Source organism: Apostichopus japonicus, chromosome 18, assembly GCF_037975245.1.
Source record: "Apostichopus japonicus isolate 1M-3 chromosome 18, ASM3797524v1, whole genome shotgun sequence".
NCBI classification, from domain to species: domain Eukaryota; kingdom Metazoa; phylum Echinodermata; class Holothuroidea; order Aspidochirotida; family Stichopodidae; genus Apostichopus; species Apostichopus japonicus.
Window position 1 is genome coordinate 11,991,897 of NC_092578.1, and position 72,089 is coordinate 12,063,985.

General features: G+C 37.5%; 2 protein-coding genes across 3 annotated transcripts in view; one reads left to right on the plus strand and one right to left on the minus strand.

Annotated features, from left to right (window-relative positions):
- The first annotated feature begins 203 nt into the window (after nucleotides 1-203).
- On the plus strand, nucleotides 204-46,573 carry LOC139958422 (protein Abitram-like). 2 transcript variants are annotated; one of them, XM_071955494.1, is made up of 5 exons: nucleotides 204-1,181; nucleotides 5,290-5,356; nucleotides 8,923-9,052; nucleotides 24,213-24,359; nucleotides 32,524-43,668. In XM_071955494.1, exons 1-5 carry the CDS (start codon nucleotides 1,100-1,102, stop codon nucleotides 32,602-32,604), a joined length of 507 nt encoding a protein of 168 aa, XP_071811595.1. In that variant the 5' UTR covers nucleotides 204-1,099; the 3' UTR covers nucleotides 32,605-43,668. The 2 variants fall into 2 exon arrangements, with proteins under 2 accessions (XP_071811595.1, XP_071811594.1); XM_071955493.1 differs by lacking the exon at nucleotides 32,524-43,668 and adding an exon at nucleotides 43,681-46,573 and having other exon boundaries at nucleotides 210-1,181.
- Nucleotides 46,574-63,715: 17,142 nt separating this feature from the next.
- The window catches only part of LOC139958439 (growth/differentiation factor 8-like), a 24,506-nt gene continuing 16,132 nt past the window's right edge, over nucleotides 63,716-72,089 (minus strand). Inside the window, exons 2-3 of the mRNA XM_071955520.1 lie at nucleotides 70,881-71,272; nucleotides 63,716-70,438 (exon numbers count right to left, since the gene is read on the minus strand). Coding sequence (XP_071811621.1) covers nucleotides 70,043-70,438; nucleotides 70,881-71,272 — 788 coding nt within the window. The 3' untranslated portion in view covers nucleotides 63,716-70,042. The remainder of the gene's footprint in view (nucleotides 70,439-70,880; nucleotides 71,273-72,089) is intronic.

The following is a 72,089-nucleotide window of genomic DNA, read 5'->3' on the forward strand; positions in this document are numbered from 1 at the left end:
AGGATCCTGTTGCTTGTGAGGTCAAATCTCATTTGAAGTCTAGTGCAATGAAGTCATCGAAACCTTAATGCATTTTGCATTCTAGTTTGTCTTGTAATACACTATAAAAGCCGTATACAACCTGTCCCGATAGCAGTCAACGAGGTAAATGAATCTGGAGAAACTATCACACAGTAAATACGAGCGTACGCGCGTACCATGTATGGAGGGTCATGTGATGTGTTCCAGGGTGGTACTAATATACTACTCTCCCTATTACGCATGATGATTTCATCCAACTAGTACGTAAATGTGTTTGCGTGCTTAGAGCAGCAGACGACACCCGTTACCTAGCAATAACCGTGCCTGTAGCCTAACGTGATAGCTATATTCCCGTCGAGCAGCATTAGGCTCTGTTCCATGGAGAATTCCGTGGTTGCACTGAACTAAACATTTCCCCACATTTTCCATTTCTACATTCACTTATAGCGTGTAGTAATAACGTTAGGCCATATGAGACAAAGCTTGCCCCTAGAGCTGTATTAATAAGTAAGATTATGTAGAAAGCCTGCCTTCATTCAAGAGAATAAGGTTGAACGTTAGCATATTAGCACTATTTCGTAGGCCTGAAATACCAGTACCTTCTTATGCCGTTAGTTCCCATGTCCGAACCGACCAATCTTTCACGAAGTCACTAACACTGTTCTCGAACTGCTACAGAGAAATATCAGTATAGTACCACCCTGGAACACATCACATGACCCTCCATACATGGTACGCGCGCACCCAATTGACATGAATCCTCCAGATTCATTTACCTCGTTGATAGCAGTGGTTATAACGGTGCAGACTCTAGAGCATATGAAAAGCTACCCTTTGCATATATTGAGCACTTGGCTTGCCATACGTACGATAATACTCATTATTTCTGTTTGAACCATCAAATAATGATTCAAATAATCGACGATTGTTTTAATGCAATATACTGTCTGTATAACCACTTCTGCGATATAAACAACAGCACAGTCAGCAACAGCTCAGATACCAACAGCGTGGTTTCATCAAGAAAACCTGAAACTGAAGATAGACACCTGTGCTGTGAAGTTGAACTGATGTTCTTATGGCGTGCGTTTACGATAAAAATGGTTCAGAAGAGTACAAAACCTTCTTGGATAAATATTTTGAAAAGAATTATAAAATAGGTGAATCCCGACACTTTGAATCATATCGTTTGTAGGCATCACGTAGCGTTAGCCTAAGTTAACGTAGGCCTTACCCAAGTTGATGCAAGCCTAACGGTTAGGCCAAACCTAGCCAAGGACCTATGATCGTGCGGTACCAGTTATGAAAAGCAAGTTAGCTTGTCCCACAATGTATTTTTCACGAAAGTTAGACCATCAATTGTCGGCTACCTTCACTAGTATCGGATATGAATTAAAAAGTAATATGTTTGTGATATTGTACAATCAGAATGGTTGAAATATAGGTGTTTCTAATTCTATGATCTATATTTGCCTCCCCGTGCTCCAATTGGTGTCCACTTAGCCAGATGGCCGAATCACTGCAGAGAATAATTTTTCAAGGAATTTATTACAACTGTTGGAACTACACAAAATTCTGGAATTGATTAACTGGCCAGCATAATTTGTAAGGGGATTGGTTGGGCACAATTATGTTGAAAATAACAGTGACATCCAGGCTGAGAAAGGTCCATGTGAGAGAAAACAAGCATGACTCAACTTAGGTGAAACAATTGTATCATTTAATTTCATAATGGTCTTATATGCATATGTGCAAAAGTATTCAATTTGCAAATTTCCAAGCAAAAACTTGGTATTTAGTATTTACCTGCATATCCAATGCTTCCTTCTCAGTTCCCCACTTGAACAAAATGAGTTTGTTGCTACTGATATCAACTCAAATGTTAACCTAACTTCCCAAAAGTTAAGCTACTTGTTTGTGTTCAATTGATAGTATGATACTAAAAATACCTCCAAACAACTCTTTAAAGACCTTTGTTGTATGGTCGTGCCTATTTGTTGGCCAGCCAGCGGAATGAAAGAGAGGCATTACGTTATTGCAAGGCAGTGGGACTAAGGTGTAGTGCCCTCAGCTCCTCATTATTCATCCAACTGTTGAGGGAAAAATTAAGAAAACAGATCAAAGAGGAATTCTTCAAAGGTAGTATATGGCAGCGTAAAACATAGTCACTGTTTTCAGAAAGTTACTCTGGTGAACTAATGAAAGAACCAGTCATAAAGTCACCTCTGCGCAGTATTGCATAGAATACTGTAGGTTATGGTTTAGAGTATAACAACACTTTTGTGAAAACGTTGTGGTCAAGTGGTGAAAGCAGTGGGCTTGTGATCAGGTTCAAGTCCTGGCCAGATCATTACGTTGTGTCCTTGGGCATGGCACTCAATCTCCATTACCTCTCTTCACGCCAGGTGCATAAATTTGGCTGTTTAGCTGCTGCCATTTGGAGAGATTGTCTCTATGTTTGACAGGTTCTAGTTTATACAGGGTTATGTGGTGATGTGCCTTGTGCACCATTATGTCTGCGCTTTATAAATGATGATGACAATAAGGAGGATGAATAGCTGCAGATCTATTGTAATAGTTATTTGAACTAGACTAAGAAATATTTAAGTACTTTGCAAGTAATGATCCCATATTTTTAAATAGTCTGGAAAAGTTTGCCCCAAGAATTTTATCTCACAGTTTTATTCCTAGCCTAAGGCGCAAGGGACCTATGAAGTTGCAATGTCATTTGTTAAATTGCTTGTAAACAACATAATTAATTAAAATAACTATGTCTGAACTTACACTTGGCATATGAATTTGTCTTAGTGAGTATAAGAACCCTACTGAAATACTTTTAACGAGGATAACTCAAAAAGAACAAACATGGTTGAACATATCTCCCTTGGTGAGTACATGAACCCTATTGAAATAACAGGAGGTCAGAGATTACTTCAAAAGCCAAGCTTGTGCATGTTCAACCACCTAAATGAGTACAAGAACCCTTGCGATTTTGTGAAGGTCGAAGATATCTTAAGAGGCGAATGCAGCACAGAAATTATGCTGGTCACAGGTATGCTGGTCACAGGTTCTGATTTTCACAGAAAATGTACTTTACAGTATTTCTCAAGACAGAACTTGTGGACAGAACTTAATAAAGCAATGATATGGTAGGCGGAAGAAAATAAAACAAATTGATATCAGAGGTCAATTCTATTCAGAGAGAGATCAAGAATGAAATACTTATTATACTTGACATCTCAAGAGAAAAAAATGCACAACTTTTGCTGCATTAATATTCATGAGTGGGTGGGGCTTAATAGGAAATCGTCAGAAACAGCTTGTATACACAATATCTCAACAAGCACAAGTTGAATTAATGTCTATCTTGCTGCCCTATGATACGTAGATGTGCCCTATTGTTTTTGGTTCCCATCTCATTAATGAGTAGGTGGGCTTCAATGTAAACCCACACATTATTCATTAGATAATCCTCTTCATTTTGGTGTGGAAAAGTTCATGAATATTAACATGTATGGCTTACCACACTATGAATATGATTAGGCATCGGAACCATGAAACGTTTTCGTTTCTGGTTATCAAATTAAGCAGGTTTTGAGATATTTTGTCAGCAAAACATGAAATTAACCTACCTTTAGTTACTATTACTGCTATAGAGATTTCTCTGAAGTCTCTGAGAGTTAGTTATTGCAAGCATTATGGTGATTCTGACATGTGGTACTAAAGTTAAGCTGGGGTCAGATATCATCAGTTCAACTGCACCCTTGTAAACAAAGTGTGAACTGACTGAGTGCTCCTTGAAGTTAATTGATATCGTGGCTAAAATAAACTGGGGTTAAAACTTTCTCAGATAATGTGACATTACTCTATTCCCTTGTGAAACTATCTCCATCATGCAGGTTGTGATTTTTTCATAACTTGAAAGCAGTTGCAAACAGAGTTTACAAGGTAAAATGATTCACTGGCATAAAAGGTACCTTGCCTCAATGATGTTGGGAATTATATTTGTTGCCTAGCAACTACTTACACTGCAAGATACTTTCTCAATGTCTGGTTCATCTTACTGTAAATTGTAATCTATGTTGCAAAGCAAAATATAAATTAAAGCTCCATTCAAGTTAGAGTTTTAGGCAGTAGGTTTTGCTAAACCTTCTGCCTAGAACTTTACTATCAGTTTTCAGTGTCATGCATTAAGCCAAAGAACTGCTTAATTCTTTCCTGTAATTGAAAATGATGTACCATATTATACTTCAAATGCAACTTCTGGTGATGAACTTCCCCAACAAGTAAAAAGTAGAAGACCTTTCATTCTGGAAGAAATCTTTTACCTGTGTGCAACAGGCTATCATGGCTAGAATGCATGGTGTAGTGCAGGAATATTTTATCTGGTATATCATAGCAAATCGTGATGAAAATGTAGGTAAATTGCTGCACAATTGAAACTATGTATAGCAGTTTTGTGCACAGGACCATATTACTTTCAATAGTTTATGGGAAGCATAATTGATATCATCTAGACTGCTATGCAAACTGTTATATTTAGTCCGTCTAGTATAGTGGATAATCTTTCTATCTGCAGTTTTGGCCAAATGCACTGGAAACACAACCCACACATATTACATACACCAGGGTTTGTGATTTCCTTTTCACAAATTGCATTCAATTTCCACTCAGGTTCATATATCGATATCTCAGTTTGAATTTGCATCTTGAAATAGCTCCAGAACCATGAAACAGTTTGGTGTTTTGGTTTGTTTTTACCTTAGTCATAGTTGAATATATGCGTTTTTATATTCATTAACAAAACTTACTTGTGGACAGAAGTGTCGCCAGACATTTAAATCTTGGGGGAGGGGCACAGCCCTTAATTAGGGGGCACAATGTTTATTTGTAAATGCCATCCTGGGGGATGGGTCTAAGGGAAGGGGATGTCAAATGTTTGATTAATTAAGGGTCCTTAGATGCAATCTGGTGCTATATTTTGCAACTTGAAGTAACTTTATGTTCAAGAATTTTCGGGCTTAGTCCGTCCAATATTTATGTTTTTAATTGAGGCAGATAAGTTTTTGTTTTTAACACTACAAATCACATCTGGGACAGCACAATTTTTGGGGGGCGAGGGCACGTGCCACCCCTTGGTGACGCCATTGCTTGTGGAATTGGTTACCATTTATTTGGAACTTTATAACCTTAATTATAGGTTAAAATATGAAAAGTAGCAAGCCAGTAGGTACATAATACAGATATTGCTTTCTGCTCTCATTACAGTGACGCAAGATGAGGGTGATGATTGCAACGAATCTGAAGACTATTGTATTTTAAAGCATTCCAATAAGTGAGTATCTACATGAATATGAAATAAGTATGCTCTGTGTAAATAAGAAGTTGCCTACATGAATATGTAAACTGATGATACCCTGCAATGAAGCATTCAATAAATGAGTACTCACATGAACATGATGACTAATTATACACTGTATTAAAGAATTCAATAAATGAGTATGTACTCACATGAACATGAGGACTAATATACACTGCATTAAAGCATTCAATTAATGAGTACTGTACTTACATGAACATATGAACTGATTATACTCTGCATAAAAGCATTCAATAAATGAGTACTTACATGAACACGTGAGCTCATTATATTCTGCATAAAAGCTTTCAAACATAAGTACTTACAGGAACAAGTGAACTGATTATATACTCTGCATAAAAGCATGCAATAAATGAGTACTTACATGAACATGTGAACTGATTATACTTTGCATAAAAGCACTCAATAATTGTTCTCACATGAACATGAGGACTGATTATACTTTGCATAAAAGCATTCAATAAATGAGTACTCACATGAACATGTGAGCTCATTATAGTATGCATAAAAGCTTTCTAAAAGAGAACTTACCCTGTACATGAACCTGTGAACTGATTATACACTGTATTAAATCATTCAATATATGAGTGCTTCTATCTATGCTTCTATTCATGTGAGCTCAGTATATTCTGCATAAAAGCTTTCAAACATAAGTTCCTACATGAACAAGTGAACTGATTATATACTCTGCATAAAAGCATGCAATAAATGAGTACTTACATGAACGTATGAGCTGATTATAGTCTGCATAAACGCTTACAATAAATGAGTACTTACATGATCAAGTGAACTGATTATACTGTATATAAAAGCATTCAATAAATGAGTACTTACATGAACATGTGAGCTGATTTTCTCTGCATAAAAGCATTCAATAAATGAGTACTTACATGAACATGTGAACTGATTATATACTCTGCATAAAAGCATGCAATAAATGAGTACTTACATGAACGTATGAGCTGATTATAGTCTGCATAAACGCTTACAATAAATGAGTACTTACATGATCAAGTGAACTGATTATACTGTATATAAAAGCATTCAATAAATGAGTACTTACATGAACATGTGAGCTGATTTTTCTCTGCATAAAAGCATTCAATAAATGAGTACTTACATGAACAAGTGAACTGATTATATACTCTGCATAAAAGCATGCAATAAATAAGTACTTACATGAACGTATGAGCTGATTATAGTCTGCATAAACGCTTACAATAAATGAGTACTTACATGATCAAGTGAACTGATTATACTGTATATAAAAGCATTCAATAAATGAGTACTTACATGAACATGTGAGCTGATTTTTCTCTGCATAAAGGCATTCAATAAATGAGTACTTACATGAACATGTGAACTGATTATACTCTGCATAAAAGCATTCAATAAATGATTACTTACATGAACATGTGAACTGATCATATATTCTGTATAAAAGCATACAATCAATGAGTACTTAAAAGAACATGTGAACTGATTATACTGTATATAAAAGCATTCAATAAATGAGTACTTACATGAACATATGAGCTGATTATACTCTGCATAAAAGCATTCAATAAATGAGTACTTATATGAACATGTGAACTGATGATACTCTGTATAAAATCTTCAATAATGAGTACTTACATGAACATGTGAACAGATTATACTCTGCACAAAAGCATTCAATAAATGAGTACTAATATGAACATGTGAACTGATGATACTCTGTATAAAATCTTTCAATAATGAGTACTTACATGAACATGTGAACAGATTATACTCTGCACAAAAGCATTCAATAAATGAGTACTTATATGAACATGTGAACTGATGATACTCTGTATAAAATCTTTCAATAATGAGTACTTACATGAACATGTGAACAGATTATACTCTGCGTATTTAACTAGTATACAGAAGTAATGAAAGTTTGTAATTTAGTGCATCATAATCGCATATTAAATGTGTCATAATATGCTCAAAGTATCATATCTGAGGAGTTCTGAAATATGTTTTTACTGTTCTTTATAGTGATTTTGCAAAATAGCAGCCATTTTAGATTCTGTTTTAAAGTACAGAGTTGTATATGCTCAACAGTGTTTTCTTCAAGGTTAGATTTTGACTGCATGACTGATTGGCTTTATTAAAGAACAGCAGTAGTGTTTGGTAGTGCAATCGTTTAAGGATGTCATTTCAAACTCCCCAATTTTTGTAACAACACCACCAGAAATAAAAATTTTTCCAAAATAGAAATCGAAGGAGGAATAACTTGGAGGTAACTGATTATCTAAATTCATCAGTCAATGTAAGAAGAAAAAAACAGCCTTAAACAATTCGACCAATGGGTAATCCTTAGCACTCTTGCCCTAACCCAAAACATGTCTTTTCCCACCCATGTCCTAAAGTGTTCTCTCAATTTAAATGAAACTAAAGAATACTGTATGCGCCTGGACTTGAGATACAATGCCTTCGGGACTTATGACATCATAGGGTTTAATGTCAGAGGTCAAAGATCAAATAACTTCGCCCCTTTGCGTGTATTTAATGCATCACTGGACCGCGTCTAGTCTCTTCTCATGGTAAAATCAAAATAATATAAAACTGATAGCAAAGGCCAACTTATTACACACTCATGCTAAAATGTAATAAAAGTTAGCATTTTTTTTTTCTGCTGACCTACATTTCATTCTTCTAGAAGAATGAGGTTTTAGGAAGTAGGTGTTTATTTCTATACCTTGTAAGCACAATAACTGCAAAGGTGAAGCTTGAATGAACTTCATAGTTGGTATGTTGCACCACCATAGTGAATACAAAAGCCCTGTTGAAGTTTGTGTAAGTTAAAGGTGAACATAGGTCAAAGTCTGAAAATTTTGTAAACACAGTAACTGCTAAAATAAAGCTTGGATGAACTTCATAGTAGAGAATTAAGATTACAGTAGTGAGTACAAGAATGCTGTGGAATTGGTGGAAGTCAAACATCATTTGAGGTCAACATCAACATAGGTCAAAGTCTGAAAACATGATAACTGCAAAAGTAAAAACGAGATAAACTTCATACTAAGTATGTTAAAACACAGTAATGTGTGCAAGAACCATGATTGAATCCGTGGAGGTAGAGGTACTTAAGCTAAACAGAGGTCAAAGTCTGAGAACATTGTAAACAAAAAGTAAACACTGGTTGAACTTCTAACATGGATAATGTGGTACATGGATCCACCTAATTAAATACAAGGACCCTATTCCTATCATGGTTATTACTAAGTAATAACCAGAAGAGGGTTTGAAGCTTTGAAACATGATCTTGTGAGAAAGATATGTTCAACAAATCTCACATTTGGTATGTGGATGTCCCACAGTAGGTGCAAGAATCCCATAGTGTGTAGTGGAGACTTCATTTTTACCAGTTTTAGAGCCCTATAGAGCAGCATATTGTTTAATTTTAAAAACCCTTAGTTCTCTTATTCTGTCTACTTTTTCCACCCAGACATGTAATTTCAGTAATATTCTTTCTGCTTTGTTTTTCCATCTAGAGTTTGTGTCTTGATGTTGGCCAGTGGACACTCACTATTGAAAGAGCAAAAAGATATCATTGAAGTGGACTTCCAAATAACACCAACAACAAATAGGATGGACAACAAAGTTATTGGGAAGAGCAAACGGGTAAAAGATGACAGAAGCATTTTTGTGTACAGTAATTGTTTCAAACCATCTCTAGCTTATATAGCTTAACGGTACACATATTGAAGCTTTAAATGTTTTATGGGCATTTAAAGAAGCTTGGATTAAAATTAACAGTGCACATATTGCAGCTTTAAGTTTTCTGTGGGCATTTAAAGGCGCTTGGATTAACATTAACAGTGTACATATTGAAGCTTTAAATGAACTATGGCATTTAAAGAAGCTTGGATTAACATTAATGGTGCAAATATTGCAGTTTTAAGTGTTCTGTGGGCATTTAAAGAAGCTTGGAGTAACATGAACAATGCACATATTGAAGCTTTAAATGTTCTGTGGGCATTTAAAGGAGCTCAGATTAACATTAACAGTGCACTTATTGATGCTTCAAATATTATGTGTTATTTAAAGAAGCTTGGATTGACATTAACAGTGCACATATTGAAGCTTTAAATGTTCTGTGGGCATTTAAAGAAGCTTGGATTAACATTAACAGTGTACATATTGAAGCTTTAAATGTTTTGTGATATTCAAAGAAGCTCAGATTAACATTAACAGTGTACAATATATTGAAGCTGTAAGTGTCCTGCGGGCATTCAAAGAAGCTTGGATTAACATGAACAATGCACATATTGAAGCTTTAAAAGTTCTGTGGGCATTTAAAGAAGCTCAGATTAACATTAACAGTGCAATTATTGATGCTTCAAATGTTATGTGTTATTTAAAGAAGCTTGGATTAACATTGACAGTGCACATATTGAAGCTTTGAATGTTCTGTGGGCATTCAAAGATGCTTGGATTAACATTAACAGTGTACATATTGAAGCTGTAAGTGTTCTGTGGGCATTTTGAGAAGCTCAGATTAACATTAACAGTGCACATATTGAAGCTGTAAGTGTTCTGTGGGCATTTAGAGAAGCTTGGATTAACATTAACAGTGCACATATTGAAGCTGTAAGTGTTCTGTGGGCATTTAAAGAAGCTCGGATTAACATTAACAGTGGACATATTGAAGCTGTAAGTGTTCTGTGGGCATTTAGAGAAGCTCAGATTAACATTAACAGTGCACATATTGAAGCTGTTAGTGTTCTGTGGGCATTTAGAGAAGCTTGGATTAACATTAACAGTGCACATATTGAAGCTGTAAGTGTTCTTTGGGCATTTAAAGAAGCTCGAATTAACATTAAAAGTGTACATATTGAAGCTTTAAACATGCAGTGAGCATTGAATATGGATATATTATTGATATTACAAGCCAAACAGCTGCTGCTAGTTTGTTGATTTACAGGTTTTATCAAACTTGTTGTGACAAAGTTTAGTTGCTGGTGATTCTTTTGATTCTCTGAAGGGTATAAAGCATTGCCAATCCCATGAAAAACATGGTGATAAAATAAAAGAATATACCACATATTCAGACTTGAGAGAAAGCACCTGTGCTGTAAATATTTGAGTTTCTTGAGAGAAACATTTGCAAATGTCTTTACCTACATCGAAGGCCATCTGGCACTGTGTTGTTTATGGAAGGTCATCCAAGTTCTCCAAAGCAACTCATTCATGTGGATCATCTGATTAATTTTCAAATTGAAATAATACTTCTCACTTGTAGCTCTTACATTGAAAAATTCAATTCATTAGATGAAGAACAGCTGCAGTATTCACTAAACCATGGAAATCATGCAAACATGTTCAACATTTGTCTTGACCTGCAAGTATTTCTTATTTCATTTCCCCTTGGGATAGACAAACTTTGTTATATATTTGGTTACATGCTGTAGGCAGGCAAATAACCTGTGCAGTCAAGTAGGCATGTGTGTGCATGTGTGTGCGTGTGCGTGCGTGTATGTGACACCCTAGCTTGTAAACACGATATCTCAAGATAGGTAACATCTTTACTTCTACTTCTGATATTTGGCATGTTGCTTCCCCATTATGAGTACAAGAATGCTTTTGATTTGGGTGGAGGTCAAAGCTCATTTGGGGTCAGAGGGCAAAACGTTAAAATCTCGAAAACACTGTATCTCCCGAACCTGAACATCAAAGGAGCTCATGTATGCATGGTAGGATATCCTGATGTAGTGTAAAGTTTTTACAAAAGTTGTGCCTAGGTCAGAGAACAGTTAAGTTCACCAAGGGTCAAACCTGAAATCCCTGTAAACATGATATCTCCAGATAGGAAACATAAGTGGCTTGCATATTGTGTGGCTTCCCTATAATGAGAACAAGAATCGTATTGGTTTGGGTGGAGGTCAGAGGTCATTTAGAATCAGCAGAGGGCAAAATGTGAAGATAAAAAAAGTGCTGTATCTCCAGAACCTGAACATCAAAGGAGCTCATATATGCAGGGCATGATCGCATCATATATTTTAAAGTTTTTACTCAATTTGGTGTAGGTCAGATTTCATTCAAAAACTCAAAAATCCTTTGTAAACACGATATCTCCAGATAGGAAACTTTATTGGCTCTCTTGTTTTGCATGTTGCTTCCTGCTATTCAATTGGTTGCTCCATAAGTTGCTGTGCAAACAACTTATATATTCACAAGCTGCTGTTTTATTGGGCAAAATTCATAGCTGTGGAGAACTAAACTGCTTATAGGGTACTAGGCATGATGAATGAGTTGAGCTTGTGTCAGCTTGTCACCTCTAGACCTTAAGAAATGTGGTTAATCCTCATCTCTGCCTTCCCCATTTGTCTTTTTTGTTTTCCCTGTCACAAACACTGCTTGTGATGTCTGGTGTCAAATTCCATATGTTACAATGTAGCTGTTAAAAATGTTAGTTGGAATGTATATACCCTTGGAAAGCAAAGTAAAGTGTGAGTTGAACTTTCCATGCAGAACAGTTTGAGAAGGGAGTGTATAGTGTTTCCTATCCTCAATAGTGTTTGCTGATGAATTTCGGAAAACAAACTTCCGAAGCAAAGAAAATTGCATAGAACGGTGTCATTTTCACTGAGCTTTTAGGGCCGTTAGCTGGTAAAGTCGAAGTTTAAATTTGACAAACACACATTGAGACTTAAAAGCAGGGTGTTGTTACAGATGATAAACGAGCATCAGTGCAACAACATATGTGGACCGTTGGTGCAATTGCCCCCAGTAAAAATTTTGAATCGGTAACTTTCTTACAAACCTGAAAATACATTGTTTCTCACATCAATTCCTCTGCTGGTGGTGATTTCAACAAATTCAGTATGCCATGGTGTAGATATTGTTGACATTTCAAAGCACCCTCCTTTGCATCTCATAGGCACCTGGATTTCTCCCAGCTACAGGGGGGGGGGTCCCCATGCTGAACTAATACAAGTATGCTTAGAGCAACCAAGAAAGAAAAGTGTGTTTGCATGTGCACTTAAAAAGGAATCTAGTTCTTAATTTGAGGAGTTACCCAAGTAAAAAACCACTGATTTTCTTTGATAAATGTCTTTTTTTTTTTTTTGTGATTGTCATTTAAAATATTGCAATATTAATTCAGGCTGTTTTGGCAAAAAAAATAAATTCGTAACAACACTACAAACAGTAATACTTGGGTGAAGTTCATACTTGGTATGTGGATCTGTCTTACTGAGTACAGGAACTTTAAGTTTTCTGTGAAGGTCACATGTCATTTGAGATCAACAAAGGTCAAATTCTGAAAACCTTGTAAACGTTATATAACTCATAAAGTTAAGCTTGGAATAAATTCATACTTGGTATGTTTATCCCCATACTATGTATAATAACTGTCTATGCAAAATTTACATTAAATTGTCCCAGCTATTTAGTTTGGCAGAGAATCACTATTTTGCATTATCCAGCTTAATCATCTGGATATCTAGTGCATACCTAATTATTTGACCATCTTGTACAAAGGACTGTCCAGAAAGAAATGGATTGCCCTTTGCTTTCAAATTGTACACTGGTAATGACAAATGTTTTCTTTACAGTTCATTTGGGTTGCCATATGTGCCACATGGTTTGAACATTTTTGATTTGCATTGTAGGTGAGAAAGTGAGAGTCTATACCATCAACAAGTTAGTTGACAATAAAGTTTAGGAAGAGTTTTACATTTGTAGAACCAGATAAACGAACAAAATAAAACGAAACAGTTGATGAAAGTCATAGTAGTGTATATTCAAACGTTTTCGAAGATTTCCCATCTTCCTCATCAGGAAATAGATAATAATATAGTCACTTATGTATAGTGCATACGAAAGTTGTAGTATTAATGATGACTATCCATGTTCAAAGATATATCTAAAATAAGTTGAGTATATATGATGATCCTCACTCAACTTATTTTAGAACCTCCTATATCTTTGAACATGGATAGTCATCATTAATACTACAACTTTCGTATGCACTATACATAAGTGACTATATTATTATCTATTTCCTGATGAGGAAGATGGGAAATCTTCGAAAACGTTTGAATATACACTACTATGACTTTCATCAACTGTTTCGTTTTATTTTGTTAGTTGACAATGTTTGGGAGTGATGCCATCTTGCATAGGGTATAAGAATGCACTGGATCCAAAGTTTGGATCCTGCTGGAATTGGTTTTGGCCGGTGTATCCCAAATAAGGTAAATGTTAAGGACAGAAATATTGATATCACTGGCCTATAACCGGTAGTAAAGTAATTGTTTTGCATGCTCTGCTACAAATTCTTTTAGGGAAAACATGATCTGATTTAAAACAGGATCTGATCCATTATGATTCCTATTACCATGACCATCTCAGCAAAACATGATCTGATTCATTATGGTACAGTACATATGATCATGAATATATCAACAAAACATGATCTGATCCACTATGGTACATATGATCATGACTATATCAACAAAACATGGTCCGATCCATTATGGTACATATCATCATGACTATATCAGCAAATCATGATCTGATCCATTATGGTACATATCATCATGACTATATCAACAAAACTTGATCTGGTTCATTATGGTACAGTACATATGATCATGAATATATCAACAAAACATGATCTAATCCATTATGGTACATATCATCATGACTATATCAGCAAATCATGATCTTACCAGTATGGTACATATGATCATGACTATATCAACAAAACTTGATCTGATTCACTATTGTATAGTACATATGATCATGACTATATCAACAAAACATGATCTGATTCACTATTGTATAGTACATATGATCATGACTATATCAGCAAAACTTGATCTGATTCATTATGGTACAGTACATATGATCATGAATATATCAACAAAACATGATCTGATCCATTATGGTACATATGATCATGACTATATCAACAAAACATGGTCCGATCCATTATGGTACATATCATCATGACTATATCAGCAAATCATGATCTGATCCATTATGGTACATATCATCATGACTATATCAGCAAATCATGATCTGATCCATTATGGTACATATCATCATGACTATATCAGCAAAACATTATGGTTCGTAGGATCATGACTATATCAACAAAACATGATCTGTTCCATTATGGTTCTTATGATCATGACTTTATTAACAAAACATGATCTGATCCATTATGGTACGTATCATCATGACTTTATCAACAAAACATGATCTGATCCATTATGGTTCGTATGATCATGACTTTATCAACAAAACATGATCTGATCCATTATGGTACATATCATCATGACTATATCAACAAAACATGATCTGATCCATTATGGTACATATCACCATGACTATATCAGCAAAACATGATCTGATCCATTATGGTACATATCATCATGACTATATCAGCAAAACATTATGGTTCGTAGGATCATGACTATATCAACAAAACATGATCTGTTCCATTATGGTTCTTATGATCATGACTTTATTAACAAAACATGATCTGATCCATTATGGTACGTATCATCATGACTTTATCAACAAAACATGATCTGATCCATTATGGTACGTATCATCATGACTTTATCAACAAAACATGATCTGATCCATTATGGTTCGTATGATCATGACTATATCAACAAAACATGATCTGATCCATTATGGTACATATGATCATGACTATATCAACAAAACTTGATGGTACATATCATCATGACTATATCAGCAAAACATGATCTGATCCATTATGGTACATATGATCATGACTATATCAACAAAACTTGATGGTACATATCATCATGACTATATCAGCAAAACATGATCTGATCCATTATGGTACATATCATCATGACTATATCAGCAAAACATGGTCTGATCCATTATGGTACATATGATCATGACTATCAACAAAACGTTATGGTTCGTAGGATCATGACTATATCAACAAAACAATTTGATCCATTATTGTTCGTATGATCGTTACTATATCAACAAAACAGGATCTGATCCATTATGGTTCGTATGATCATGACTATATCAACAAAACATGGTCCGATCCATTATGGTACATATCATCATGACTATATCAGCAAAACATGGTCTGATCCATCATGGTACATATGATCATGACTATCAACAAAACATTATGGTTGGTAGGATCATGACTATATCAACAAAACAATCTGATCCATTATTGTTCGTATGATCATTACTATATCAACAAAACAGGATCTGATCCATTATGGTTCGTATGATCATGACTTTATTAACAAAACATGATCTGATCCATTATGGAAAGTATGATCATGACTATATCAACAAAACAGGATCTGATCCATTATGGTACATATGATCATGACTATATCAACAAAACATGATCTGATCCATTATGGTACATATAATCATGACTATATCAGCAAAGTCTGATCCATATTGTACATATGTCATGACGTTTTCAGCAAAACACAATCTGATCCATGAGGGTCATGACCATCTGGGCCAAAACTTTTGTATGATCATAATCATGACCATCTCAGCAAAACACGATTTGATCCATTATGATTCTTATGATCATGACAAGATCAGCAAAAAACATGATCTTTCCATAAAAGAGACGATTGAGTTCAAGTTATTTTAAAATCTTCAGGGAAAGAAGAACTTCACTGAACAGGGGTCATGTGAAGTTTAGCTCATTTATTCAATTAATAAATATAGAGAAGCATAAGTGGTTGTTGCCCCCAAGTTGAACTTTCTCAGTGATTCTTGATCCTTTCCTGCAAGATCATGATGGTAGGCAATGTGGTGTTGAAGATCTCATTGTTTTAGGCACAGGTGGTACTAAGGTTAACTTAACATGTGGTATGTGGATCCACCTTATTGAGTTCATGAACCTGTTGTTTTTTTTTGGGAGGTCAAAATGTGTAAACCTTATAATCATTATAGCTACAAAAGTAAAAGTTGGATGCACTTAAAACTTGGTATGTGGATCCACATTATTAAAAGAATAGTCCAGAGGTTTCTCTTATTTATCGAAGAAGCATCACTTCACAGTCGGAGAAAATGACATTTGAAACTTATCTTAACCTATTAATTAGATTTATGCTTTGGTGAAGTGCTGGAATTTTGTTTTAAGCATAAGAACTATATGTTCATAGTTAAATTTGATACCAGGTACAGTATATGGATGCACCTTAGTGAGTAGAAGAACTCCATCATATTCTGTGCAGTTAAATGTCATTGGCGGTAAATAGAGGTCAACTCCAAAGTACAGCTTTGATACACTGTACTTCATAATTGGTATCTGGATCTGTGTTAATGAGTAAAAGAACCCTGATGTTTTGTTAGAGGTCAGGAGTCTTTAAAGATGGCCAGAGGTTTACGCTTGAAAGGCTTGGTAAACAAGATAAATTCAGACGTTAATCTGTGCTGATGAACTTCATACACAGCTTACGGATCCAGTGTATTGAGTACACTGAACCTATTGGTTTTTGTAGAGGTCAAGGTTCATTTGATGTCAGCAGAGGTCGAAGTCTGAAAATGTGGAAAAACAGACTATTCCAAATATATTGCTGAGATGAAATTCATTTGTAGTGTATAGATTCACCTTAATGAGCACTAGAACTGCATTGTTTTTTGTGGTCTTTGATGTGAAAACTTGTAAATCTTGTGTTTTAATGTTAATCATCATTTAATGTTGTTATGTTAAGTGTGACAAGGAATCACTAAACCTGTTGGTTCCAGTAAGACTTTATCAACATAATTGATTCTTTACAAAAGGCAAATGGAATTATATGCAATGACGATATCATGTGTGTCCCTACGCGTGTGTGTGCCTGTGTTTGTCAAACCTTGGCTTGTAAATATGAAGTACCTCGAGGAATGTTGAACTAAATCGTTGGTATGTGGATCCCCTTTATTCAGCACAAGAACCCTATTTTGTGGAGATCAAAGATCATATGATGTCACCACAGTCAAAATGTTGAGAACATGATATCTCCAGTGGTAAAGCTTGGAAGAATTTCATAGTTATTATTTGGACACACCTTAGTGACTTCATGAGAACATGATATGTGGTGTGCAGGTTTACCTTAGTGTTACAAGAACCTATCTGTTTGTTATGGTGGTCAGAGCTCATTTGAGGTTAAAAAGATGTCGTATTCCCTTGTAAACATGACATATCAACCACAAAACAAAAACGTTTAGCGTTGCAATGCCTAAACATATTCATAGTGTGGTAAGCCATACATGTTCATGAACTTGTGCACACAAAAATAAAGAGGGTTATCTATTGGCTAATGTGGCAACATTTAAAGGTACCAGGTATCAGTTAATCATATTGACAAAGTTTATTTATAGACATAGTATAAAAACAAAATTTGTTTAACAAATACATGCATGAATATTAATGAGGTCAAATTTGATGATTTCTTAAACATGCATCTATATTCTTTACATTGTATTATCCAAGTACATTTATAAAGCTAATTTCAGAGATATTTGATTAATTAAAATTTTATGTTCACTGATTAATATTCATGATATGCACACAAAAAACACACTGTTGATTGCATGAGTGTAGTGTAACAAACCTAATATGCCAAGGGTGAAAACCATGGAACGTTTTGGTTCTTGTCTTTTGTTTAAAAGCGATTTCTTACAATTTGATGAATATTAATGACATAGAGTTGGAGACGTCATGAAAATGTGCTTATTATGTACCAACATCACCATACCAGTATGAACAAAAGTTTTATGTTAAGCCTTACCCACTCATTAGTATTCATTTGATGAGAACCAACAACAAATCAGCATATATCTGCTCATCATAGGACATCTATCTACCAAGTATTACATTGATTCAACTTGTGTTTGTTGAGACATCATGATTACAAGCTGTTTTTAACAATTTCCCAATAAGCCCCACCCACCATAAAGATTACTGAGGTAAAAATTTGCAAAGAACATGTAGATAGTATGTAGTTACATCACCATGCCAAGTATAAACTAAATCAGACATATGGTTACAGATATATTGGCATTTAAAAAAAAAAGCCCTGCCCACTCATTAATATTCAAGAGATGGGAACCAAAAACAAAAGGGCACATCTACTCATCATAGGACATCTATCTACCAAGTATTACATTGATTCAACTTGTGTTTGTTGAGGTATCATGTTTAGATGCTGTTTTGAAGATTTCCAATTAAGCCCCACCCACTGTTGAATATTAATGACTTTTAATGACACTTGACTCATTATTATTCAAGAGATTGGAACCACAAACAATAGGGCACATCTACACCTCATGGGACATCTACCTTTAACATTGATTGATTGTTAACTTGTGGTTGTTGAGATATCGTGTTTACAAGCTGTTTTCAACGATTCCCAACCAAGTACCAACCTAGTCCCACCCACTCATGAATATTGATAAGGTAATAATTATTGTTGCAAGAAACATGTACTTACTAGTTACATCACCGTACCAGGTATGAAATAAATCTTACATACAGTTGAATCATAATTATATAATTCAAGAGATTGGAACCAGAAACAATAGGGTACATCTACACCTCATAGTTTTTAGCTCATACCAGCATGCTGGTGTGAGCTATTGTTACAGTGCGGCGTCTATCACTCTATCCATCAACAATTGGTAAAACCGCTCCCACTCACACAGCGTTTGATGGAATTTCATGAAACTTGGACACAAGGACCATTGGGTATAGGGCCATCAGAGATGGTCCAAAATTTGGGGTCAAAGGTCACTTGTAGGCTGTAATGGGCCATTTTGTGGAAATACGCAAAATGCTTCTTCTCCTACAGATTCCATGGTACAATGTTGAGGATTTGTCACGATAGTACTATGGAAGTTTTACCTTCAGGGTGTTCATGAATTTGAGATCAAAGATCAATTAGGGGTCTTTTGTGGCCTGGGCCGCCGCCCTATATTTTCAAATTGCTCCTGTTCGTACAGTGTATGGCCAGTTATACTCAAACTTGGTCACAACGTTCCTCAGGATGAGAGTTACGAGGGGTGTTCGGAAAAGTGAGGTCAAATGTCATTTAGGGGGTCATCGGGGGGTCATTCTTTGTAATAATTTCAAATATCTCAATCTCCTCAAGATTTTGATGGATCATATTCAAAGTTGAACTGATGATTGTTGGATTGTGTATGAATAAGGTGATGCCTAATAATTTTTGGTCAAAAGTTAATTAATTACAATTAATCCCCATTGTTTAAAAAAATCTGAGCCTTCACCTTTTGCCAAAGCTCCTTTAATTTGTCTCCCAGTCTCTGCAGTGTTTGTTTACATTTGTGGTTAAGCTCTGCAGAGGCTGTTAGTGGAATTAAAGCAGGACTGGGAGTTGTTATTAACTGTTGAACTGTAAGCATGAGAGCCCTATAGCCAATCAGCACTTGCAGATTCTTAGAAGTCTTTGAGCCTGAGGTACAGTATGTAGGCAGCCAGCCAAAATTTTGGCAAGGAGTGCTTGAACAGGTCTGCTCAGGTAGAGGGGAGAAAGTTTAATAGGGTAGGTCAGTGGTATTGTTCGAGAGAGTGGGTAAAATAGGATTTAAAGGGGAAAATAGGAATTATAGCCAGTGGTGTGGCCAGGATTCTGCTAACGGAGGGGGGGGGGGAGTGGGGGTTATCCCTCATGGGCCCAAAATTGGTGGAATCTGAAAAATGGCCTGAAATTTGGTGGGCCATAAAGTTTTGTGGGCCCTACATTTTTAAGCTCGAAAAGGTATGAGCTTCTGCACCATTGGTGCTCTAGTTAAGTAAGACATTGATACAACTTGTGGTTGTTGAGATATTGTGTTTACACACTAGCCGTCTTATACATACACTCACACGCACAAACACACAATTACAAAGGTTACTAAGCCTTCAGTATCTTAACCAAACGTACACAGTTGATGAAGACTTGGGTACAAGAACCTTGAAGATCACTTGAGATCAACAATGTTCAAAACTTGGAAACTGTGTGCAATGTTAATAATTTACCTGTTCTCATATAAAATATGGCAAGAAATCACTAAACCTTTCGCTTTCTTAGTTTCATTACTCTATTGTTGTTGGGCCATGTTTGTGAGAACATTGAGTCTATCAGACTATTACTTTATGTTGTTTCCTATTTTTTGAAAGAAACTAATCTCACTAAATCTAACTAAACAATGAAAGTCTGAGCTTTTTTCTCTCTATCCCTGTGTAATGGACTGTCTGAAAGAGATTGAGCCAACAATTGTCTTCACATCAAAATATCAAAAATCAAAATATGGTGGCTAAATCAGTTTGGTATTTACTGCTTCTGTCACAAATGGTTAAAATATTCATTAAATATATTGGAGCAGGCCTCAGCTAACTGCCCATAAGGGACATCTCAAATATGTGAGGAGTACAAGTTTCCTGTCCCAAGACTCCAACATCCATCAGACATCAGGTTCTTTTCTCTAAATTTTACTTCAGTAAAGTGCTGTTCTTTAAGCTGAATCCCTTGACGCTTCTAACTTATTAGAACAGTATTTTGTTGTATTGTTTTCTTAATTTTATTTATATTTACTGCTATTTAAGAACTTAATTGAACTTTTGTTAGTCATTTTCTACCTTAAAGCCTTCACACCATGACTGCCTGGATTAAAAGTGAACTTTTCTTTGGTTGGTAGTAGGTTCATTTTATGATGACTTTAACCAGATGTAAGAATCTTTTGTCACCTGGTCAATACCTAACAGCTGTCCTAAGTACACATGACTCTCGCCTTATTGTATCCCGATCAAATTCTTCCACTTCTTTTCAGACTTTGGTTTACAAAGGTTCAAAAACAAACATATTTACGTGAAAGTATTTAATTTCACCTGTTTCACCTTTTCTGTTCCTGAGGGAATAGTTCATGCCATTTGTTTTTGATATAAAAATATTCTGATGTCAGGAGCATTGGCTTGTGCAACCAGATAGCATTGACTTTCCTGCTGAAATGCATATCATGACAAAAATATGTATGAAAATACACCTAGGTAATTGTATTTAGTGTTGCACTGATATTGTTACTATCTGCTTTAGCTGATAACCAATACTTCAAGTCCCAATATCAAAGTTTCTCCCATAAAACTTTTGCAAAACAACAGTTGATGATTTAATTGCTGTCAAAATTATGTGGATGTGGCTTCTACCTGTAAACCTAGCCTATTGGTGCAGAAGTTCTGTGCGCAGTATACATTATGAGCATTGTGTGTACCAAGACTGTACACTCCAGACAAAACTGAATAAAACTGAATATATCTAACAAACCATTTAGTTCTTGAACATTTCATTTGACCACAGTACTTTTAATGATGTGGAAATTGGGTCTATATCAAATGCAAACTGCAAGGCAACCAGGAAGGTCAATTGCCGTAGTGTTTTGCAGTAGCCTACATTCTATCTATAGATGCAGGTAAACCGTGGTCATGAATATCAAGTTTGCATTCTCAAAAGAAAGACATGCAGCATGCAGGAAGCAATTTTGCCTTTGGATATTAATATGAATAAATGTTAACTGTCAGGTGCCCACAAAGTGAATGAAGTAATGAAAAGGTAATCTAAAGAATTGAATTAGGGATTGCAACTGAAGGCATATTTGGCCACTTAAAGACCAACTATGAAGACTTTTCCATGAACATCAAATCCCACCATTTTGCATGTAATCCTTAACTCACTCCAACTACATTGCTGTAATTAACTTTACCAATTTCGGACGTTAAATACGTGAAAATGGGAAGAAAAGTCAGCTATTTATGAAACCTGTTTCAGACATTCCTGAAACATTCCGAAGACATCAGGTGACCATGTGACGTCACTTTTGTATACCTCACTCAAAACAATACTTTTAGTGTGTAAAGTTGTATACTTGAGCTGCCAAAAACATCAACGATATTACTCCTTTTCCCCCGAAATGCCACAATTCTGTGTTGTTGGAGGTTGCAGTTATACCTCATCCAACAAAAGCATCAGCTTTTTTAGATTTCTGAGTAAAAGAACCGACGTAAAACGCCGCAGACTTTGGATCAATTTTTGAGATCCACGAGGAAAGATTTTTCAGCACCCGGAGTATCTCATGCCCATGAGTCCACATGCATGACCCTGCCTCTGTGTAAGCTGCAAATGTCTCATTCTGCGAAAGTTATATTCTGTCGATAGCTGTGTCGGACCATGGCCGGACATAGCTAATGTGAAATTGACCGTAAACAAGCTCTGGACGTCCTTACATGTAACATTATATCACGCAATTGACAGTATAATATTTACCGTAAGAGATGACCGTGTGTATACCGTGCATATAGGGTAGCAATGTTAGTACATGCATGGAGCTATAGCTTCATGGTACATGTATGGCTCACAGCATGTGTAAATAGTCATGCTATAGGATTTCATCGCATTTATCTATATCCTTTGTTGTATTCCAGTATCGTGAGTTCGTGATACCTTGTGTTATATTGTCCGTTATGTTTATTCCGGCATCTGCATGGTCCAAGGAGTTGAATAAAAACGGTTCTATGTAGCGATCGGACGTTTTATTTCGTTAGTGACTGTCTTGTGATTGTGGGATGTAACTGGTCAAGGCCTGTTTCAACTAGACCTAACTCTATGGAATTACACAGAGTCACGGTAGTATTTCGCCCAGGATTGAACGAGAAACGTGGATTTGGATATTCACTGCTAAATTTTGTTTATTGAAAGGATACTTTTTCTGTGTTTGTACTTTTGGATATTAAAACGAGTAAGTACTATGTTCAGCTGAAGCTTAGTCATGTATATGCTACCCTGGTCGATTCGGGTCAGCGTCTTCTCGTAGTTGTTCGATTATGTTTAGTGTCTTTTTGGTAATTCGTTGACAGTAACGTAAGCCATTTTCCCGTCACATATCACGCATGAGGCATCTTTTAGGTCTATTCTTCTGTTCAGTTTACGGTATCTTGCGATCAAATTGTATTACGGAATCGCCGAGCTGCTTGCATGTTCTACAGTATATTGTACCGTACGGACCTATTGACGCTCCGCTATGTAAAAGATGCTTCCATTTGAGTGGAAATTTTTCTAATGAAATAACCAATTTAACTAAAATTTCTGCTTATATTGTCTTAAAACTAGTGGTTAACCTTCACGTGTTCTTGTTTTAAGCTAACAGCTTTTCAAACGCTCGAAATTGGAAGTCAAAAACAGTACAATTGATCGCTATCTGTGTACAAACAGTTCCTATATCAGCGTTTGATTTTCGCGGTATACAAACAATGACGTCACACGGTGACCAGAGGCTCCTTTGGGTCAATCTCTGTTTTCAGACATTCCAGAGGTTCATGTCACGTGACTACCCAAAATGTCCATTTTCGTGGTCGTTTTTTGATGGGTTATAGTAGGTTTTCGAAGATTATTTTTTACACATGTTGATTATGGGTATGTAAACTCTTAAATTAATGGAAAATCCCCCAAAAAAATTTGCCTCCATAGTTGGTCTTTAAGTGTTCCTTCCCAAAACCAGTATTTGCTTTTGAGTGCATGCTTCTTCCCTTTTCTAGTAAATGCAAGGCTGAAGTGAGGGGTAGGCCCCCCAATGTTTATAACCATTCCAGAGGAAAGTGGATGTTTTAATGAGGCACCACAAGGTATGAAACCAGGGGGATCATTCTACATAGTTTAGCAGAACTTTTCAGCTCGGGTCCAAAGTCATGCTTTCCAGCAACAACAAGGCATTTAACCTCTCATTTGGTTTGCTTTACAGCAGTTCTTAATTATCTTCTTTTTCTTCATAGGGTGCCCAGTGGTTAACAAACGTATCACCCATCTGCCTTGTACGGTGTTCAGATGGTACTCAATATACATTAAAGAGCTGCGTTCCTGGAAAGTTACTGGAAGTGAACCAAAAACTCAGCAAAGAACCAATGCTTTTAGCAAGAAAGGTAATACATGTACAATTTTCTGCATTTGCATGTTTTGCTTTCTGTAGCTACTGTAGCTTCCTATGAGCCTAGCCTAATTTAAAGCAATTTTTTGAAGTAAAAGCAATAATGTGGACATATTGTTTACAAGGTCAAAGTAAGACAGCTAATCATAGTGCTGTGCTTGTTGCTGTCAGTGTGGAATGTATTCTATGCCTAATGTATTACTTTGTCTATGTAGTGTCTCTGAGAATTTCTGTAAGTCATGTTTTGAACTATTGACCTGGCTTAATGCATGATTGGGTTCCTCCTCACTATTAATTCCTAGATATTCTATTCTCATTTCCTGTTGGGAATAGATAAAGAATTGGAGGTCATGGGCACAATAGTAGTAAATGCAAGCAAACTAGATGTGCAAAATGAAGCCATGCAGTGTGAAAATCCAGTTTTGTAAATTCTATCATTAATTTCATATTTTTATAATATAGCGCCTATCCCAAAGGCTCAAAAGGCTTTACAATATTACCCCGGTCAATGATAACCTGTCAAACACATGGCAGCAACAACCCCGCCCAGCTGACAGTTTTATCTCACAGGTCCCCATTTATACACCTGGGTGAAGAAAGGCAATGGAGATAAAGTGCCTTGCCCAAGGACACAACACAGTGATCTGGCCAGGACTCAAACCTGCAATCCTTAGATCACAAGTCCACTGCCTTAACCACTTGACCACAACGCTCCTACAATTCAGATGATTCTAAAATATTACCTAAGACTGTGGTGGGCAAGGGAATTTTTTGCGGACCGTGAGATGTCTCAAGAAAAAGAAACAAAATCAATCTATTTTACATCATCACAAAAAACGAGCTAGCTAGAATTTATCAGCACTAATGATGCTGTCAGGTAGGCCTTTTATCCCCATGAATTATCAACTGTACTATATTGACATTATGTTTTTGTGAATACAGATTAAGTACACACACCTATTGCTTGAAAGTCCTCGGAATCAAAGGTTTTAAATCAACAGCAGGTCGTTGGTTAGGTGCAGCCCAGTCAATTTTCACTCCTTATATCTGGCCCATTCATGCAAAGAGGTTGACCACCCCTGACCTAAGAAGACATCAAAGTTAGAGGGGAATCAACATCCCCCTTCACACCCTCCCCAACCACTGCCAATGCACAACTTGCATATCATCCACTACTAATCTTCCCCATGACACTTCATGACCTAGTACAACCAAATAAATGGAGATGTTTACTTACATGTAAAACTTTCTAAAAGCAGCAAATGTATGGTGGGGAAGACTCTCTAGAGATACATGGTCCAATTTTGTAGTTCAAAGATCAGAGACATGATTATCATATTGCTCTCATATGGAACAGTGGCACTTATTATGGATATCTCAAATGCCATAACAAAGGTTGCCCTGGTTAAATTTACATCCCTGAATGGAAAGTTTTTTTTGGGGGGGGGGGGGGGGTGACTGAGGGTAATCGGAAATTCACTTGGGAGATGGGTAACCGTAAAAAGCTGTCCAAGTATGTCTGTTCCATCTGCAATTTGCATCTTGCACTCCTAAATGGGAGGGTTGATTTTGGGTTCCTTGAGCTGGAAGCAAAGGAACCTTTGCAGTCAGGTTGGTGTGTGCATCTGTAACACTTGCTTGGGTCTGCAATAACTTGTCATACTTGCTATGCAGTATGTAGATGTATTATAGTGATAGTGTGCCCATCGTTTTTGGCACTGATCTTATCAATATTAATGAAGCTATGGGTCAAACGTAAAAAATCCTTACATTGCAATAACTCTGAAACCGCCCATTTTTGAGCCAGGTAGCCCAAATTTTATTTCCACCTCAAATGCATTTTGGTACACATTCTCTGGGTCAGAAGTTTTGTGGCCCAATATTTCTTTTGGGACCATTTCGGCCCACGTTTTCTTTACATTGCAATAACTCTGTAACCTAAAGTCGTATTGTAGCCAAACTTGGTATACAGTTGTTGGTAAATAGCTGTATTTTTAGTTCTACATCAAATGCATTTATAACAATATCTTTAGGCTCAAATTTGTGGGCCCAATATTTTTTGGACCAATTGGACCCACATTTTTGGGGGTTCAATTTTTGGGGTCAAATATATTTTTGAGCCACTTTGTCTGGGCCAAAAAAAATTTGGGACCATTTAGGCACAAAATTGATCAGGCCCAATTTGTTTGGGAGGGACCAAAATTTTAAACTCCACAAATTATCCAACTTGGAATACAGTGTTGGTTAATAGCTGGTACATGTGGGCATAAAAATATGATGATATTGAGTGATTATCTACCTCACTTTAATATTCCACTAAGCAAGGAATCTTTGTACCCATTGGGCTCTTGTCTTTCAATGTAGTAGGAAGATGCTCGATGATGGGAACTTGCATCTCACAAGCCAGAATGAATGGTTAATGAATGGAAGTCAAAGGTTGCATGACTTGACCTTTACAGGTATAATGGGTATGTCAAATACTACTCTTGTATGTCAAACGCTACAGAGTCAAAGAACAAATGTTGTAATTTCAGTTAAAAATTATGCCAAAATCTCCCAAATGGCTGGGATAATTTTAATTCAGTTTCTTAGGAAGTTGCACCACCATGGGAACTTGTCTCACAGACCTTCAGAAAGAAACCTTACTAACCATTACAATATCTAGTATGAGTGTATAGTACCATAATATGGTAGCCCTAAGCATTCAGTAAGCTACTGTACATGGTAGCAATGTGTGTACATTAGAGTTTACATGCAGTAGCTATAGGTGTACAGTGAAATATATTGTAGGTATGAGTGCATACATGTGCTGTATAGTCAGGTGGCTTAGCAACAATTTTTAGGCTTAACGTTACCGGCCGGACAAAAGTACCAAATTTGGCATGGAGTTTCTTTTCGACCTATCTATCAATTTTATCCGTGGAACCCACTTTATCGGTTCCGATTTTTCAAGATGGCGGCCAAAATCCAAGATGGCCGCCAGAAAAAAAGGAAATGTCATATATCTGCCTGTAAAAATCGGAGATGAACAAATGAGGGGTCAATTCAGGTGTTTCCGGGGTCACTGAAACAAATGATGATCATAGCATGTTGCTTGAGTAACCCACTTCCAAGATGGCGGCCAAAATCCAAGATGGCCGCCAGAAAAAAAGGAAATGTCATATATCTGGCTGTAAAAATCGGAGATGAACAAATGAGGGGTCAATTAAGGTGTTTCCGAGCTCACTGAAACAGATGATGGTCATGGTATGTTGCTTGGGCCACCCACTTCCAAGATGGCGGCCAGAATCCAAGATGGCCCCCCTGAAAAAAAAAGGAAATTTCATATATATGGTCAATTCCATGATAAGGTCAACATCATACCAAAAAATTTAAAATCATTGTACATTAAAATTGTATAAGTTTCCAATAAATAGAATACTTGTAGTTACTAAAAATAATTTTTTCACCCCAGAAACATCATTTGTTTGATTATGGGGTCGGTAATAACAAATGGTTCCCGTAGTAACTAAATTATGAAAAAAACAGTGAAATTTCATTTTGTGCAGATTTGTACATATTAATCATAGGTATCATCAGTGTTTTGGACTAATTATATTTGCTATAGCATAGTGCTCACTTAATAGCTTCAATTTTTTTTCTACATCAAGGCATTAGACAATAGTGGTGAATTGAAAACACCCTCGATTTACTGTCACGCGAGTCACAAAATTTACTGTTTTTGTTTTTTTTCTCCTTGCCTGCACAATAGTTTTACTCCAAATAATGAATATCAAGTCTTCACATAGATACCAAAAGGATTACTGAATTTTCCTTTCCAGAAGATATTCAAATTTTGCGGAAAATCACCCTTTACGAATGTCACGCGAGTCACGTCACGCGAGTCACGTCAATTCAAGATAGTGTTTCTACCTATTAACTGTGTGTTGGACTAATTATATTTGCTATAGCATAGTGCTCACTTTATAGCTTCAATTTTATTTTGACATCAAGGCATTAGGCAACAGTGGTAAATTGAAAACAGTAAACACCCTCGATTTACTGCCACGTGAGTCACAAAATTTACTGTTTTTGTTTTTTTTCTCCTTGCCTGCACAATAGTTTTACTCCAAATAATGAATATCACGTCTTCACATAGATACCAAAAGGATTACTGAATTTTCCTTTTCAGAAGATATTCAAATTTTGCAGAAAATCACCCTTTACGAATGTCACGCGAGTCACGTCACGCGAGTCACGTCAAATCAAGATAGTGTTTCTACCTACTTACTGTGTGAAATTTGCAGGGATGCTATAGTTTGATGAAGGAATCACTGATTAAAGATATCATATATGCATTCCCCTTTAATTAGGCAACTTGAATAATATGGGCACACATAAAGCAACTAATTATGATAATTTCATTTGAAGTATCAGAAATTAAAATCATGAATATTTATTCGCAATATAATGCCTATTTTATCACCACATTTGGAAAGTTAGCACTTTTCATTGATTTTTAAGTAATATACAAAATCATAATCTATATTTGTATCTGGCAATGCCATGTGCTATGACTTGACAACCTTAAGGTTTTAACTGCTCAATCATTCCCAAAATCCTATGAGCGAATGTATCTTCTCAAATATTACACTTTTGGTTTATTCAAATATGACAAATGAGAATGGTAATTTGAATCACATTTTGATAGATCTCTTTCTTCTATAACTCTCAAATGAGTGACTTCAACAGACTAAATGTTGTTACAAATATTAATTGACAAGATATATTGCCTGAACAACTGTACTACCCGTACAGTATATTACCTACTGTCTGCAGTCATGAAGGTAACTCGGGGACATTAATATCATCTGGACATTCCCAAGGGAAGTACCTTTTGGACACATTCTAGACCAATGAATGTTATATTTCACTATGCAAGATCTTTACCTTTGATTCACTACTGCATTTGGTCTAGAACTATCCGAAAAGTGAACTAGTCACGCGAGTCACGTTTTCTTGTCACGCGAGTCACAATACATCTGCATCGTTATTTTCATGCGTTACAACATTTTTTCAAAGTTGCATAGCAATTGAGGTAGAGGTGTTTTTCAACTTCGGTATGATTACAAAAAGTGATTGGAAATATTTTAATAAGACATAAGAAATCAAACATTTGTGTGTGCATTCTGATTTTTGCTAATAGTAACTGTCACGCGAGTCACGTTTAGTTTATCGTCAATTTCACCCCCAATACTTGAGGTACAAATATTTTTTGTCTACTGTTGTAAGCATTAAGGCTTACCTTACTGACTACATGAATGCTTTTCTCCCAGGTAATTTCTTTATTTGTTTAATGATATTAAAAAGAGAGGAATTTTAGTAAAAATGTCACGCGAGTCACCGTGGAATTGACCATATTCAATCCCCAGACCCCCTGTGCCCTTTTCTGATCGGGACCATCAAACCTTCCGTCCTCAAACGTGTAAATGAAACCGGGCTTGCACCCTGACTATATGTTATGGCTGGTATTCTAATTGTGTCACTTTGGCTCAGGAAGCCACTTAGGACTCATTGGGGAACTTTGAGGTGTGATCGACCGTGGATAGACACTGACGCAAACCCGTTAATATATGGGAGTTACGAGTGTCATGTAGGACTGATTACATTGAGTCAACTATATAATAGGGTAACTTGAGGGAAAACAGACCAGATGTGAATACCGACTCATTGAGAGATTTTGTACGATTTTGCACCCTTCATAAACACAACGTCAATTGTGCGAACAACACACGCTAAGTCAGGTCACAAGTCATCTGAGGTATTTAGGTCGTTCTTTTCGAACCTGTACTCCAGGGCTGCTATTAGCGAGGATCTCCAGGAAGACTTGTTGTCTGGTATAGACAAGCCCCCCCCCCTTCCCTTCATATACACAACGTCAATTCTGCGAACAACACACGCTAAGTCAGGTCACCAGTCATCTGAGGTCAACCAATAACACAAATAACCAAAACAACAACAATAACAACCAATAACACCAATAATGAAGGCGTGAAACCATCATTCCCACACCAACCGGACAAAGGGACACTCCAGCAAAAGGTGTTGCATAGTCCTGATGGCTTTACAGCCCACACAGGGACAAATCCCATAACCTAATCGCCACCTGACTAGGCGAAAATGGTTAGTGATGAGGACCCCATGTGCAATCCTCCTCGCGAAGTCCCGGAGACGGCTATCTAGTGACTTACAACACACAGAACACCACACATCTGGAGAGATGGCGGTTTGGCAAGCCGAGGGGGCCACGTTAAGCAGAACATCTGGCCCACCCTCCTCTTTGATTCTACAAAGTGAGTCACCAATCTGAGTATACACCCCTGAAGAGCGTGTGGCCTTTGGCCGGTTATTGGAAAAGGATCCGGGCCAGTAGTGGCGAAAAAGAAAACCACCCCAGAACCTAACAAAAAAGGCAAACGAGGGATTCTCAAACGCAAGAAGAACCTTTCAAAAGGAGAAAGCGCAGTTAAGATGATAGGTGGACCAAACCATGCCCACCCGCTCAAGGGGGTCTTTTACAGAACGGTCCTTTTGAGAAGGTTTGGTTTGCACTTTCCACAAATGAAATAAAAAATGATCCTCTCCAATCGCACCAAGGAATAATCTGGTGCAGCGATCACCGTACCAGGATACCAAAGGAGAGGAAAACATAAAACGATTGACAACTGTAACCTTCCCAGGGAGGGAGAGTCACCTCCGATTGAATGTGTCGAGCCTTGCCTCCACCTGATCAGCCTTCTCGGCCCAAGTGGTGGCCTCCGGGGCACCATAACCTAGCCAGATGCCGATTACCCTGATCATGACATCTGACCAAGTAGCATCGAACGGGAGGGATTGGCCACGTCAACCTCCTGAATGCAGCTCTTTGGTCTTGGACGTGTTAAGTCTGGCACCATAGCCTCTTAGGAGGTGGCCAAAACCTTCGATAAAGGCTTGAAGGAGACGAGGTCCGACACAATACAAGTGACGTCATCGGCATATTGCACGCATTTAACTCTAGCCCCACCCGGTACATTGAAAGGTCGAAACCCCAAGCATCTGTCCAGCGAGGTACTGAGCGTTTCGCTGAAGAGAACATACAACAACGGGGGGAGGGGACAACCCTGACGGACTCCCCTTCGAACCGGGAAGGGACCAGAAGTAAATCCGTTAACAGTGACCATGCTCGTGACGTCCTTAGTAACGAGAACCAACGAATAAACACTGAGTTCAATCCAAAGGACTCGCACAGCACAAGTCTGGAGAGGACCTACAATATCCGGCATCACATTCGCTAAGCGATTTCCTAATGCTTTGGCCAGGATTTTGTAGTCCAGATTTAACAGCGATATTGTACGCCTATTAGGGTCCAAAGGGTCTCCCGACATTGGGAGGAGAACAATATTTCCAGCCCTCTGTATTTGGCTCATGTAATTCAACTGGAAAGAGGTAGCGAACACGTCTCTAAAGTCCCCACCGAGAACCTCCCAGAAGTCCTATATAACTCAACAGGGAGGCCATCGGGACCGGGGACTTTCCCTTCTTCATCGCTGCTACCGCTGTCCAGAGCTCACCAACGGAGAGATTCGAACCCAAGCTATCGTTTTACTATGAGGGGGGGGGGGGCTTGTCTATACCAGACAACAAGTCTTCCTGGAGATCTTCGCTAACAGTAGTCCTGGGGTACAGGTTCGAAAAGAACGAGTTAAATGCCTCAGATGCCTAGTGACCTGCTTAGCGTGTGTTGTTCGCACAATTGACGTTGTGTTTATGAAGGGTGCACAATCCTACAAAATCTCTCAATGAGTCGGTATTCACATCTGGTCTGTTTTCCCTCAAGTTACCCTATTATATAGTTGACTCAATGTAATCAGTCCTACATGACACTCGTAACTCCCATATAATAACGGGTTTGCGTCAGTGTCTATCCACGGTCGATCACACCTCAAAGTTCCCCAATAAGTCCTAAGTGGCTTCCTGAACCAAAGTGACACAATTAGAATACCAGCCATAACATATAGCCAGGGTGCTAGCCCGGTTTCATTTACACGTTTGAGGACGGAAGGTTTGATGGTCCCGATCAGAAAAGGGCACAGGAGGTCTGGGGATTGAATATATATGAAATTTCCTTTTTTTTTCAGGGGGGCCATCTTGGATTCTGGCCGCCATCTTGGAAGTGGGTGGCCCAAGCAACATACCATGACCATCATCTGTTTCAGTGAGCTCGGAAACACCTTAATTGACCCCTCATTTGTTCATCTCCGATTTTTACAGCCAGATATATGACATTTCCTTTTTTTCTGGCGGCCATCTTGGATTTTGGCCGCCATCTTGGAAGTGGGTTACTCAAGCAACATGCCATGATCATCATCTGTTTCAGTGACCCCGGAAACACCTGAATTGACCCCTCACATGTTCATCTCCGATTTTTACAGGCAGATATATGACATTTCCTTTTTTTCTGGCGGCCATCTTGGATTTTGGCCGCCATCTTGAAAAATCGGAACCGATAAAGTGGGTTCCATGGATAAAATCAATAGATAGGTCGAAAAGAAACTCCATGCCAAATTTGGTACTTTTGTCCGGCCGGTAACGTTAAAGTTGCTAAGCCACCTGACTAGTACAGAATTGTAACAGGAAGTGTACAGCACACTGTATTGTAGCCTTTACTGTACAATTACAGTGTGCGGAGTGTAGCCGAGCCACTATATACCACAGCCTGGATAGGCCTTTTATTGGGCTGTGTAAACACACTGTTAAAATATATAAATATAAGCAGTAGAAGTGATGTGGAATTACAACACTGATATAAATGAGCATATATTTACTCCTAAATTGCCAACCAACTTATGCACTAAAATTTGTGCCCTTTCATCACAACGAATGGTCAAAATAAATCAAAGTTGATTTTTTATGAAGTGCACTCTGCAAACCAGAAATTTTGCTGTGAAAGTGATGTAATTAAGGCTAGAGAAATATTTTCTATTAGTAGCAACCATGTTTACATCTGCCATGAACTTGATCCATCTTGAAGCAAACAATAACGAATACAGAAAATGCATTATGTTGAGTAATTAAGTTCTTACTTGCTGATCAGAAATAAAGAAAAGCTGTTAATGATGAGTCTGTAAATAAATCATGTTATTGAGTTCAATTAATGTACTGTGTCATCACTCAAATGAACATAAAATGTCATGTTTGTTGCATTATTGTATGTCTTTTTTATTTTGTACTCTTCCAAACAAATATAAATTCTGGTGGAACTGTAAGTGTAAGTGGGTTAAGTTAGTGAATGATTGTTACCATTTTCCTGCTTTGAGTAATTAAGGAAACTAAAGAAGCCAATAGAATTGTCGTCTGACGAGGTAATTGATGGAACATGCAAATAACCCTAGCTGTTTAATGTTTGATTGCATATGCAAAATGAGCAAGGTCATATTCCAGGCATGTAATTCATATCACAGAGTTTAATTTTGTTAGTAGATACTTTATCATGCTATGATCTTGAAGTTATCTTAATTACAACAGAACGTGATCATAAAATGACTGCCAATAATCTAGAATATAAAATATCTAGAGTATAAAATATGCCATCATGACATAGACTCAAAAACTGCTGTAAACATATGAAAGGAATGTCTATGATGAATGAAAGTTAGTTTTGATTTGAAGTGAAGTCATGTTTAGAGCGGGATAGAGAGACATTAAACCTGCCTCAAATAAAGCCCAACAAACAGCTATTGGGACTTACTGTACAACTGTTCTCTGCTAATTTTATGCATCTAAGAGCAATCCTGGTTTGGATGTTGAAATTTGGAAAATAACAATTTTGACAATAAAGTCAGTGAAGTCAAGGGAAGCATTTTGAACGGTGAATTCTGTCCACAGTGATTGATCATAAGCCTGTTGCTGCAAAGTGAATAACTTATGTGTTTACTTCCTAGACTGGTTATTGATTTTCTTATTTGACCCAGGAATGTTGACATTCTACCCAGGCTATTTCTTCAGCTCTTCCTGTTTGTGTCAAAGTATTTGTGTAGCTGTCATTCAACACAGGTGTTATGTGGTAAACTGTTTGTGGCAGGTGCTGATTGGGTTAACTCTCCCCTCACCTGCTTTCGGCATCCAGTGTGGTGATAATATGTTGGTAGTGAGTGATCAAGTAACTGATCTGGCATGTGCTCTGCTGCCACCTTTATGTAGGCATTGCTCCTCACATCTGGTGCACCATAGATATTTTAATTGCCATAAGCCAATACAAGAATGAAAAAAGAAAAAAAAAGAAATATTGTGTGCTGCTGCCCAAATGCTATAACTGTGTTGAGATTAAATGTAAGTTTGACTAGTCCTATAGCTACAGATGAATGACGTAATGATAGCTCTGCCTGGAAGTTTTAAATACTGGTCTAAATATTGGTGTTTTATTTGCTGTTGCCAGCAGAAAGAATCAATGTGATGGTGATGTGGTTTTTGTGTGCATCGTGTGGGTGTGTGTACAGTATGTGACACCTTGGCTTTTAAAGAGGTTATGAAATGAAAAATTTTCATGTCTTGATATGGTTTGTCTACATTACTACAACACCACCCATGCACAACTTTCCATAAATACGGCTTCAAACGCCAGAAATTCGCTGTCAAAGTATTCCCTAGAGACCTCTCGAGCTGCCACTCGTAAAAAAAAAGCAAAGCTGCCCACCGCAGTTCATCTGACGTCATCAAAGGAACCGTTTCAGCCAAAGCCGACTCCCCGCTGTTTACCGATACGGCGTTATACAGTTAACAACATGTAATCACAACACCCTTCTCATCAATTGTCTTTTCCCGAATCTTCCGATTCCGAGGAAATAGGACTTCACCTCTCAGGACATTCGTAAGCTTTGACTAAAATTATTTTCTTGAGGAAGAAGAGGAGGAAATATTTTTGAGGGTGATGAAGATAATATCAGTGTTTTTCCCTATCAATTGAGCCCCTTGCAGAAGAATTGTAAAATGATCCCGATGGCCGAGACGCGTCGCTGCCGTGTGAAGTCCCCGAGCTCAACGGTTGGACGACCCTGAACTGAAACTGGTCGGTTGAGCATAAACAAAACCACCGTTATTAAGACCTTCCATGTGATTTAAATTATCTCAAATGTCGATGATCCTGCTACTTTACTTCGCAGCGAAGCTTCTAGAATTTTGTGTCTTACATTGCAAGGAAAATGTGACATTCTGTTACAGTGCAACCCTATAATAGTACTGGTAACATGGCCCTATAACTAATAGACGTTGTGTAACAGGCTAGCCCGTGTAATTGTATCATCCAACTGTTAACGTACGTAAAATCACAACACAACGCCAGTTTTACCACAAAAGAAAACTTGCAGAGCTAGAATTGATTGTTCTAAAACCAACTAGCTTTAAGTTTTGTGCAAAATATTAGGTAACCAACTAAAAATCGTCATTTGCTGTATCAAGGAGGCCTAGGCTATGGTCATAACAAGTAATTTGGTAACAGTATAACGTTGTGTATGTGTATGCGAGTCGTGTTCAAATTCTTCGATTTCTGTCATCTTTTGGAGAAGCTTGCAGTAGAAATCCGTCTTTACTTGTGGTGGCGCAACCTGATACCACATAACGGCTCGGCATATTTAACAGTAACGAGATAAATTTACGTAAAAACAAAACTCCAAACACCAAATCAATTACTACGGAGCGCTACAACAGTGTAGTGTTGTGTGTTCTCAGACGTTTAAGAATGTAAACATAGCGTCTCGGAAGTGAGCTGAGTTCCTCGACTGACGTCACGCCGCATTACCGTAAATACAACAATTTTTCGAAAGTTTTTATTACCCTCAAATTTTTGATCGTTTATTCCTCGAGGATGCAAGCTTTGTTTGACACAAATTGGGTATCATTGGAAAGCTACGAGTATACAGAATACGATGAGAAAGATTTTTTTTTCCATTTCATAACCTCTTTAAACATGAAAACTCAAAATGTATCTGATGGATCTTCATATATGGTATTTTGATGCACTTTATTGAGTACAAGAACTCTAGGGAATCAGTGGAGGTCAAAGGTTATGTAAGGTCAACTGAGATCTAAGTAAGAAAGCCTTGTAAACACAATAACTCTATTGAAATTGGTGGACTTTGAAGGTCATTTGAAGTCAACTTCAGTCAATGCCTGAAAACCTTGTTAACACAATAACTGCGAAAAGTAATGTTTTGATGAACTTTATACCAGATATGTAGAGCCAGAACCCTATCAAACTGGTTGAGGTCAAGGTCATCTGAGGTCAATGGGTAAAAATCTGAAGACCTTTGATACTTGATTTCCTAAAATTATGTTTGTTGAACTTCATACTTGATATATGTAGATGACCTTGATGAATTCAAGCACCCTATTGAACTTGGTGGTCAAAGTTCATTTTGAGATCAACATATATAGGTCAAAGTCTGAAAACCTTGCAAACACAGTAACTACAATATAAAGCTTGTATAAAATTCTTACTTGGTGCAGTATGGATCCATCTTATTGAGTACAACTACTCTAAATGTAAAACTTGAATAAGCTACATAATTGTTGTGCATCTACACTATTGAGTACAACAACAATGATGTGTGTCAACTGTCATTTAAAGTAGACAGCTCAGTCAAATTGGAAAATCTTGTATTCAGAACAATTCCAAAACTAAAACTTGGATGCACTTCATAATTGGTATTTTATGAAGTAAAAGACCTAGAGTACAGTTTTAATTAATGTTTTTATATCAAATGTGTCTGGCAACAGGGAAATGCCACTCAGAGTGGCATTTTCTTGGTGGCAAAGAATCACTAATCCCCTTGGCTTACTTGTTTTGCAAGCAGGAAATTGAGTACAAATTGAATACATGTGATTGGTTCACTGCAAGACTTAGACTGCACTCTAAGACTGCACTATTTTGATGGTTGGCCTGCACAATATGGACTAACTTTATACAAGTTGCATATGTTTAGTAACTTATAAGAACCATTGTTCGTAGTCATAAGTTTTTCACTTATAATATGGTGATGCATGAGAATCCAAATTAATTTTACTTCAGATAAAATTATTTGACTAACATTATAAGTGCATTTACCATATAACTTAACACTGAAAGCATCCTGACCTGTAGCATGGTTATATGGAAAACGGTGGACTTTACGTGTATAACTGATTCACCATGGTTACACTTTTATGTTGCTATATATGGATATATGGAACAATTTGTGCAAGTGCACCAAATTAGGGCACTAGACAAAACACTTACAGGTACTGCAGGCATGTAAAAGTACAGGTCAACAAGAAGTATGCATGTATTTAGCAATGCATGGTGGTCTCGCTCAAACTATTTAACATGCCAGTATAAGTGTATCAAAGGGAAATGGGCCCTGTCTGCTTTCCTCAGAAAACTTTCTCAGTGATTCTGCAGGTCAAAACAAAGTTTATCCCTTAACACCTGTCCATTAGCTACCATTAATGAGCACATTGCAGCCAAGATTACATTGGTGTGGCTTCTACAGGTCTGTATTTATTAGTGCAGTAGTTGCGCAGTATACATTATTAATTCTCTGCTGTGCAGTGTAGTCTGCTCATAAATGGGGTATGGCTTGAACCAATGATACTGTCGCGAGCTATTTTGCAGTTACAGATGATCTCCTGACTTCAGTTAATAGGCCTATGGTTAAAGACAGAATTCAGAATGTTTGCACCATGGTCTTTTCTAGGGTATTAGCTTGATGAATTATGATTAGCTCACATTGAAATGTCACAGAATGGGTATTGATTGTAGACCAAAATATTTTAAACTATACTCTGACAAAAGCAATAATTGATTTTGAAGAAGCAACATACAGTACATTGGGAACTACTGTTTTGGTAAATGATGCAAACTTTCCATAATGCATGCCATTAATCGTGGCAACACTTGTCACCTTAAAAGGAAAGTTTCCTAATAGGAAATGAAATGTCAAAACATTTTCTTGAAAATGTGCTTCAGCCAGTTTTAACTATTTTAGTAGGATAGTTCAAACATTCACTGAAACAAGTTTGAATATATACAGTTTTAAATTGCCTAAAGTAACCTTTTCAATCCCTTCGGGTTGTACACACCTAGCAATGTTTATTATCTGCACCTGTTTTCTCCCTCCCGTTCAAACTTTTGCTTTTATAAATACGTACAGTACCAGCTGTATCCTACAAGCTTACCCAATTAATGCTTACCCGCCATAACCTAGCAACTTACCCAAAGTATCATACAAAAGTGATATATGCACAGCACACTGTTGACCTTATTGAAAAACAAATACACAAGATAACCAACAATACATAAACAATTTCAAACAAAAATTAAAATCATCTACAGCATCTACCAGCTGTGCTACAGAGAAACACTAAACTAGAACAGAACTGAACAATATCATAACAAAGAAGATTTCATGAAGTTACCTACTTTATAGATACATTAGCAAGTGCTAAAGGAATGACGCAATTTCAAAGTGGATCTGTAACTCAATCGATTTACATATGGAGTTTATTTCTATGCGTTCTGTCAGTCACCACAGTGGCACAATTAGAAGATTTTTCATCATGCTGGGTATTAAAAAAAATTGGTCAGTTTTTTGGTTCCTGAAAGCAAAGGAACCTTTTAGTCAGGTCACGTGTGTGTATTTATTTGGGTGACACTTTAGTTTGTATGCAGGATAACTCAATAAGAGAATGATTGATCAATGCCATACTTGGTGGGTAGGTGGTTCATAATGAGTTGATAAACCCTATCCATTTTGGTGCTCATTTCATGAATAATGATGAGGTCACACGGTCACATGTCAAAATCTTCAAATTGCAATAACTTGGCAACCATAAGTTGGAGTTTCTTCAAACTTGGTATGGTGATATTGGTACACCACCTATGCATGCTGATATGTCTTGCAATTGAATCATGCATATTCATGAGGAGGCGGGCTGAGCATTATTTTGTAACAGAAGTTTGTATGTACAATAACTAGATAAGGGAATGATTGATCAATCAAATACTTGGTGGGTGGGTGGTCTGTAATGAGTTGATAAACCCTATTGATTTTAGTGCTCATATCATGAATATTAATGAGGTCACAGGGTCAAACGTCAAAAACTTCAAATTGCAAAAACTAGACGATCATAAGTCGAAGTTTTATCAAGCGTGAACGTGTTATTGGTACAGTAGGTAGCAATTAGGTAACATGTGTATTTATGAGGAGGTGTGGCTCTGAATTATTTAGGTTACAAGTTTGTATGATAAATAACTTTGTGAGGCAATTATTGATCTTGCTTCATCATTACATACTGGAGTGTTGCCTGTTAATCAAATCAAGGAGCAGCAGCAAGGAACCATGAAATGTTTTCATTTTGGTTCCTGTTTGGAATAATATGAAATTGAGAAATGAGGCCAAGTGGTCATTTCAGTTCAAAGCAGAGCTAAACCAAACATATATTTCAAAATGTTTCTCCTCATGAATAGGATGAAAGCTGCTGACAAGCTTCCATAATTTTCACAGAGTGGTGTGTGATCCATTGTATGTGAAAAATATCATTCTACTGATATCGATTGCAACATCACCTTAGAAACCAAAAACCAAAAATAACCATCACTGTAATGTAATGATGCAGATGCACTCTTGACATATGATTTTTGGCAGCAGACACAAAGGTACAACAAGAAGCCAATGTATTTAGAAAAAAAGAGAAAGAAAATGAAGGGAGAATTGATGTTTTGAGTATTTGATGTATGTGTAGAGTAGATTAATACTTTACGCATTCCATGTTTTATGTAGTGGAATGATCTCACAAGTACAGTCACTGCTCTTTTCGGTATCCCAGAAAGAAGGAAATATGGCATGAAATTACCAATGACATTGTTCTGGCATATCCAAATTAATGTTTATACGTAGAAATCAGCTTGTTATGGTATATTCAGGAATAAAAATATGAGTTTTCATAGTCAATTTGTATATGGACAAATTGTCCCGTACGTCACATGTCCCGTACGTCACAGGACAATTTTCATTTGTGTAACCACTGTACTGGAATGGCTTCATATTTTTTTCTAATATGTTACAGCTTAGCCCTTGGAAGGTTAGGCTATTCACTAGGTATAACAGCTTGATCACTGCCCTCCTAGTTTCAGAGGGGTTTCAGCTTTGCTCTTTAGTAAAGAAAAACACAAATTTCTCTGGTCCCGTACGTCACACTGTACACTAATTAAGATGGGACCTAATTAAAGCAAGTGTAGGAAATCTTCATGAGTTTGTATTAAAGTAGCAGCAATAACAAATATGAAAACCTGAAAAAGTATCTGGAAAATAGATTTTTTATAACTTTTAGACACATTTAAGTCTCTGAAATGTCCCGTATGTCACAGTGCAAATAGCTTGGACCTGCCCTGATCATGTTTCCTTTCTGGAGGAAACCACTGAAAGTGACCTAGTTCTTTGCAGGGATGTGCTCACACTTGGCGGCTGCACCCGGCAGTTTTTAATGCCCAGCACAAACAGTATTTTAAACATATCCTCCCCAGACTTTTTTGACAATTAATTTAACAAATTTGATCATTACCAAAACATTGGTGAGTACTTGGCACAGAAGTTATTGCCAGAATAGGAAAAGATAGCACCAGTTGCCATCAAAGCATACTTTATTTGCAAACATTTTCCAAAGGGGAGGGTGAAACCCACTCCTGAGACCCCTCCCCCAAGACATAGATCACACTACCGCACAAATCCACCAGGCACTCAAATATTTCTGAGCAGATTTCTGTCTTTGCTGTACCATTTCAGCTTTGAAGTTTAAGTCAATCCTTTGTGTTAATAATATTCATAACAATTTTTAACTTGATAGGTTTTATGGTTTTTTACTCAAGAGTTGTCTTAATTTACAACCGTGTTTCTTTTGATGTCTATCACTTTTGAGTGATTTAATTATAGAAGGATGGTTGACAAGTTTAACAGGTGTTAAGTTGATGACAAGTTCACCAAAGCTCAGGGGAGTTTTCCTCCCATATGAATCTACACAACAACATGACCACCAGCCTGCCATGTACTAGGCAAACATTAACAGTACTTGAAATATTGTCATCTTTGTTGATCCTATTCTTAAAGCAGCTTGAAAGGGCAAATTTAGCATCAACAGCAAAATAGGAAGGATGGCATTCTTTCAACCAAAGATGCTATTGTTTGTGATGGTCTTTCAAGCTGCTTTAAGGACAGGTTGCTATTGTTCCAATGTTGCTGTTAATGTTTCTCTTTCAAGCTGCAGTAAGAGACAGGTTGCTATTGTTCCAATGTTGCTGTTAATGTTTCTCTTTCAAGCTGCTTTAAGAGACAGGTTGCTATTGTTCCAATGTTGCTGTTAATGTTTCTCTTTCAAGCTGCAGTAAGAGACAGATTGCTATTGTTCCAATGTAGCTGTTATTGTTTCTCTTTCAAGCTGCTTTTGAGACAGGTTGCTATTGTTCCAATGTTGCTGTTAATGTTTCTCTTTCAAGCTGCAGTAAGAGACAGATTGCTATTGTTCCAATGTTGCTGTTATTGTTTCTCTTTCAAGCTGCAGTAAGAGACAGATTACTATTGTTCCAATGTTGCTGTTAACGTTTCTCTTTCAAGCTGCTGTAAGAGACAGATTGCTATTGTTCCAATGTTGCTGTTATTGTTTCTCTTTCAAGCTGCTTTAAGAGACAGGTTGCTATTGTTCCAATGTTGCTGTAAATGTTTCTCTTTCAAGCTGCTTTAGGAGACAGGTTGCTATTGTTCCAATGTTGCTGTTATTGTTTCTCTTTCAAGCTGCAGTAAGAGACAGATTGCTATTGTTCCAATGTTGCTGTTAATGTTTCTCTTTCAAGCTGCTTTAGGAGACAGGTTGCTATTGTTCCAATGTTGCTGTTATTGTTTCTCTTTCAAGCTGCAGTAAGAGACAGATTGCTATTGTTCCAATGTTGCTGTTAATGTTTCTCTTTCAAGCTGCAGTAAGAGACAGATTGCTATTGTTCCAATGTTGCTGTTATTGTTTCTCTTTCAAGCTGCAGTAAGAGACAGATTGCTATTGTTCCAATGTTGCTGTTATTGTTTCTCTTTCAAGCTGCTTTAAAAGACAGGTTGCTATTGTTCCAATGTTGCAGTTAATATTCACTTTCAAGCTGCTTTAAGAGACAGATTTGTGTTACATGAAATGGTTCAATGAAGTTTATTGGCAGTCAGTACCCGGGCCTTATCTAACATGATTACAAAATATGAAATAAAGATGAAAATAAAAAATAAAATGTTACTTTAGTTCAGCAGTTCATCATTGCATTGATGTTTCAACAAATGTTTCATATTTGGAGAAAGTATGTTTCTTGTCAAAAATCATCAAAAAAAGCATATACTTGGCATACATTTTCATGACAGACATAAACATACAGTGTCAGTAGACCAATTATTCTGCCATAGCAATTACTGCAGTAAGTTGATGTTATAAGGAGGCTTATGGCAATACAGCAAAGTTTGGTCCACAGAAACACACACAGATATACGGTCTGTATGTTTACAACTAACATAAGAGTTTAGCATGGTTAAAAGCCTATAACATTACCTCTCCACCACCTGATCATGTAACAGTCTGCTATCCTTTATGTCATCTATTTTGTGACTGGGGTATCGTTAGATGTTCTTTTTGTGTGACTGATCTTTAGATATCCTCATGTGTGACTTATATTTAGATATCATCTTGTGTGATTGATCATGAGATTTTCTTTCATGTGACAGTGTGTGATCTTTAGATATCCTCTTGTGTGACAGTGTGTGATCCTTAGATTTTCTTTCATGTGACAGTGTGATCTTTAGATTTTCTTTCATGTGACAGTGTGTGATCTTTAGATATCCTCTTGTGTGACACTGATCTTTAGATTTTCTTTCATGTGACAGTGTGTGATCTTTGGATTTTCTTTCATGTGACAGTGTGTGATCTCTAGATATCCTCTCGTGTGACTGATCTTTAGAGATTTTCTTTCATGTGACAGTGTGTGATGTTAGATATCCTCTTGTGTGACACTGATCTTTAGGTTTTCTTTCATGTGACAGTGTGTGATCTCGGGATATCCTCTTGTGTGACACTGATCTTTAGATTTTCTTTCATGTGACAGTGTGTGATCTTTAGATATCCTCTTGTGTGTTGTTTAGATGGGCTCATTATGACAGTTTGTTTTCCTAACATACATCTTTTGAATCTGTGTGATCTTCAGATGACCTCATTGTGGTAGTCTCTTTTTCTGTTTCATTTTACAGCCCCTTGCTGAGGGATATCTCGCTGTTATTCTTCCAAAAGTTAGAGACTGGAACACCATAGCCTCATCATTTGTGTCACAGGAAGATTACAACAAGATTTTAGAAGAGAGACAGAGAAAAGGTACTAAAGGTGATTGATTGGTATGTGACTTTTAATTAGAAGATACTGTTTCAAGTCTTGAATTGACCACTATATTTTGTGTGTTGATGGTGGACAACAGGTCAGATGAGAACGAACTTCAGCCTGAAATACAGGGTCGAAAAACCTCGCTGAACTTCCAGCAAACGCATTTGCTAGTACAGCCAATTTCCTGCATATTTGCTTGAGGTAGCCAGCCAAGCACATGTAATGTACAAGCAACAAGACATGGGTCCAGGCCTGCCTTAGAGGCCTAAGAGGGTCGTGGAGGGTCAAAGGGAAACTTGGGCCCAGAATTGTTGACATTCTAGCAAGTTTTTAAGACCAAGATGTATCTGTAAGTATTAATGTTTGACTTTTCAAGTGAAGTTTTACCTTTACTTGTAAAAAACCTGAAGTAACAACAGTGCAATGCATTTAAGTAACTTTTTAAGATGCTTAATAAACTTAATCCTTACATGGAAATTCACATCAATAAGTCTGTGTTCTGTTATCCAAGATGACCAAAAACTTGGGCTATGATTTTAACATGTAATAAAGTGTGATCATACTCAAGTACCGTTTCAGTGGAGTTATAACTTTCGCTGTAATCACAGCAGAGACAAATCTAACATGCTGGCTTAGTGACTAAAATCTTGGCTCTCTTCTAAGGAAGGTTCTTGTCACAAATGCAACTTTTCCCAATTCCTGCATGCCATCTATCCCCTAAACAGAAATTACTGCAAGCTTCACCCCACTGTATCCTACTTAAAACATGACAGTTTCGTTTGTTAGTATTACAACATTTCCATTAATCAATGTCAAAATACTAACACATTTATGCACTTAACAGCCACCGATGACTGGAATGGAATTTATGCTCATGGTTTTGGTTCCTTGCTGGAAGCAAAGGAACCTATTACTGTATGCAGTCAGATTTGTGTGTGTAAATGTGTGTGTTGTCTGTGTGTGTCTGTGACACTTGCTTGGGTCTGCAATTACTCAAAAATCGAATGATGGATCTTTATCATAATTGCTATGTAACTGTATTATAGTGGAAAGGTGTGCCCAATCATTTTTGGTGCTGACCTTATGAATATTAATGAGGTTATGGGATCAAACATAAAAATCTTAACATTACATTTAGAACTCTGCAACCTAAAGTTGGATCCAAACTTGGTATACAGTTGTTGGTTAATAGAGCTCTGGTACATGTAGGCCATCCTGTCACATTCCGGTCAATTCCGGTCACATTTTTGGGCCGGGTGGGTCCAAATTTTATATCCACCTCGAATGCATGTTTGGACACATTCATTGGGCCCCAATTTGTTGGCCCAATATTTTTGGGCCTTCAAGTTTGGTGGTTCAATTTTTGGGGGCAAATATATTTTTGAGTCAATCTGTTAGGGCCAAATATTTTGGGACCATTTACAGGTAGGCAAAATTTTATCGGGCTAAATTTTTTGGGAGTGCAAAATTTTTGAAATTGCAATAATCCACAACCTTAAATCAGATTGTATCCAAAGTTGGAATACAATTGTTGATTGTTGGTTGGTACATGTGGGTAAAAATATTATGATGTTGGATGTGATCACATACAACACTTAAATATTCCACTCAGCAAGGCACCATAGTGCCAATTGGGCTCTTGTTGATATTATCATTTCTTAAAACTGCTCACTCTATTTTGATTCCTTACTAAAGGCAAAAGGAATAAAGCTGATGCTGATGGCATGTGTGCGAGAGTGTGTGATGCCTGGCTTGTTAACATATATTCAAATATTGTATTGTGGGTGGGTGGGTTTATATTTGGTTTGTGAATGCACCTTATGGACAAGAAGTACCCAATTGCAGAGGTCAAAGGTCAGCAGAGGTCAAAGTCTAAAAACCTTGTGTATAACACACTATAACTTTAAGAGTAAAAGCTTGAATGAATGGCATACTTGGTATGTGGACCACCTTGTTGAGTGCAAGAACTCTACTGTTTTCTGTGGAGGTCAAAGGTCATATGAGGATATCAGATTTTGAAAACTTTGTAAACACTATGTCCTGCTTCCTACAAAACTGGTTTGGAAGGTTTTACAGCCATGCTGAAGTGGTAAACACCAAAATATGTTCTTAAGTTGGTAGGAAGTGGAATTGGTGAAGTTGCTTAGGAGGTTTTGGTGACTTGGAGCAACAAACAATGATTATTATGATGTTGATTTGACCAACAATTCCTTCAAATGGATTTGTGAACTTGAGTCACAGAAATTGACAAACATGAAGAAACTATATTGTAGTTCATTAAATGAGACATATGAAATGTTTGAAGATTGAGTACTCAAAAACTCATGAATTTAACAACAGTTTTAGACTTAAACTTTATTCTATTTTGCAGTTGAAAATTGACATACTGAAGTTTTGCAATTAACCCATATGCATACTCAAGACAGTGATAAAATTTCACCTTAGCACATTAGTTGACTTGCAAGTTTTATTGCTTTTGATGTCAATTGCCAAGTCTGTGCTATCATGATTGTGTTCACATGTGCTTTTGTGTTAGTTTATATGTAATTTGTCAACACAATACATCATGTAGAGAAAGTGGGATGGATCTCATACTTGGCATTTTGAGTACAAAATTACACTGCTTTCAGTGGATGTCAAAGGTCTGCAAAGGTTGAAAAGTGAAAATGTGGTAAACTTGATGTCTCATGTTGTGAAACTACTTACCTTAACCTTAACCTTAACCTCATTTCTCTCTGCACCAGTTGTCCATAATGCCATTGAAACTTCATTGATTCAATATTGCGTGTGTTGATGCTGATATCAATATATCATGAACAAAGGACCCACTGTTTTGATGGAGGTAGGCAAAGATCAAATTTTGGGAACAAAAACACCATCTGTGTGGAAAACACATACTGAGTGTAGAACACTGTTTTTGGTTTCAATGATAATCATAACCTTAGCATGCATTATGGGTATGTTGTGTGTCTGCCTTTGTGACACCCAGCTTGTAAACACACTATCTGAAGAAGGTAAGCTTGGGGTGATCTCATATTTAATATGTATATTAACCACATTGAGTACAAGAAGCCTTTGGTGGGGTCATCATAGTTTTTGGTGGGGTCATCAGAGGTCAAATTGCGAAAACCTTGTAAACATGATATCTCAATATTGGAAGCTTGGACAGACTTCATACTTTGTATGACGGTGTATAACATTGAGTAACAAAAGCCTATTGATTATGGTGGAGGTCAAAGTTCATTTGAAATCAACAAATGCCAAACATTTACTTCACTCCTCTCTTACCTGTATCTCTACACTAACACCTCTTCCTAAACACAATATTGCAAAGGGAAAGCTTGGAGAGATCGCATGTAATTGTACCACATTGAGTACAAGAAGCCTAATGTTGTGGGCGGAAGTTACTAGTCGTTTGAGTTCACCAGGGATCAATTGTGAAAACCATGTTTAGCAAAGTATTTCAACAATGACAGACATGTCATAATTAGTATGCTGATGTATCTATCACATTTAGTACAAGAAGCCTGTTGTTGAGGTCAATGGTCATTTCAGGACAGCCTGTGTCATTGTGAATTTATTGTTTGTCACATCACACTGTTTTCACATGTTACTAAGATCAAGTATGTTGAACACCCCTCACTATACATTATATTAGATTTCATGAAGAAAACTGCTCATGGTACATCATCGAAACCACAATGCATTTTTAGCTCATACCAGCATGCTGGTGTGAGCTATTGTTACAGTGCGGCGTCTATCACTCTATCCGTCAACAATTGGTAAAACCGCTCCCACTCGCACAGTGTTCGATGGAATTTCATGAAACTTGGACACAAGGACCATTGGGTATAGGGCCATCTGAGATGGTCCAAAATTTGGGGTCAAAGGTCACCTGTGGGCCGTAATGGGCCATTTTGTGGAAATACGCAAAATGCTTCTTCTCCTACAGATTCCATGGTACAATGTTGAGGGTTTGTCACGATAGTACTATGGTAGTTTTACCTTCAGGGTGTTCATGAATTTGAGATCAAAGATCAACTAGGGGTCTTTTGTGGCCCGGGCCGCGGCCCTATATTTTCAAATTGCTCCTGTTCGTACAGTGTATGGCCAATTATAATGAAACTTGGTCACAATGTTCCTCGGGATGAGAGTTACGAGGGGTGTTCGGAAAATTGAGGTCAAAGGTCATTTAGGGGGTCATCGGGGGTCATACTTTGTAATATTTTCAAATATCTCAATCTCCTCAAGATTTTGATGGATCATATTCAAAGTTGAACTGATGATTGTTGGATTGTGTATGAATAAGGTGACGCCTAAAAATTTTTGGTCAAAAGTTAATTAATTACAAATAATCCCCATTGTTTAAAAAAATCTGAGCCTTCACTTTTTGCCAAAGCTCCTTTAATTTGTCTCCCAGTGTCTGCAGTGTTTGTTTACATTTGTGGTTAAGCTCTGCAGAGGCTGTTAGTGGAATTAAAGCAGGACTGGGAGTTGTTATTAACTGTTGAACTGTAAGCATGAGAGCCCTATAGCCAATCAGCACTTGCCGATTCTTAGAAGTCTTTGAGCCTGAGGTATGTAGGCAGCTTGTGAAGTTATGCCTTGTAGGGAGTGCTTGTTATGTCTGCTAAGGTAGAGGGGAGAAAGTTTAATAGGGTAAGTCAGTGGTATTGTTTGAGAGAGTGGGTAAAATAGGATTTAAAGGGGAAAATAGGAATTATAGCCAGTGGTGTGGCCAGGATTCTGCTAATGGAGGGGGGGGGGGTATCCCTCACGGGCCTAAAATTGGTTTTGTGGGCCCTACATTTTTCAGCTTGAAAAGGTATGAGCTTCTGCACCATTGGTGCTCTAGTTGTATTCTTGTTGTTGACTATAAAAAGGGCAGTATTCCTAGTGGAAGTCAAAGGCCATTGGTTCAATTGGTGTAGCCAATGGAGCTTATGCCATAGCAAAATGTTGGTCTATCGGCCTGTCTCTGTTCGTCTGTCCATCCGTCTATCTATAGATCTGTGTCTATCTATCAACATGAGTTGAAATACTTGCTCACAGGCCAGTTAATCACTCCTAATGAAAATTATCCAAGGTGTTGCCCATGTCAAGGGCTTCATGAAAGTTTACATATGAAGTAGGTCAAAGGTCAGTTGGGGTCAAGGCATGAATCCCTTTAGAATGCTTCTACTAGGGTTTTGATCTGATCTGGAATTAAATTTGTGCCTGTAATCAGTTGGTGAAGGGGCACTAAGTTGAACAAGGTTGAGAGGTCAAAGGTCGTTTCAGGAAGTATTTAACTACAATGTGATATATTTTTCACAAAACATCTTCATTTGGCATGAATTTAATTTTGACCGAAGTTGGTCACAATAATCAGCTAATAGTGGGTTAAAAGAAAGGTCACTTTAAGTTTAGGTCAGAGGTCATATGAAGATATTAACAGTCAATAAGAGGACTGCTTCAAACCCATATCTCTCCTAGAGTAAATTGTTCAGATTTTCAGCAACTTTGCTTTAAAAAATTCAGTCTTTGAAGCGGCACATTATACAGTACAGAAGAGTAGTTAAGAGCTCATGTTACATGAGAGATCATGAAGTTGGTTGTATTACATGGTAATTCTCAGCAGTCTTTGTGTACCTCTATTTAGCAGACTCTTATCTTTACTTGTTTGATTGATATCAAACAAGGTAAAAATTTATCCCTGCTACCTAGAGCATTGCCTGTAGTTTTTTCAAACTCAGTGGTCAAACTGTGTCCAGTTTTGCAAGAGTTCTGCTACATTTTTAAATGTCAAGGTCATTTGACGTCAGCAATGGTAAAAATGTGGATACCTTGTAAAAAAACACACATTATCTTAGAGACATGTGGGTGCCTTTGGTATTAACTGATGGAGTGCAGATAGTATTGGTTCCAATAGTACCTCCCATAAGGAGGTGAACCTCAGAATGGGATTACAATTTGAAACTAGCATATTCATTGTATAATAATTTCACCTACATACATGTTAGCATCATATGATAAAAGTATTTGAATGTGATTGCATGGTACTAGTAGTACATTGTACAGTGAAGCCAAGTGGTTATTCAGTTATATCTTGTGTATCATTTCACTATGATGGGCTCGAATTTGACAAGTGGTAAGTTAGCTAATGTTTTACCAAACTTCTAATGAAACCAGTTATTCTGCTAAAGACATTGGTATGTTAAAGTGTTAGCAGATATGCACCTTAATGTACAGTATGGAACTGTTCATGTGGAGGGTGTTATTGTTACATTGTTACATTCCTGTCAATAGTATTCAGGAATGTTTGTCAACACAGTATTGTCTAATTTTGCTTACTGTATAGTATGTATATTATAATTTCCTAAGTAAACTACTGTAGATCAGACAATCCATTTCCATTTTTCCACTCAAGACCGAATCGGGAGTTACTGATATCAAAGAACTCAGAAGAAACCTCTTTATTAAAATGTATCATTCCATATTAACAACAACAATGTGTTTTCGGGATGAGTCTACAACTATCCAAGATTGTATGTTAGAGAGATTTACCATGATCAATGTTATACCTTATTATTTCTATAATTTTTTTAATTTGGTAAAAAAACTGATGTGATAGCTTAAAAGCATGAAATTTTAACAATATTTTGTTTTATGTAACCTTAGAAAGAGGATTAAAAACTCACTAACCTTGAAACTGACTTTGTCCTTATATTTGTAGTGTTGCTTGTTATCAAATAAGTGTATTAAAAAATAGTTCAAAGGTTTGTCAAATTTATTAATCAGTACATTGAGAATAATTTCAAAACTCAGCAGAATACTGGTGACATCATTACTCAGCGGTACACTGGTGACATCAGTACTCAGCAGTATCTCAGGGACATTAGTAGCCAGCAATATGTCAGGTACATCAGTACTCAGCGGTACACTGGTGACATCAGTACTCAGCGATACACTGGTGACATCAGTACTCAGCAGTATCTCAGGGACATTAGTAGCCAGCAGTATTTCAGGTACATCAGTACTCAGCGGTACACTGGTGACATCAGTACTCAGCGATACACTGGTGACATCAGTACTCAGCAGTATCTCAGGGACATTAGTAGCCAGCAGTATTTCAGGTACATCAGTACTCAGCGGTACACTGGTGACATCAGTACTCAGCGATACACTGGTGACATCAGTACTCAGCAGTATCTCAGGGACATTAGTAGCCAGCAGTATGTCATGTACATCAGTACTCAGCGGTACACTGGTGACATCAGTACTCAGCAGTCCTTTGATGATTTCAATACACATCGGTACATTTGATGTTGTTACACATCAATCTATTGATGACATCCGTAGCAATTTATTGGTGACATTAGTTATTAGCTATTCCTTGATGATATCAGGTTTATTATATTTCCTCGTTTTTCAAACTGTGACTCAATCATGTCAGATGATGTGGACAATTATCAGAAAAAAAGGATTCTTGTATGACGTTCACGAAAGCAGTTGTTTTTTGTACACGATATTCAGTCTTTGAACTCTCTGATCTCCAATGACCTTTGACCTCCATTAATTTCAGCAGGATTACTGTGCTCACCAGGGGGATTGACATACCAAGTATGAACTTAGGCCATACTTCACTTTGTGGGTTATACAGTATATAAGGCATTTTCTGACCTTGACCTTTGTTGACCTCAAAAGCACTTTGACCTCCGCCAAATTCAATTGCCTTTTTTTTACTCACTATTGGCCTCTACATTCCTAGTATGAACTTAATCCAAGGTTTAGTTTGAGAGTTATCATGTTTACAAGTTTGCAGATTTTGACCTCAAATAACCTTCGAACTCTACTAATTTAAAAAGGGAAATCGTACTCAAGAGATCTGGGTCAAAGCCAAACCTCCGTTTGTGCCAGGGACTGATTTTGAAGCACATTTTCAATTGCAGTTGCTTAAATGCTGTAAAATAAGTTGCCTTAAGTACTGTAGTTGATTCAATAAAACAATGATGTACAACGAAATAGTAGCATCCAAACATTGTTAAGATGTAGGATGTTGCCATGGCAACGAAAACTTATTGGCAAGAGGGATGGAGTGCAAACAGTGACTTTATATGCACGTCATATGTATTTTATAAAGTTGATGGAGTTTGATGCCATTCCATTATTTATAGTAAGTTCAATATCCCTTCTTTTTTCTACATAAAAATTGAGGTGTCTCAAGTTAACAAGAGGCCAGGGAACCAGAATGAACACACGGGAAGGGCCGTTTCCGGCCATCTGAGGGGTTTGTAAAACCAAAAATTTTCTTGTACGCTCCGCGCCAACCGATGGTGGCGCTTCGCTCAGATAGTCGTGCAAACAACTTTGTAAATCCCGGCTACGCCCCTGACTTTTAATGAATTTCTGTGGGTCAAAGTCAAAGCTATTTCGAATGGAAAAAATGTGTTAAGATATTAACAAGAAATAAACTCTAATTCGGAAGATTCCTACATTTGCAACTAGCATGATTTCACCTCATTTTGTCTCAAAAGAAAACTTGTTCCTTGTTTCCCAATTTGCACATTGGATATTGCAGTGCAAGTATGCATATTTTTCTTGAGGGGGGGGGGGGCGTTGATGGAGTGATGTGTATACGCAAATAAGATAATACAATAAGAGTTATAAAGGGTACTAAATATAAGGCTGCGTCATTCCAATCGAATTTCTGCAAAGTGCCCTTTGATGTCGGTGCCCCCCCCCCCGCCCCCAGATTAAAAGTGCTTCCGCCGCCCTTGCCCCCCATTGAGATCTTCTGAAGTTAAGGAATGCCTAGATGCATATGGTGCTATATTTCTCAATTTTGTAGGTTAATAATCCTTTAAAAAAGACCCAAAAATAATTTTCCAGAAGCACTTGATTAAACGGAGAAAAGTTAAAAACGTAAACCAAAATAGACAAATACATATGTTTTAGACTGGATTTCATTTAGTTTTTCAAGCGTTTTGTGACAACATGCTTGAAAAATGGAAAAAAACCTAAATAAAATCCACTAAAAAAAATGTTCAATAACACGAGCACATGTCATGTCTACGAGAGTAGGAACCTACGCAGTTCGCTGCTTCTGACAACCACACCATCAATTATATTTTTTAGTGTCAAGTTTGGCCAACATCCTTGTTTCCACAGATATCAACATGAACGCCTCAAGATGTTCGTCGACGACTAACATTCGTCTAATTTGATAACCAAACACCCTACTGTATGTGGGTCATTTTTATTCATACATAATCTCTCAAGAGTGATATCCAAAGAATCTAATAAGATTTTACCTTCTTTTACTTCGTTTTCTGGAGGACGAGGTGCAGGTTAATAAAATCTGTATTCTCTGCCAATGCTATGTATATGTCAGAATGCATTGGTCACCGTACTTGTATATGTCGTATAAATATTAGCACGGACGGGTTGCCAATAGCACGTTCTTTTGTTACGAACTAACATACTAACTACTAACATGGTGATTTCATGAGCTGATTCCCACAGTTAAAAATATATTTCTACACAGCCTGTCTTTATTCTATTAACTACTGTGAAAATGGGCTGTAATTTTTACCGGGCTCCACAGCCCACTGGGCATTGCCCAGATGCCCGTGTGGGCCAGTCCGCCACTGATGCTGACCCATTTCTTGTGCAACTTGAAAAATCGAAAACTCGCGGTATTACAATACTCTCTGAATTCTCACTCTTGACCCATTTATATTTCATCGTCTCACCCTGTTCCTCATTCCCAACCCTACCCCGCTTTCCCAACCCCACCCCGTGTACCCAGCTCTACCCTGCGTCAGGCTTATGCCTTGTGTAGGAAGAATGGCAAGCAGTTCTTTTTTTTTTTTTTTTTGGATAGCTGCCTTGCAGTACAATCTTTAGATCATTCAGTGTGTCCTAGTGCTAGGTGATACCAGTTTATTCTTGTATGACACGCCACCACAGTATCCTTACCTCTTGAGTACTACTGTTACTTCAAAGTAGTGAATAACATTTGGTGTGAACTAATGGCTTGCACTTGACCTATTACCTTAAATGTCAAGCACTGGCCAATCACAGAGATGAAAAATAAAGTTCGCAAGCAAGTTGAGCGATTTTTTATTCTCCCCTGCTGTCAACAAGAGAGTGTTGTTTGATCCAGGAGTTGACAAACCAAGTGGTAAAAGTTGAGTCCCAAAATCTCCACTGAAGTTAATTCCGATATTCAGGCCTTCATATCAACGCATTACGATGGTAAATATTGTATGAGGGATAGTCGGGAATATAAAAATTTTGTTAAAAAAATGCTTATTATAGAGAAGACAACGACACTGTTTTAACATGACAGTGTTTCTTCCGGAAAATAGAGTCACGAGTGCATTTGTCTTTAATTTTGTCATGTGTGTCTCTCTGTTCCTTGACAGTAATAAAGTAACTTAACATGATAATTATAAAATGTATATGTAACCTTTTGTAAGAGATTGAGCTATGAAGATAAATCTGCGATTTTGGCAGTTTAATGACTAGTATTGATGAAAATATCTGGACTAACAAACATCTTAGATGTATATATTTTCATGTGGACATGTATCTCTCTGTTTATTGACTTGAATTATAAGATATCAGGGCTTGCTAACATCTGACGTAAACTGCTTTTTTGTGTGATGTGGATATTCGTCTCACTGTTTAGCAACCAGCGCCGTAACGATTAAGTTGGAGGACCCGTAGCCAAGGATGCGATGGGGTCCTGAAACGAGAAACTACTTGATCGGGCCACGTTTTATTCTTATCGTGGGTCCCTTTTGAGTGAGGATACTTGAAGTCATCTAGTCATAGCCAGGTATTTACCTCTTCAACATTATAAATTATCATACCAAGAGTTCGCCTGTAATTAAGAGAGAAATATTCTGTTATCTTAACGGAATATTTGTAGTAGATTTCATTCATGTATTTTCTTAACATAATTGCACTACGCCAATGACCCATGAGCTTCGGTCCCCACATCTTGATGATATTGACACTTTCACTTTTATGAGTTCGATGGTTGGCCCTCTGTTACTCTCATGGCGTTACACCGCAGTTAGGAACTGGTGTTGTCAAAATATTTGACATTTTTGGTTTCGATGATAAGCGTCACCAGTCATGTAGGCGGATGAGAGTGTGTGTGACGCCTTGCTTGTAAACACTTTATCTCAAGAAGGTAAGCTTGGACAAATTCCATATTTGGTGAGTAGGTGTACCACATTGAGTAGAAGAAGCCTATTGTTTTTGGTGGAGGTCAAATGTTATTTCGGGTCAACAGGTGTAAAATTGTGAAAATCTTGTAAACACTAAATCTCTAGAAGGGAAGCTTGGACCAATCTCATATTTCGATTGTTGGAGGACCACATTTAGGAACAAAGGCCTTTTGTTTTTAGAGGTCAAAGGTCATTTTGGGTCACCAAGGGTCAAATTGTGAAAACCTTGTAACACGATATCTCAAGAAAAAGAGGTTTTGTGTACTTGCTGCTTGGATTTTTGCAAAGATTTTCACTCAATGTAGGTCGCAAGTGGAAGATCGATACTCTGTCAACCTTAGATTTCCAGTGCGTTAAAGATCGCTTTGATTTAGGCAGTGTAATGGAATTACCGCATACCATTTCGCAGCTAAAAGACAAGATAAATAATTGAGAAAATGTACGAATTGCGCTGATCGAGTAGCGATTCAAAGTAGCAGTGAGGTACTGTATAGGCTTAGGACTCGCGCACACCTAGCTACAGTATTGTACATGACTAGTACCAGTAGAGCCCTAATGTAACAAAAGCCAAAGCTATCTTCGTAGGTATTTTTACAGATGTTTTATTTTTGTTTTGTTTTAGCCAGTACAGTAGGCCTAGCTGCTTATTTATGATTCTGCGACATGTATTACTTTTTTATCACTTACTTTTAGTGGAAAAATTTGGTTTAAATTTCATACTGCACAGAAACATAATTTGTCAATGCGCAATTATGTAGCACCATGTATCTGCCTAAGTGCCTAACCTTTGTTCATAGAAGTATTGATGTTGTAGATTTGTACGATGGAGATTTGAACAGCAGTCATAGTGGCGAGTGAATTTTGCGTTTTGGCTCGAAGAATTTTAGTCACGGTCGCCAAATAACGAATACTTATGAATATTTGTCGAAGCCTGAAAACCTTGAAAACATGATTTCTCATGGTAGAAATCAAGGATACTTTTCATACATGCTATATGGATTTGCCATATTGAGTACAAGAATCCTGTTGCTTGTGAGGTCAAATCTCACTTGAGGTCACCAGAGGTAAACCTCTGAAAACCCTTTCATATTGTGGATGTTAAGGGTGTGTAACGTTATCAACCCGCTTTAATGAAGTCAAGAACAATAATGCGTTTGGCATAAAAATCATAGATACAAAAGGTAACCCAGTAACTCCCGAACTGAAGTAGACACTTAGAACTAATTGGTAGTATTATTATTTTTTATCTTTGATTACATTTTATTGTGGCGGTATTTTTCATTCATTAAGGTATCTTAAAGTGAATTGCAGAGATCTTAACGTCAATTCAGATATTATTAATTCTTTGAAAATAAAAATGTTTTTGCTATACGTCCGTACATGGAATGTCATATTTCTTGTCACGCATCCATAAATTGCAACATATACTTGAAATGAACATTTACTTGGTGGTGAATTAAATGTCAAAAGATGTTAGTTTGGTGCTTGCATTAAGTATTCCTTTTGTAATATGATGCTGATTTCACTAAAATTTAGTGAACTTTTGTTAACTTCTTCGAAGATCAGGTAAAGTGTCAAATAACTTGATCAATCAATCCTCGTCGCCTTTTTCAACCAAGAAAAGACTGATGCGGAACTTCTACAGTGGGTGATTATACAAACGGTGGCATTTGGTAAACTCTGTAACCACAAATGAGGCGATAACCAGGAATAGCGTCCGTATAAAGTTCGTAGAAAGCGCGGTGTGTCGGTATCGAATTCTCTCGATAAACGTTATACTTGGCATTAGAATATGGAGAATTTACCGTGAGGTGCCCAGACAATTTTTTGGTTCTCGGAACTAGTCAATCTTGCTGGTGTCGTGGCTGTCATTGGCTACACTTAGATATCATTCAATCTATTTGGTGATGGACTTTTTGGTTCAAAGAAGAATCATCGCTCTATTTTAATTCGAAGGATGTAGGCTAAACATATGACAGTAACAATTCGATACATTTGAGCTGTGCGCCCTCTACTCCCATAACGCTATACTTGACCTCGAAAGTATTTGTTAGTGAGGAGGTATCTCTATACTACTTGTTCTAGACTAGAGAGTAAAGCAGTCTAGAAATTTTGCACCTGCTAAGTTGTGAAGGTTAAAAGTTAAAGTTAAAAAGTTGAAGGTTTACAGTCTTGTATGAGGCTAATGCCTCCTCACATGACTTTACAACTTAACCCCTGGTCATTGATAACTTGTCACACCCACACACCAAAGTGTGCACAATTCAATCAGTCTCTCTTTGAGCACCTCAGTGCACCACATCCACATGTCCCCCGGGGGACTTCCCATAGGGTGCTGCCACAAACCGGCGCACACAACTATATTTACAAGTTACCTCACAAGTCCCCATTTTTACACCTGGGTGAAGAGAGGCAATGGAGATAAAGTGCCTTGCCCAAGGACACAACGCAATGATTTGGCCAGGGCCCGAACCTGTAATCCTAAGATCACAAGTCCACTGCCTTAACCACTTGACCACAACGCTCTCACAAAGTTAAAAAATAATCATCGAAAGAAACATTGGTAAGATTTGTGATGTGGAAATCCTACATTCGAGGTAAAGTAAATTTACTTAAAAGCGGTTCAAAATTCCCTTCAAACTTTACACAGTCCACGATCTATCACATTTGTATTAGTGAATTTTGGTATAAGAACATACCGTATGTGCATACATGTATAATTTATAAAAGTGTTTCCATGTGTTTGTGTCGAATGTAGACAGAAAGTGTTACATATAAGTTCAATAGTATGTGATATAAATACTCCTAAAATATCTTACATCTATTTGCAGTAATGAAGAAAATATGATGTTATAAGATGTTAATGTATGGATGAAATGTATTAATTTTGCTTTTTATACCAGAGGTAGAGCACCTCAGGGAAGGGGAGAATGTTCTAGAGAGTAAAGCAGTCTATAAATTATGCACCTGCTAAGTTATGTAATAGGCAAATGCTTTGACAATGCGATCCTATTGTTTGCCAAACCATTCTGTTTTGTTATGTAAACTTATCAAGTATTGTATTGAGTTAAAGAATAGTTTGTTTCTACATACAGTTGGTGAGTTGTAAACTGTTCTTCAGAGCGAAAGGTTGAGTGAGAAAAGAGTGTAAGACAGAACACAACTTGTAAAAGGACTGAGACAGAGATTAGCAACGAAATAAAAAGAGAGCAAGCTAATTTCTTTTTGAGTTTAATTTCACTTTGTCTGGTGAACACTACTGATGAGTCTCCAGTTTAATAGCACGTAGGGCCAGAGGTGGATGAAGAATTTAATAAATGAGGGGTACTGTATATATATATATATATATATATATATATATATATATATATATATATTGTGTGTGTGTGTTCAGTCCATCACGGCAGTCATTTTAACTATTTCTGAAGTCCATGTTTAACTTCGGCTTTACTTATAGTGTCATATCGACGGACCGGTCTGAAAGCAAACCAGACCTTCTGGCTGCCGAGCCCGAAACACTGCTGATCAGCTACTTCATGTTAGTTAAATTAAGAATATATGGCAGGTGATTAAAATGTAACTATGGCCGGTGATGTTTACTCCTCCGTTCCTCTCCCACACCTTACATATTCATTTAACTCGAGAAGGAAAGTTTGGATAAACTTCACATTAATTCGTTGGTTTGCATGCCATCAACGATCATCAAAACATGGAAACCGTGTGTTTAGCCTTGTATTATACATGTGCTGATTTAAAATTCGACAAGAATAATGAAGGCTGTTGGTTTCGAGTATTCTTTTCACTTGAGTTTTCTTTAACTTATACACGGATAGGTGTTTGCAACCACATATGGAATGGTTAATTATCACGAGAACATATCAGATGGCATATGTTATTGCAAACCGCACGGTTCTGCCTGTAGACCAATATCAAGTAAACAAGAATAATATTTCAGTCCTTCCTGAGTTGGAAGATTTCTGTTATACCTGCTGCATCTTTGGTAATTGCGTGACATACATTAGGCCATGTTCCATGTACGTTGAAGGTATGGAGTGCGGACGTCACCGTTTAGTTTGTGTTACATACAGGCGCGGCGGAACTGGAAAATTATTGGTGGGGGGGGGGGGGCTAATGTGTGGAGACTATCTAAGCGGAGCGCCACCATAGGTTGGCGCGGAGCGTACAAGAAAATTTAGGGTTTTTCAAACCCCAGATGGCCGGAAACGGCACTTCCCGAGTGTTTTATGCTGCGAATACCTAGCCCTAAAATATGGGTCTCAAGCCTGCAATTTCTCAGATTGCACGTAAAAGTCTGTAAAAACATTGTAATTTGTATATTCGATGGTGTTTTAAGAGAGTAGCTATTACTCGTAGTGTACTCGCAAAGACGTTTTTGAGTGTAGTAAGGGGATGTTGGAGAACTGGCTGAAATGAAGCAAGTCATTGGCCTAAGACGAAGTTGTGTTGCGCTTACCGGTGCTCACACTCACTGCTTCCACTTTTCACGGGGCGTGAAGACGCGGTTGGGGTGACAATGTGGTCTATAGCCAGGGGACGGGCCGAGGGTCCCCCAGCATTTACTAAAATTATTACACCTATATAGTATACGTGTGCATCGGACAGATCGACAAGTATGCATTGAAAAATGGGCAGATGCACGTTTCGGAGCCTTGGTAAATATTGGGGGGCTTATCATGCAATTGCCCCCTCAACTTTTTCATTGGGGGGCTGAGCCCCCCCCCCCCCAAGCCCCCTCGGTTCCGCCGCCACTGGTTACATATATGTATGTCTCATATTACGCAGTTGAAGCAGTGTCTAGAATATATTTAAAATAAAACCTCAATCTAGACAAAGTACCTGAGAGCATCAAAACAAAAGGCAGGCTATAGGACTCAATAAAAGGCTTCTACTAGCGTTGGGGACGGTAAGGGATTCTACGCCATAAAACATGAAGCGAAGTTTAGCGAGTTAGCTATTCTTTCTACAGCAGTTGCCTATATCAACTTCACCATACACTGAATGTTGAGATGAGGATTAAGCATTTATTGAAACATGCAGTTCATTCTGTCTAAACGACAACTGAAGTTACCCTTCCGTCGACATTTCATAGACTGACTATTTGCGGTTAACACTGTTGGACCTCGAAGAACACATTTAAGTAGCATTGCTCAAGACTATAATGCCAGTGACTTGTCCCTTGTCCACACATTCGAAATGGGATAATTAGTGCAGTAAATTTAAAATGGTAGTTTGTTTAGGTAGGGGAGCCGTTAACTTTCGACGTTACTTTGTGCCTTGAACCTTCACTTTCCAATCCAGTTCCTCCTACAGCCAGGCGCGTAGCCATGGGGGGGGGGTGGGGGAAGCATATTTTTGTTGTATGTTTTTTATGATATCGCTAGTAATTTCAAAAGAGAAAATGCTAAGATGCAACTTACAAAGCCTGGTAAGTGCCGTTTCCAGCGATCTGGGAGGCATTTTCAGCCAAAATTTTCTTGTACGCTTCGCGCCAACTTATGGTGGCGCTACGCTTAGATAGTTTGCGATGCCTTATCTAAGGCTTTGATAGTTTGCCTACAGTTTCGCCCCTCCCTTAGCAAATTCCTCGCTACGCGCCTGCCAACAGCGGACATCAAACCCAACCACCTTCCCCGCCTTTACCCTCTTCCGATATCTGATGGCACTGACACAATAAACGAAACTTTCTCATCAATCACCGACGGAAATCATATTTGGTCGGTCAAGATTTCAGTATTTGTGCATGATGAGCGGCACGGCAAACGTCCCATCACTGTGTGATTGACAACATCACTCAGCGTGACATGACAGGGTTGTTATTTGCGGATTGCACAAAACAAAATAGAACCTACAACCACTTGTTATTGATGTATGTATTTACTCTGTTAAGCGTATTGTTCGCCATGATTCGTAATCGACTTGTTTACGACCAAATTGAAAGACGCGAGTGGATCGTTAATTTAAACTGGCATCGGTAAGTTTACTTATCAAGGGACCAAAATAACAAGTTAGTGTCAGATGAGCTGGGGCATCACTATAAGCGTTATTCATCGTTGAAACGTCTGCAATTGATATGAAAGAAATTGTTCACAGGAATTGTCACTAAGAAAAAGAGAGAAAGAATATTGGAAACAATTCAAAAGAGAATGGTTGATGCTTCACACTATGTTTATCAGTTCAAACATGATCAGTTGCGCAACACCTTTTCAGATACCATGTAGACAGGTGGAGAACCATGATGAATAGGTTTCAGTTGAAAGCACTTGCGCACGTCTAATAGGAAATGTGAGGAATCGAAAAATGTAATATGTAAGGCTAACTGAAGAAGTACCAACTAGGGTACTTTAAAATCAATCGACAAGGCGGTATAAATTGACAAGCTATTTTAATGCGATCCATCGCTTTTGCGGCGTTTGACGATTGATTGGTTATGAGACTCCTTCCAACATTCTATTATAATCATCTTAACTGATCAAAAGTTAGAGGTGCATTTTGCGTTGGATTTTCAAAACGTGGTGATATCATTCCCAAATTTAAATGAACAGTCTTGGTCAGCTATCAGTGAACTTCCATTTCATCTGGCATCAAAAATATGCTCAAGGGGGGGGGGGGGGGGTCGCCTCTTCGACCCGTCCCCTTGGCTATGCGCCTGCAGTTAGAAATATTTAGGAAACAGGCCAAATGGAAATCCAGTGAACCCATATCGATGTGGATCATATATATGATTGTACGTACTAACACTCATACACAAGAGATGTACAGACATTATGATAATAACCATAAGTGACAACTTGCTATACGGTCACAGATCACAGAAACGACCACGAACTTCATTTACCTCATGCAGCATGTGTTGGATGAAGTTTTTGCCGCCGCCAAGTACGATTTGGATGTATAATCTCACGCATTATTGTCTATTTATAGCCACAAAAAAAAACTATGCCACCAAATATTGGGGGATATTAGATACTATACCCCCACCTAAAATAGTGGGGGACAAGTACCCCCGTCCCCCCCCCCCCCATGATCGCCGCCCATGTGTGTGGGTATTGACCGTAGCTGTATGTATTGACTGTATACACTAGTGTCTTATTACCGACGGTAGCAAGCTGTGTGTGTGTGTGTATTTTCTGGGATCGATGGTGGTGTCTAACACTTCTGTTACACCTCATTCGAAACTAGGTCAGATTACCGGCATTGGACGTTTCTTTTTGCGCGAGTCTTCACACCCTTTAATGGATGGACCTCGGTTGTTTAAATGGTCTTTTCTAAAAAAAATATAATAATACAGCCTGGAATGATGGCACTGTTTCTTAACGGTCTACAACATTTCAAACTTAATTTTGTAATTTCAGTCATCTGATCACGTTCACCATTGTCTGACAAGTTGCTGTGAAATGTGAGACGGAAAACTTTAAGTATAAAATTGCTAGAATTCACTTCCCGTTCGCATGCTGATATACTCAACAATTCATGTTAAAAGGATATTCTAAGACCAAATTTCCATTGAAATGTTTTAGAGATGTAAAATCTAAGCATGCTGGTGAAACTTCCACTCAATTCCAATGTACCGTTTTCGAGAAAGTAGCATTTGAATCTATCTAATTTTCCACCAAAAGTGGACTTGAAGCAAACAGGTGTGATGTAATATGTTGCACACTGACAACAACAGACTGCTATGTTTTCTTTATTTTCCAGTATATTGTTTGACCTTGTAATGGATAGGAGGCTAGTTTTCATTAAGGGGTTGTGAAGTGCACATGAATCCAATGCATGTGGAGTATTTACAATTGTGAATGTGACAAATTTTGGAATATAAAAGTAGATGCAAATTTTAAAGAGAAACTAAACTGTGTCTGTAACTGTGCAACAATGACATCACACCTGTTTGCTGCAAGTTCACTTTAGCTATCATTGAAAACTTCAATTGTTAATATCTCTACAACCAAACATAGGAATTGAATGAAAATTTCACCAGCATGCTTAGTCCATGTTCTTCTTGTACCAGTCAAAAAATCATTTTGGTCTGGACAATCCTTTTCAGTTTCCACTAATCGTCATTAAGCGTAATCAAAGAAATTGTCTTCATATACAACTAGCAACCGTACGGTAACTATACCGGCGCGAAACCGGCGTGTAAACGAGCTATAGGCTTCAGTAGGCTTGCGCTTGCGTAGTGTATAGCCCAACTTTCGAGATAGCAGGTAAGGTTTAATACCGCTGTAAACATGACTGCTACAACATTTAAGCTGTAAAAGATGTCATACTTGATATATGGGTCCTCTTTTTTGGGTACAAAGAAACTGTTGTTTTCTGTGGTCAAAGTGCATATGAGATGGACAGGTCAAAAGTGTGAATACTTTGAAATAGTTCCAAAGGTTCATTGAACTCCCCACACGGTATCTGGATCCACCTAAATAACTGTAAGAACCCTGTCTGCTTCACTTGTTACATTAAATATGCTCATGTTAAATGTATCAATGAATCACTTCTCCTGTTGACATTCTGGTTGAGATGTCATGTTTACAAGGGTCACACACATATACACGACATCATGATATTGCATAGTCAAAGTTTGCCTTCGTGGAGGAATCGAAAAAGACACACCGGTGCAGTCAAATCCTCCACCTCCCTTTCACGTATTGAATAAAAGAAACGACAGGAGTGGTCTCTTTAATATGTCTTTTATTGTTTAATTTGCGTGCAATTGAAGCAAAAATAAATTTTTGTTTTTAAACGTCACTGAATATAAATATCTGTGTAGAGAATATGTCTACTTTAGTCACCCGTGGTGATGTTGAAATAAATATTACCATACATCTTTACTTGCCCATGTTGAAACAATCGTCAGGTTTCACTTAATCTTTTATAATTTGTTGGTACTCTTACATCTAGTTCTATTCTATTCATATCCTATTTTGTATCGTTCTCTGACACCTTTCTTTTATCCATATTAAAGTGACTGTCTGTGACATCGCAGTATTCTTCTTTCATCTCAAAAATTGTACCTTGATACCTTTTCCGTGACCCATATTTATGTGACATGTGACACTGCAATCTTCTTTCATGTCAAAATTGTACCTTTATGCGTCACTCTCTTCTCGTGGCCATGTATATTAAACTATGACACGTGTATCCATTTATCTAACAAAATTGTTAATTATCTTTGACACTCTTTCTTTAACCCAAATTAAAGGAACTGTGTGTGCAACCGCAGTAACCTGTCATTTATGTCAAGATTGTACTAAACTTTGAGCCTCTTCCCCATTAGCCATTACTGATATATATTGTTTCTGTGTGTGGACATTTTCATCTTTGACCTTCTTGCATGGAGACTACAGCGTCCAAAATTAAAACAATAGGCCGATTCACATATGTGTAAAATATTATGTAATATAATCTGTAGAAGAGATTACAAAACAAAACAATTGGATATTAACCGTGGTGTCCAAATCGATACGTTTAACAAAGAAAACTCAATAGTCCGATAAAATGTTTAATTTCATAGCGGCAACACATTAATAAAATATTTAGACATAGATGTCACAGCTGGTCGTGTAAGTCCCTTTATCAACTGGTGTATGTGTAGCAGTTGTTCTTTCATTTTATGAAAGGCAAAAAGGGCCAATAAGTAAACTTATATCCAACTATCACAAACAAAATAATAAATGGCAGTACAAATAAAGGATTTCATGTAAGGTAATGGCTGCGGCACATGAAAAAATGTTACAAATAATTCCATTCGTGAGCAATAACGACAAAAACGAAGAACAGAACCAATATCATAACTCAAATTTGGCTATTATCGAATGGTAGACTCCATTGGCTCAAGTCAGGTCGAATAACCCTTCGACTCGACCCAGGTGAAAGACCCGACATGACATGTGATAAACCTAAGACCCGAGCACCAACACATTCGAAAAGAGGGCCCGTCTAATCTACAGTACATCGACTTGACTAGACTTGATGTTCATTGCCTTGCTAATTGACTCAATGACATGAATCGGTTCGATGGACCATCATCGGGAGGGACTTCATTCGACTTCAAAGACCATCGACTGAATTGAAGAAGAAAAAACTATGAGCGGGCAGTTCACTTTAGAAGCAAACGTAACAAAATACTCTGCAACGATGACTAGAAACCTCCTAATGCATTGGAAACATAACTTAAAGTGATTTGTTTCCCTTGATTGTACGTATCCTATACACTGTTGTCACTATCATTGAAACATGCTCAATTAAGCTCCAACATATAGAGCCAAGCATTCATGCCCTGTTGCTGTCTTGGTTTTAATTTTGCATTTTTCGAAATACATTTGAATATATTTACCATGAGTGGCCCTACCTTATGCGAAGAATAACGCTACTTGTTCTTCTGCAATAATTTAAACATACATATAAATACTGACAGAGGTCGATGGTTCATCAAATTAGTAACCCAGAAGTCGGAATTAATGTATATGATGAATCGATTCTAGTACTACCCCATCCAAGGAAAGGCCGCAGTCACCAGCTGACCCACAAATTCACAACGAGTTAGATTGGTAATATTGTTACTTCCTATTCTCCTGCGTTTTGACCAAGAGAACAATCCTTAAAAGTGAATGCCATAACGAAAGTTCCATTAAACATGCACTCTAAGCATTTTCAACAGCTGTTTGATATAAGGAATGCCATTGGGAATAACCGATTAATTGAAATATTAATGTGGCTTTCATAAAACATTGGCTTTAAGAAATTGACCGCTAGGGCAAATCAACCCGGCGGGGCCCATTAAGTGCCTGCACGTACGGGAATCTATGTGACTGCATGCACACAACTTGTTATAGAGTTGATGTGATTAGATTAGTCTGTGGGCGCGAAAAACCACGTCTCTCAACTCGCGTACGACCTACAACTTGAAATTTATTCATTTGAAACGTGACGGGATCTGACGATGCACAGAACGCTGATTTTTGCCAATTTTGTTTGCTAGGGCAGCGGTTTGGAACATCGAGTAGAAACATTCAAAGCAACACACTTATATTTATATCTGAAGATATATCACCATTACGACATCAATTGATGTTGTAAATTATAGACAAATAAAACTGTTACTCAAAAGGCAGGTTGTGTTGCAAAGAACAACCTCCCTTGATGTTTATCTCATTGTGCTGGACTGCAGTGATTAAATCACTGTGTACCATGTGATATTTTGCAGCTCAATTGACTTTTCAAAGTGACTTTTACCTCCTACATGAGGCCAAACACCTTAAACGAAAACCGCGATATCATGATGTCTGTTGTAACCGGTAACAGAACCGCGATATCATGATGTCTGTTGTAACCGGTAAAAGAAGATACACCATTTGGGCAGAATGGTGTTCTTCACAATAATGTCACTTCACAAGCTGTTCAGCAACTTCCAACCCATTCTTTTTTGAGAGAAAACTATCCAAAGATTTTCGGTGTGATTTTGCTTACGAATGAGATGATTCTTGTTCTAGTTTTCAGATTTTGACAAAGATATATATATATATATATATATATATATATATATATATATATATATATATATATATATATATATATAACAACGATCTAAATTGCCCAATATAAAAAGGGGATGAAGAGAAAACAAGAAACCAGAAAGAAACCATCCCAGTGGTTAATACATATGCAGCACAAGAGTAGTTTGCAAGCTAATAACGCTGGTTGATGTTAAATCTGCAGATGGAGAGCAGTATCATATATCTATCTTGGGATATCGTATTTACAAGGTGTGTGATTATAGGGCTTTTACAGAGTGTTACCTTTTATGACCCAAAATGAACTTTGACTTCCAGGAAAAAAAAAATAAGGTTCTTGTACTCATTATAAGAAGGCCACATGCAAAATATGAAAAGAAATAGTTTCCTATATGGAGATATCGTGTTTAGAATTAATAAGTTCAAGGTTTGACCCACGTGACCTTCAATGAGCTCTGACCTACACCAAATTGTTTAAAAATTTTACCCTACGTAAGACTCTTTTACCATGCATATATGACCTCCTTTGATGTTCAGGTTTTGGATGTTTTTTGGAGATTTTCACGTTTTGCCCCCCTGCTGACACCAAATAACTTCGACCTACACCCAAAACAATAGGTTTCTTGTACTCATTGTGGGGGAGCAATATGCCTAATATGAGAACTGCAGACGATATCCATCTTGAGGTATCGTTTTGCAAGCTAGGGCGTCACATACACCAATACACACACGCAAACACCGATGCCAACTTGCCTGCCTATGGCTAGTAAACAGGGGGTAGGAAGCTTCCAAAAAGTGGGGGCACAACGTCAGAGGCGCACTTTCTCATTCCACAACCTACACTCGTTATGCTATAAACCGATACACACCTGCCATATCCCATATATAAATATGATGTGTTAGTATGCTATCAATATTATTATGGTGCACGTGACTCTATCAACCTACATCTGTACTTCTGTCCATCCATAATTTAGAACTTTCCCAAAAATTTCCTCCTGTGTTCATTCCTTGAACAAAAGTCTTTAGTAACACCGGTTAAATCCAAGTCATCGGTCTTAGATTTGTGTACATTCAATAACATCAGACTGTTGTATCTCTTTTGTGACATTGTGCTTCTCAGATAATTCTTTAGAAGACGCTGTGTGGAAAAAAAGATCTTTCAACTGAAGCGGTACTTAAAGGAGCCAACAATTATATATGAATGAGTTTTGCAAGTTCTGAAAGTTCACAAAGGTATGGGATGCCATTTTAAAAAGAGCATGTACTGAATAAAAAATAAATAATTAAAATAAAATGTTAACATTAACAAAGGCTTAAGATATCCAAAAGACAGTTCTCCATCAAAGGGGCACATTTTATTAGCCAGTAGGGCACATTTGCTATTTTTGAAAAAGTGACGAACCCCCCCCCCGGCTGATACCCCTGCTAGTAAACATAGAAGCCAAATACCGTACCTAACATTTGTCTAACTTGTTGATAATCAATCAGCTGCTATGGAATAAACTCCATATTCATATCATTTGCGTTACAGATCCATTCAGTTATATTCCCTTCGCTCTTGTAAAAGTGTTCAAAACTGGCGGTGCCCTACCATGAAAATATATAATCACCGACAAGTGGAGAACGTTTGACTTATTTTTGGACTATACTAGAAGAGTTTATTTGTATTCTGATAACCTTTCACCTTTTTTAAGCCCAGCCTTATGCGTAAAGGTCACCATGTCTTTTCAAGATATGCGCTGACGGTCAGGGACAGATAGGTATAATATACAACTTATTCTAACAAGCCTACAACTTTGGTCAATGTTTTGTACAACCTTACAGAAGATTTGGTCATCTATGAGCTTATATGACCCTTTACTTCTTATCCTTTAAATTTTGTCGGCCCCCGCACGACCGCCCATTGTCTACAATTTTTATTCACATCGGGTTAAATCTCTAGGAGGAGAAAGCATGATACAGTTATGTTTTGACCAACCTTTACATCAAATGACGTTTGACTTAATTTTCTTCAAAACAGTCATGATATCACTGACATCGTCAACTAGATCGATATCTTGAACGGATGGATGTATTTGCAATAAATGTTCAGCTGCATTGGATAGACGGAGAGACAGATAGCTGGATAGAGGCATTGCCATAGTAACAACTGGATCAGCTTGGAGGGCCAATTGAGCTTATTATTAGCATAAAGTGTAATTTCACGTCGTGTAGAATAACAGTCAAATGTTAAGAAAGTAACTGATATCAACCAAGTTTTGTGTCATGTTACTAAGAGGGATACCTCGAGCTTTTTGTCTAGTCATCAAATTTAGCTTTCCTTTCGTTTAGTCTCCTTAACGTTCAACTGAAGGGGTTACATGTTCAAGAGCATGTTAACTACATATTATAAGACAGAATTACATTGAAACGTATCATGATGTACGTTATTGATATATTTCCAAAGTAGATCAATCAACAGCGTCTTAATTATTGCAACATAAACTTAATGTCTTACTTCTGATATTGAAAGAAGCCGCTGGTCAAAATCCGAAGTCTTCAATTTTCCAAAAACTAAGGTTACGAGAACGGATCTGTAAGGCAGCTGTTTACAATGGTAATAATCTGTTCATCAACGTGGTCGAGAACCACACATCATTTAGTGCTCAACACTCGACTAATATGATACATGTCATCTTAATCTTACAATCGTGGATAATACTTGGACTATTGAAATACACAAAAATAACAATTATCTACTTATATAACATGTCCTAATGTTCTCGATTCTACTAGGTCATGAATGGTTAAACCAATGTAAGAAGGTAATTACAAAAAAAACAAAAAGGTAAAAAAAATTGCACATTTTACTTCGGCTGGCCTGTTTCAAAATACGTTCTGCTCACGGCCGGTGATGATTGGACGATTACTAACAATCTCTCCTTGCATTTACCACTTCAGGTTTGGTAGTTAACGTTACAGTTCATGCAAACCATCGGTATAAGATGGTATTATGGAGAAGAGCAGGATCATTTCGATGCCAACATCGTTTCACCCGTGCAGAAATAAATCCCTCATCGTTCGATTCATATCTGACTTTTCAGAAATATGTGTTGGCAGAGTGCTATTATCAGTTACGGCTTTTCTCAAAAAATTTTAACTGAGTATTAGTATGTGCAACAAGAGACTGTCTTGGCCACTTTTCAAGGACTCAGAAGATTCGGGACGCACGTTTATCATCGCTACCGCCTTCAAGAAAGGAGTTTATATAGTAAATGAAAGCATCCACTTGTAACGGCTTGTTTAGGGCGATGAACACAACGAAGGATTGAAAGCGTCAGGAAAAAGCTCTATTCTACATCACGATTGCGTGACTTCACATCGGCGCTGTTTAATCCTTCGAACAAGTAACACTGATGCGCATAAGTCATTTTTAAGGATAAATTCGTACGAATCATTTGGTTTGTGGTCTTGTCGTTGTCAACAGGTCTTACGAGGTGTAAAACTCAGGCACAATGGCAGGAGTCAACCTTCATTGCGGCAATCGTGGTGAACTGAATGTTTTCATTCGTGTCTGTGTGAAGCATCGGTAGATCGGACATTTGACGTGGGGCACAACAAGGACCTGTTCCACCAAAAGGATGGGTTCCTACTGATTCAAGGATGTGAGTATGGGCGTATTCAAGCAAATACATACGTGGACATTCACCCTGACAATAGTTGGCGGCGTAACTCCTTGGGGCGATGATCCAGTCCCACCCAATTTCTTCAAAGTCGATGACCATGGCGTACCTGCAACATGACGTCACTTGAGAATTGGCCGGGCAAATCATACCCTCGTCTATGTTGCGCTTAAACCGGTGGTTTCGTTTCTCCTTAATTTTCATCATCAAGAAAGATCTCTACATGTAAGAATAACAAGATAACATAAGCTCATTTATACTTGCATAGGCACATTGTGCAACTTTGTCATCAAGAAAAATCTCTACATGTAAGAATAACAAGATAACGTCGCTGGTCATCTATACTTGCATACACACATTGTGCAACTTTGTCAACAAGAAAGTTTCACCTCTGCTGCGAAAATTAATGAGTTAGAATTTCTAGTATAATTATCTCGAGTTCGAAAGAAAATTCACCACCGCGATTTTCTCTAACACATTGTTAATGAATGATTACTCGAATGCAAATTTTGAGCAAACATGTAATCCTATTTAACAGGCAACGATAGTTATATATGTCACGGCATGTAGAGATGGAGCACGCAAGCCAATTACATGAATCCTACCCTTAACATCCCAATGGCTGAATGTGCACTATAGGAGTACAGACATAAAAGCTTACCTTGCGATATTCTTTGTCAATGTTTGTGTCCAAGAATTGGTCGTAACTATTGCCGTCAGCATCCATAAGTGCCATTTGGATCACATTGTGTTCCTCTGGATTGTCCAACCAGTCCTGGGCAACGCGGGTCAGATTAAGCACTACCCAATGTCCTTTTGTAACATGGAGGTGAATCTTCTTTTTGGAAATAGCTTTGACCTTTGGATTGTTGGAACCATCGGGTGGATCATGGACACTTCTTAAAATCAGGTAATAAATAGAATCGGCATCATTTCCACGTCTTGAACGGACATGAACGTGTAATGACGCACTGCGCACATCGTAGTTGAAAAGTTTTTCGCTGAAAGTGAAAGCATAGCTGGTATTTTCGTTGATATTCCATTCAGAAGGAGCTGTAAGAAAGATACAAATCATAAAATCAGAATGTTTTATAATATTACGTACATTGTACTCATCAATTGATTTTATCATTTCATCAGATGAAGCTACGTTCGACCAAGAAATACGTACGACTTAAATCTTAGAAACCAATAAAGCGAATGTTCACATGTGATCTAGAGCATTGAAAATGGCAAGCAAAACATATCACAGATTAATGTTGCTCTATGAAATGAGAGCAGATGGTATTACCCAGTGGCGTGCGCAATCCGTCAGTCGGGGGGGGGGGGGTGGTGGCTCAGTCGGGAGAAGATGGTTCAGTAGGGTTGTTTGTATTCACCCAGGGATGAATTGCACCACTACTACGGGTGTACACCCTCCATTTTTACAACCTTATTACCTTAAACAAAGATTTAATTGGGTTTAGGGCTACTTGTTATAGACCTAATTTACAGTCTAACTATACCTCAGAATGCTTCATTTGACGGGAAGGATCCCCATACATAGGAGACACCAGAGCAACACACCCCCTCCTTTATAAAATCCTTGATTCGCCTCAGGCCCTCCAATAAAAGTTCCTGCCCTTTCAGTCGGTGAAATTTTGAATTAAGTTTTATTTATAAATACGCCTAAGAATACAGCATTTGACTTTAATTTCTTTCTGGGAGAGGACCAACAGACTCCGTACATGGGTGTTGGTTTCAAAGACCCCAGGACAGCACCCTCATATAAAAAGACTTCATTCACCTCTGACCTTCCCATGAAGTTCCAAATAATCTGAGGTCAACAAAGTCAGTGTCTGAGACACGTTGTATAACACGCAAACACATA

Bases quoted from the DNA above. Each gene is read 5' to 3' on its own strand.
- LOC139958422 (XM_071955493.1), top strand. From the start codon at position 1,100: ATGGCGTGCGTTTACGATAAAAATGGTTCAGAAGAGTACAAAACCTTC. The intron at 1,182-5,289 runs GTGAATCCCGAC...CTCTCATTACAG, and splicing joins TGAAAAGAATTATAAAATAG to TGACGCAAGATGAGGGTGAT. The intron at 24,360-43,680 runs GTAATACATGTA...TTCATTTTACAG, and splicing joins CAATGCTTTTAGCAAGAAAG to CCCCTTGCTGAGGGATATCT.